We start from the raw sequence: 72,089 nt of genomic DNA on the forward strand, positions 1-72,089 counted from the left end.
GGCAATTCCTGGGAGGAAGGTGAAAGTTTTACGGAACAAGGAAGTACCTTTGGTAAAGGTACAGTGGAAGCACAGGAGGGGGTCCGAGTGGATGTGGGAGTCAGAGGCAATGATGCGGGGGCACTATACTTGTTTGCCACATCAGACTTCGAGGATGAAGTCTAGTTCAGGTGGAGGAGAATTGTAACACCCCGACACCTAGTTACAAGTTTAAAAACATTATTTACATATTTATGGACCTACTCGACAAGTTGGTTACCCCTAACTCGCCGTGTAGAGGTGGGTTAGACTGTGTGTATCATTGGATCTACTCGATGAGACGGGGGACACGAACTCAACGGGTAGGAGCTGGGAGATGAAACCCTAATTTTTAGGGCTTTCACCCTGTTCAAAAGACCTTAAGTCCCTTCCTCTAGTCCTTTACCACCCCTTGACAGCTAAGAGAAACCCTGATCGCTATTAACCTTGTTCTTGAGTATTTGTGAGGCTTAAAGAGTGATTTTGGTGCTTTCTATGAAGAAGGTGTGAAGTATAAGAAGCTTGGAGCGAAAAGGAGCTTGTGGATCTGACTCCACTTCGTCTTGATATTATTTTGAAGGTAACAAGTCGTTACCTTGGTTTATCTCTATCTAAATCTCTTTATGTTTGGGTTTAGGGCCATCTTTAGCACATTTGGGAGTCATTTCGAGTATCGACTCAAGATCTGAAGTTGTAACTTCAGATTTGGACTCCCCTTGGTCCCTATAGGTATAAAAATATGAAATTTGGAAAGCTTGGGCTTTCCACTTTGAGTTAGCCTATCCTTTAGTCTAGTTTTAGCATTTAGGACCATGTATGCACGTAAAGTTTGCAAAGTTACGTGGAAACGATGCCCTAGGAGGTTGGATCTGCAATATAGAGCTTTAGGGTGGCTTAAAAATATATGTATAAGTAATGGACTACATGAAATCGATGAGTCGCTTAACCGACTCGGCGAGTCAGATGTAAGTTTCCTGTAATTGATTATGCTTGAACTCGGTGAGTCAGTAAGAGGACTCGACGAGTCATTTAGGGTTTTCCCTGACTTCTGGACACGCATGGACTCGATGGGTTGGTTGGAAATTCGACGATTCGGTTAGGGTCTTATGACTTTCTGAGTTCCCGAGGAACTCGACGAGTTGCTAGCTGCACTCGACTAGTTGGGTCAACTTGGACTATTGAATTTGACCGTTAACTTTGACTATGACCAAGGCTTGACCAGTTTGACTTGTGGGGGTATTTTGGTAATTTGGGAATTTATGGAAGTGGATCATCAGTGGATGTAGGTGTTGGACTTGGACCTGCATTTGGTGGAGTTTGACTTTATCACTTTGAGCTACTTGTGAGGTAAGTTGTCCTCACTATACTAACAAGGTCGAAGGCACCAATGTTGTAACACCCGTAGATCAGGGCTAGTCAATTTAGTGACAATGAGCGTCTAAAATGTCTTTTTGATGGAAGATTATTTAGAAGGAGTAATCTTAACTAAGTTGTAGTATATGTCACAAGGTTTTCGTGCATATAAAGAATGCCAAAATTCGAGTTATAACGAATAAGTTATGACCTGTCGAAGTTTCGCGACAGAACCCGCAAGACACAGCGCAATGTAAATAGTGAATTTACGATAGAGCGATATTTGGATTTAGAGATCTAAAAAAAATTCGTATTATACGTTAAATCGAGAGCGTGCTTGAAAAGAACGCCCAAATCTGACTTCGTATGAGGAAGTTATGATTTTCGAAGTTTCGGCTTAGCAGTGTACAACCCGAAGTTCAAATATGAGATCGAGCAATATTTAGCCGAAACAATATAAAAGAGAATTGAAGATCTCGTCGATAGTAGTCCAGAGGTGAAAAGACAGACGAAAACGGACGATAGATGAAGAAGTTATGAGTTTATAACGGAGTTTTCCTGTCCCGGCCTACTAAAAATAATATAAAAATAATATAATAAATATAAAATCAAAATTAGCCGACGAATTCTAAATGAAAGTTGTAGATCTTGTTTTTTCCTACGCGTCGATATAATGAACGTCGAAAACGGAGTTCGTATGCAAAAGTTATGAATTTCTAAAGTTCGAGGCGCGAAACCCCAAAACTGTCAGAGCTCACGACGTGAATACAGTGTTCACGACATGAACTCAATATTTATGACTTCTGTAGCCTGACAGACGCAAGTTGTGATGACGCATCTAATGACTATTGAACTCCCGACGTGAATATTTTAGATTCATGACGTGAATCCAGAAAAATAGCCCTATACATAGAATTCAAGGGGCAGCCGAGTTTTGTTTGCTCAATCTCTTCTCTCCCACTCTCGATACCATTTCTAAGCCCTATTTTAACCCCCTTCCCTGAAGCCATGGTATCATCTCGAGACCCGAAGCAAGTCCCGAAGTTTGAAGATCCCAAGAAGAAAAGAGTTTCCGAGTTGAACCTCTATCCGCGAGAAACCCGGTGTGTGAAGATATTTCGGTTTCATTGAAGAAGTACTACTCTTAGAGCTGTAGTGTTGTCCGATCATCTTCTGATCAAGTGAGTGGATAGTCCCTTTCATAAACACAATATTTATACAAGTATTGTTTGAATGTATTAAGTATATATTTTGGGTGAGTGTGTAGTCACTCTCTTCTAACACATAAATATGAAGTATTTGCTATGACATACATGCTATGTGTTTATATATTGTTTTTTATTTGAGATGAGTGTGGAATGGATGTTTTATATAGTTTTAAATGATTTAAACTGTATATATATTTTATAGCTACAAATATGTTGGGTAGGACATGGGTAGATGAGATCTGTGAGTATGGATCAGATCAAGAGATTAGTTTAGATCCGTGAGTAGGGATCAGATCAAGAGGCTAGTTTTAGATCCATGAGTATGGATTAGACCAAGAGGTTAGTTTTAGATCTAGGGGTATGGATCAAGTAAAGAGATAAAACTTGTTATTAGTCCGGGAGTATGGATTAAGAGTAAGTTAATTGTCCCTAGTCCGGGAGTATGGATTGGGCACAGTTATTGATCAGCGAGTATGGATCAGATCAGAATTAAGGTATAGTTAATTGTCCCTATTCCAGGAGTATGGATTGGGTACAATTATTGATTCGGGAGTATGGATCAGATCAGGAGGTTAGTTTTAGATCCGTGAGTATGGATCAGGTAGTTTTAGATCCGTAACTATGGATCAGGGGAAAAGGTTAGTTTTAGATCTGTGAGTATGGATCAGGTGAAAAGGTTAGTTTTAGATCCGTGAGTATGGATCGGGTGAAGAGGATAGTTTTAGATCCGTGAGTATGGATCAAGTAAAGAGGAAAATTTTAGATACGAGAGCTTAGATCATGTCGTTGTGAGGATCGATGGGGTGGAATAAGATTTGCCTTTATATGGTGAAATTGTACAAGTTTGAATGTTCTATATATATAAATATATGATATAACATTGTGGGATGAAAACCATATATGTTCACCAGGCTCCCAAGTCTGACCCACTCAGTTTTCTTTGCATTACAGGTAATGGCACAAGAGTATAAGTTGGTGGACTTGACGAGAGATTTTGGATTATAGATCAGTAGTTATAAATAACTGTTGTAAGGTTTATTTTATATTGTTTATGCTCTTGGTCTGTATCGGAACATGACATCCCGAGATTTTTTTATTTAATGAAAATACATTTCTTTAAAGAAATGTTTTGATAAATTCTTATCATATTTTGTTTTGGGAACAAATTCCGCAACTGTTTTCTTTAAAAGATTACTCTGATTATAAAAAACAAAGCATAAACAAATCGGTCTTTTCTGGCCATGAAATTGGGGATGTCACAAATGCTAACCCTTTTTGGATTTGTATCCGAGTCTATTGCACGATATGCTTTATGATTTGTATCCTGGTTATAGGATGGTTGCTATGTTAGTAATCTGTTAGATCAGTATCCTGGTTATACGATGGTTGCTATGATAGAGATCGGTTAGATCAGTATCCTGGTTATAGGATGGTTGCTATGCTAGAGATCTGTTAGATCAGTATCCTGGTTATAGGATGGTTGCTATGTTAGTGATCGGTTAGATCGGTATCCTGGTTATAGGATGGTTTCCATGATTAGTGATCTGTTAGATCTGTATGACTATTTGTTTATACGTATGTGCACATGTTTGTTGGTTTGGGGGATTGGGTTGAGGCAGGTCTTGCTTTGTGTTGTAGGCCAAGATACCCAGGGTGGACCGGATAGACTATATACCCGGGGGCATATATTCAGGCTGAAGGCCCGAAGAGCGGTCCGGATAGCTAAAGGCCCTGAGAGGCGGTCCAGACGTACCGAAGGCTCGGAGAGCGGTCCAAATAGACTGATGGCATGTGAGGTGGTACAGTCAGATTGATGACTCATTATGCATGTTGTATTTGTTTATATGATATGGTTATATATGTATGGCGTTGGTATTTTAGGGGTAACTCACTAAGACTTTGAGCTTACATTTATCGATTATTGTTTCAGGTACTTCTAATGATCATGGGAAGGCGAAGGCGTGATCGTACAGCTCCTGATATTTCATGATTTTGTGATTTGATTCAGATATACTCTGACATTATACTATTTTGAAAATAATCTTTGTAATAATGATTGGTTTTGGAAATATTCTAAAAAGTTTAAATTTGACATGATTTTTGTGGATGCTACACGTAGGCATCTACTTCTTCAGGAATGGCCTTCGTTTCATCGATCTCATCTAGTGATTTTTCAAGGACATACTCTTTATCCTCAAAATGAAGCGCCATTTTGATATTGCACATCCAATCATTATAGTTGATGCCATCCAATTGCACCTTTGTGCAAATATTCGAGAGAGAAAAGTTGTTGTTGGCGGAAGAGGAGGAACTAGAAGCATCATTAGGAGTAGACAAATGAAAGAGTAGAAAAGAAAGTTTTAATTAGATTAGAACAATCCTCAATATAACACCCACATGAAATATCAATGCTAGGATCCAACTAAATAATTCACAACTTATAGAAGGGATTATGTAATTTAACTGTAAATTATATAATGGTAGGTAAATGATGATTTACCAATTTCACCATTAAAAACAAAATTTGAACGAATTAGATTTTGAATGAAATTCTTGGATCTTTTGAAAATCACTGAACTTTTCAATTGCATGTTTAATCTTGATTATGTTTTTCCATTTGTAACTGGGATACCGATGATCACAAATAAGATGTGAATAACCATGCAAATTAGTTTAGTACTCTCGATGTCATTTATCATATCATTTTAATGTGTCGGTTAGCCATACGTGCTCCATTAATCAATGATATTTTATGAGACACTCATTGCCACTCTTTACTAGTCCCTATTAGTGTGTCGGTTAACCACACATGCTCCACTAACGACCAATATAGTGCAATGTGCAATTTCATAGATTAGCATACAAATTCACATTTTTCCTAAAGTAACTAAAATTGAGAATTTTTATAAAAATGTATTTAGTTCCTTTATAGATCATTATACTTATTAATGATGATTAAGTGTCCTTTCAAACCCGTTCGGCTAACGACCATCCACCAATCAAGGGAGCGGTGGATAAGAGTGAATACGCAATAACGGTCATTTTATAGGTTGCTTTCTTAAACTCCCCTTATAGATCGACTTCAAGAATGAGGCGTACTAGTGGTTCGACTGATTTGTCTTATATATATAGTAATATTAGACGTTTAGTGTTACATATAATAATGGCGTATTTTTAAAATTTTTCAAAAATACTAGGTTATATTTTAAAATTTCAAAATTGAAATTCAATTAATTAAATTAAAAAATAAAATCAATCATGAATTCAAGATAGGGATGTCAAATTGCATTTTAAAATATTCAGTTTTATTTTATTAAAACAATATTAAGATAATTATCCTAATCAATCCATGAGATAATTGAAATTTTTTTTTTTGACCTTTCAGCTCAACACACCGTGGTGAGCAATCACCACGCCATGTTGGGTCGAACTCGCAGGCCAACACACCGTGTTGGAAGAACTCCATGGCATATTTGATGAATAGGATGGCGATTCTTTTTTCACCTCCTTGTTCAATTTCACAATAATATCAATTCAATAGAAAACTAAACCTATGCTCTGATACCACTTATGGGTTTTGAGCAATACAAACAATCTTATGTGTGCATGTAACCCTAAAATTGATCTACGTTTTCTCTAATTGAACATACCATGTGAACAACAATGTGTAAACCTTAGAACACTAGTATATAATCAAAATTACATAATAAGGGTTACAAAACATACCTTTGATTGCTATATAGCAATAACAATCCAATTCCTTAATGTTGTTGAGACTTTAAGAACAAATGTCACAATTATCACACCTCTAATGGCTCATACTGAACACTAGCAATTGAAGAAGGTTATGGAGAAGGAGAGAGGAGGCAAAATTTCGGTTGGCTTTCTCTAGGAAGAAGTGGCCGAAATTACTAGGGTTATATCCATATTTATAGTGCAGATAGGAAACTCTAGATAAGCTCAAGTCCAGTATAATCTTAAATCGGGTAATTATTCCCTTTCTTGGTTATCCAATAAGGACTATTCTAGAAACTCTAAGGCATGTCAAAACCGTCCATTTCCTATGGAGGGTTCTAGATTACATCTTGCTCAATTATTAAACAATTACATTTCAATCCCTGCACTTTTAACTAACTCTTTTAATCCCAAAATTAATTATAGTTAATTTCGGAATAAATATTAATTAAATATTATAATTTCTAATTAATATATTATTCTCATAATATATTAATAAATTACTTATTTCAATTTATTAAACAAATCAAAATCATCATTCTCAGTTGCAAGTTTTGAGAGCAACCCAAAATGATTGTGATACTATTGATTCAAGTATATATACAAATTATAGTTATGAGATTAGACATCTAATCCAACACCAATATCATTTTGCCCTTACTTTGAATATTGTATAAAGTTAAACAAGTTTGTACTTCACATATTACTTACTTATTTAATATTCTTTAAGATTAATTTTAGTTAATAAGTTAATCCATTACACTTCAATATAATTAAGTGAAAAAATTCACCAACAAAGTCTTGGGTGGTTCCTTCTATGGCGTCGAAGAAAACAAAGAGAAACAATGGTTAAAGAAGATAATAGGGGTGAAATAGGGGTTTTGTGGGTAGGATAGGGCATCCAATATTATTGAATTATAATAACTGTTTATGTGTAAAATAAAATAAAATATATAATGATAAAATAGTTTTTTTATATGGATGATTGATGAAGGACAAACATTATAATTTGTTAAAACTACAATGATAAGATCTTTCAATACCTCTCGTGCTCGACCAAATGTGAGATCTTAACCAAACCACAAGTACCAAAACCGTCACTTACTCTTAAATACGGAGTATATGTGTAACCGGAATACGCCAAAATCCCTATCTTTTCCTTCATGTAATAAACAATATAAATGAAAATATTAAACTTCTCCGATATAATAATACAATGTTTATTATAAAGTTTGGATTATCGCATAAACCAACATTATAATATTGTTAAGGGTACCCTACTGTTAATCAAATGTTGATCAACTTAACTTGTTTTGATTTAAATGAATACGACAAGTTGTACATAAGTATACTTAGAATTCCAAATAGGGTTAATATCATTAAAACCAACCAGCTATTATATTATTATATTTGTGTGGTTTTGGACCTAATAGTTTTTAGGCAGTCTAAGTTCTTAAACTTAAAAATAACCTATTAAAAAATATGATTTTTGTCCGGTTTTACGTTAATGATAGATGATATTGCTTTGGATTAGACCTGCATTACTGAACTTGAGAAAAGTTTTATATATATATATATATATATATATATATATATATATATATATATATATATATATATATATATATATATATATATATATATATATATTAGTTTATAATTCGTGTAACCACGGTTACAAAATTAATTAAACTTTTATAGTAAAAACATAAAATTATTATTCAACTATTTTAACTAAATTATTGATTAAGATATATATTTTTTTTAGTTATATAAAACTATAATCGTTAATTTAAATAATACCTAAAATTTTGTATTAATTTTATTTTAATTTTTATTCTAATGTTATTAATTTAATGTAATTAGAATAAAAATTTTAAATTTTGTAATTTAAAATGAAAAATCAATAGATTGACAAGTGACATGACATTAACTAAAATGTCCTAATACTATATATATATATATATATATATATATATATATATATATATATATATATATATATATATATATATATATATATATATATATATATGATATCTAATTTTTTGACTTAAAAGTAAAGGATTTATGGGATTTATTCATTTATCTTTCATGGATTTTTTGTTAATGATTTAACTTACTAGATATTTTACGATGGATTTTAGTTTGTATTTCTTTCATTCTTTTTGAAGTTTCGTTGATTTACCATATTTATCATACTATTGCAGTGTCACGTCATCTCCATATTATTTTTTTTTACATCATCTTACAAAACTAATGGGTATCATATCACACCTTACTATAATTTTTATTTATTTATTTTTCTTTTTTTAATTGGTCACAAATGCCAACGGTCACAAAATGGATACAAAAGAGGTGCAATAAGCTACCATCTTGCGGTGGCCATATTGCAGTCAAGGGCGGATCTTTATTAGGGCTAGGGGGTGCTATGGCCTCCTTGCTTATCGATTTTTATACATATTATATTTTCGATCCTCCAAATAAAATGTTTAAGCTCGGCCCCTGATTGCAGTGCAAACTGGGGGATGGGTGCAGTATTCACAGCATATTGTGGTGCCACCTCAGCAACCACAGTATACGGTTAGGGGAGTACCGACTAGCCTAAACGTCAAATAACACATCAAGTAGACATATTAACAGGATGATCCTTCATCTTTTGAATATTGAATTTTTTGACATACTTTTTGAAAGTTACAGGGACTCGGATACCGAACAAAAATATTAGTGATCAAATATAATCAAACCGAATAGTTGGTTGGTCATCAATGACCTTATCAATTTCAAATATAAGTATGTTAACAAATAGTTCTATGCTTTCAAGTTTCAACTAATATTTATATTGAGAATATACTCTTTAAAATTTGATTTTATAACTAGTCTATCAGTATAATAAAAATATCTATCCTTATAAAACATTGGAGGTTCAAGTATCATTTAAGTTGTAAATAGAATTAAAAAATTAGATTTGGGTCGTGGTTTAAAAAAAATTAAAATTTTAAAATAATTTTAGTTCAAAATATTTTTTCCGCATATTATTTATTTCATAAATACAACCGACAAATTCACATGATTAAGGACAATTAAAGCTATGGACTTAGTTGTGCGTATTTAATAAGTTTCAGTTTTTAATCGAAATGACATGATACAAGTGGGGACAATGTATTAAAGGTTGCTAAGTTGCTTTGAAGTGGATTTATTGGAACATTGTACCCGTTATTATAACAAAACACTTGTACTACTTATGTATATTTTATTTTTATAGCATGTGACAATAATGTAGTACAACTAATAAATGAGTAACTCTGTTTTTCAACCTTTATTGAATTCTTAATTATTTTATAAAAAAAGTTACCCGTCCAAAGGTGTGAACTGGCGCATTACAATTTCATGATATTGATTGGTCAATATGGGATTTTCATATGAAAGCATTTTTTTTTAAACTTTGAGCAGCATAATAACCTTATCAGTTGTGTGAAAGTACAGGTCATAAATGGTAATCCAATCCTCTGTTATATCAACCTTGTCACTTGTCATGCGATAACGACCATGAAATCGTTCGATTTTACATATTTTTATTATTTTGTTATTTTACGTCAGTCTTATCGATCTGCATATTGAATGAAAATTATACATCATCTTGCATCATCTTCCAACTCTGTTTAATTAGAAAATGTTAAATGAATTAATGGTCATAAACCTCCAATGGACTAACGTCAAAGAAATAATTTATGTTATTGGCTTCTTTATTTTTTATGTCAAAGATAATCATGATATTGAAGGTTGTACAAGTATTAATATTATGGTTTGATGATGTTGATACTAGTAAGAATGGAGGTGTGATCACATCAATAACTGATATGTCGTGGTAATCCGACATTTCAGAATTTGACGAAATTCGTACACATGTAAAATGGACTGATTAAAAAAAACTTTTATATTCGTTATAATGTTTTTTTTTTTTTTTTTCATTTGGAGGTTGTTTAGGACTTATTTTTTGGTTCTTTGTGTTCTTATCGATTGTAATATGTTATTCAATCCACTCGTTTGTGCATCAATTTTATGTGATTGACTTTAATGTTAATGTTCAATGTTTAGTACTTCAAACTTCAATATATTCACATGCAGAAGTAACATTACCAAAACTTAAAAAACTGAACAAATACATAGTATATTACAATATAAGAGCATAAAACATTTATATTTCGTAGAAAACCAATGCTACTAAACATTTCCGAGGTAGGATTCAAGAGAGATTTTTTAGAGAGTATACGAAAAAAAATAAAGAAAAAAACTTTCCTCTTTATATTTAATTGTTAATGAGTTAGAGGTGTTAAAAAAAAACTATCTAAAAGTTAGTAGCTGATAACTATAAGTTATAGTTTTTATTATATTGATAAAAGTAAATAAAAACTTCTAAAATATACAAAATTACTTAGGACTTAACAAAAACATACCATTAATTTAAGGGGAAAAAAAACTAACTCCATTTGCAAAATAATAGAGTTTTTTTTATAGATTTATTTGTACTTTTCGAACTTTTTTTTACAAAATCTGAGTACGATGCTTTGATCTCAAATGCATTGTTAATATATATATATATATATATATATATATATATATATATATATATATATATATATATATATATATATATATATATATATATATATATATATATATATAGGTTTATTTGAGACCATTCTAATTTTGTAAGAACGTGAGATCAAATCTAAAAATAATTTTAAAATGCAAAATAAATTGAAAAATCCAAAAAAAAAAATTAATATTATTTTCAGAATTTGGATTAACTAAAAAAATATACAAAAATCCGTTTTTTTTTTTTTTGAAAAAATACGTGAAATATTCTAATAGAATATTACACTATACATTGTCTAAAAAATAATTTTAAAATGCAAAATAAATGAAAAAATCTAAAAATTCTTTCTTTAAATATTACTTTCGGAACTTGAATTAATTAAAAAAAATTTTAAAAAAATAAAAATAAAATTAAAAAAATCCCTTTTTGTTTAAATACGTGAAATATTCTAATAGAATATTACACTGTGCATATTCTAAAAAATAATTTTAAAATGCAAAATAAATGGAAAAATCCAAACATTCTTTTTTTAAATATTTTTTTCGAAACTTAAAAAAATAAAAAAAATAAAAAAATACGTTTCACAGTTTTACAAAATTATGTCGTTTCACATAAACCTAACTATATATATATAGGGTAAAGTGAATATACCTAACAACCTTATATAAGCTTAGGTACCTAACCACATTATACTATGTAATTTTGTATCATATTTGCATTGTAATTACCCAAAGTTCTTAAAATTCAACCTCATAACTTGATTGTTTCCAAAATCTTTAGACTTTCACCATTATCTTCCTTCAAATGACGTCTTTCTATCGGAGACCCCCTGGAGGGTTTTATATATTACCGTTACAAATCAAATGGTGTAGGAGGGATATAATGGTGAATGTCTGAAAATCTTGAAAGATAATCAAGCTAAGGGTTGAAGTTTAAGAACCTTAGACGATTGCAATGGAAATATAATGCAAAACAATGTAGTATAATGTGGTTAGGTACCTAAGCTTATATAAGGTTGTTAGGTATATTCACTTTACCCATATATATAATCAAGATTTGTTTGCATGGTTATATAAAACTAAACTAAAATAATTACAATTTATAAATACCATCCAACTTTTAAGATAAAAGATTATATTTCTTAATATGTTGGACGGTTTGGGATAAATTTAGATTAATCCAAAGACAAAACAATGACATCATATCATCATTTAACATTATTTTTAATAAATCACACAAACTTCAAATATTTCCATTAAAACGATTGGGCCTCTACCGAAAAAAATGTTAGCAAATTCCCATTAAATTCCTCAAATTAATTAATTTGTAAATTTTTTGCTGTTGGTTTTAGAGAGAGAAAGAGAAGAAAAGGAGATAAGAACAAACAAATTTCACATTACTGAGTAGGGTTACAGAGAGAGAGAGAGAGAGAGAGAGCGCGAGTGTGTGTTTGTGTGGGGGTGGGGACAGTGTATGTTTTAGAGAGAGAAAGTCGAATTTTTAACTTTTCTCGTGGAGGTACCTGCCATGGCTCATCACTCGTCTGCTGTTTTCTTTTGTCTGATACTCTCTTCGTCTTTATATCTCTCTATGTGAGTACGCTCGCTTCTGAAGATCTCCAACTGATTCGGAGGTGTATACGATCAACGATGGAGGTGTTGTTTCGGGCTGTTGAGGAGGCGCTAAATGTGTGATTTTCAACAGGCGAAGTGATACTTTTTGCAGATCGGTTTGTTGTCGAGTATAAATGTATCTGGAGTTAACAAATTTAATGGGGGTGGAATTGAGGGTACAGAGTTAGTTTTGATTCGTACTTAGGGTTTTATTGTTGAGATACTATAGAACCAGTGGTAGGAAATCATTGTGGTTTCAGGATATTTTCAAATTCAAGTGGCTGTACGTTGAAGGCATGCGCTACGTACTATATTCCTTTTCCTTGACCTAACCTCTAAGGTAATCTCTCTCCCCTTCCTTTTCCTTATGTGTAATAAGTATCATGTATTTGAGTACTGTGTACGCTTGTAGTATCGAGGATGATCAGTGTCCTGTTAATTGTGTACCTTCATATAGGTTTACTTGAATTTGCCAAAATTTCATTGCCCACAGCATTTACTGAGAAAGAGAAGGGATCTAATTGAGGAGGCAACCTTTGATTCTAGTCATCCATAAACAACAGTTGAAGGTTAGGGATCTAATAGCAGCCAGCCAGGAGCAAGCAAAGCATGAACGAGGTTGAGAAGGGTGTAAACCCTCAACTTTGGCACGCATGTGCTGGTGGGATGATTCAAATGCCTCTACCGAATTCACACGTCTACTATTTCCCTCAGGGTCATGCTGAACATACACTTACGACTGTAGATTTTGGCGGAATACCTAGGGTTCCTCCTTTCATTCTGTGCAGGGTGATTGATGTTAAGTTTCTAGCAGACATGGAAACAGACGAAGTTTACGCCAAGATCAGGTTGGTTCCTGTTGGAAACAATGATACTCGTTACAATGCTGGGATCGATGATGGGGTTTTGGTCGAGCCACACAAACGCACCACCCCTGACTCTTCAGAGAAGCCCTCTTCATTTGCAAAAACATTGACTCAATCAGATGCCAACAATGGTGGAGGTTTCTCTGTCCCTCGATACTGTGCTGAAACAATATTTCCCCGTTTGGATTATTCAGCTGATCCCCCTGTTCAAACTGTGATAGCTAAAGATGTTCATGGTGAGATTTGGAAGTTTAGGCATATCTATAGGGGGACTCCTAGGAGGCATCTTCTGACTACTGGATGGAGTACTTTTGTGAACCAGAAAAAGTTAGTTGCTGGTGATTCCATTGTATTTGTCAGGGCAGAGAATGGGGATCTTTGTGTTGGAATCAGACGTGCTAAAAGAGGCGGCATTGGTGGTCCTGATTCCCCTTCTGGCTGGAATTCTTATTCCGGAAACTCTTCTTCTTCTTCTTCTACTTCTTTCTACGGTGGATTTTCTTCCTTCTTGCGTGACAATGAGAACAAGTTAATGAGAAATGGGAATGGGGGCAACAGAAATATTACTGGAAGGGGAAAAGTGAGACCTGAAGATGTTATTGAAGCTGCATCTCTTGCAGCCAGTGGTCAGCCATTTGAGGTCTCTTACTACCCACGTGCAAGCACTCCAGATTTCTGTGTGAAAGCTTCTTCTTTGACTGCTTCTTTGACCAGTCAATGGTGTGTTGGAATGAGATTCAAAATGCCATTTGAAACAGAGGATTCAGCACGTATAAGCTGGTTCATGGGAACCGTATCATCTGTTGATGTTGCTGACCCTTTTCACTGGCCTAATTCTCCATGGCGACTTCTACAGGTAACATTTATATATATATATATATATATATATATATATATATATATATATATATATATATATATATATATATATATATATATATATATATATATATATATCTAAAGATTCTCTTATTGTATGTCTTTTTACCCTATTCTGACATTTTTACCCTTGATGCAGGTTAACTGGGATGAACCGGATCTCTTGCAGAATGTGAAGCGGGTGAGTCCTTGGTTAGTTGAACTCGTGTCAAGTATGCCAGTCATCCATCTTTCACCCTTTTCACCACAAAGAAAGAAGCTCCGATTACCCCAACCCCCAGATTTACCACCTGAGGGCGATTTCGTCATTTCGTCCTTTTCAGGCAACCCCCTTGGGCCTAGCAGTATTCCTGCAAGCATTCAGGGAGCCAGGCATGCTCGATTTGGGATCCCATTAATGGATCTCAACCTTAATACCCACAAACTACAGTTGGGTCTTTTTCCTTCTTCTCATGACATTAATGAACCTTCCATGGATATCAATAAAGATGACGTGTCATGCTTGTTGACCATTGGAACTTCTAGTGTTAAGATGGAGAAAAGTGATGAAAAAGTCAAGGCACCTCTCTTTTTACTGTTTGGTCAACCGATACACATTGAGCAGGAAGTTATGGATTCAAAAGTTCCAAATTTGTCAAACAAGAATGGGAATGAGTTTTTCAAGAATCAAGGATCAGATAGTGGTCATTGCAAAGTGTTTTTGGAATCTGAGAATGTTGAGAGAACTCTTGACCTTTCTGTTCTTGAATCTTATCAAGAACTGGAGAGAACTTTGGCAAATTTGTTTGGAATTGGAACCTTTGATAATTCTTATGCTCATGTTCTATATAAAGATTCAAAAGGTGATGTGAAACAAATTGGTGATGAACCTTTCAGGTATGTGTTAGTGTTACACAATAATTGTGTCAAAGCAGCAGCAGCTAATTTTTTATTTTTTTTTAATAAATAATTTGTGTGTGTTGGTACAGTGAATTTGTGAGAAAAGCTAGAAAGCTGACAATTCCTTTGGATGCATGCAACCACAATGATAAAAGGTGATCATTTATTTGCAATTATGGTTATATTTTTGTATAATACATAATAAATACATGGGATATAAATATATATGAAATGTTGTTAATTTTGTTGCAGAAAATGGAATATAATAAGTGTGCAAAGTGGTGAACATGGACTTGAGTCTTCGAATCACACAGGGGCTGCTATGAGCATATTTGCATAGTAATAATATGAAATATGTTGCATCTGCATTTGACTTTTGTTTGAGAAAACATATTTTCCTTGTTTCTGTAGTAGTCTGTCTGTACTTGAATTTGAGTTCAAGACAAAGATGTTGCTTATGTTGACTATATAATATCATATGCGATTTGACTTTGAGCTTTTTGCCTATTATGATTTTCTTAAGTTGAGACTTGTTTTGTTTGATAGTATCTTCAGAATAACCAAAACCTACAGTTCTAATTAATTGGGATAATAAACTAAACCCTACAATTTTAATTGCATGGATGGATAACTAGACTCTAGGTTTTAGGCAAATCGCTATTACTTTTTGCACAATATTTATTCGGATCCCTATAATTTTTGTATTGACCTTCAAATTTTAGTTGATAACAAATTTTACATTTAATTATCTTGGAGTGTATTAAGCTCGAGCCTGTGTGATTTTTATATTGACCTGCAAATTTTAAGTGCACATAACCTGCTAAACAAAGTGTATATAGTAAAGACAATTATTAATACGCTCATGGGAAAAGAGGACTATAAATATGGGTTGAGATCTTTGTTAATTTTGAATTGTTAAGTCATGTTATGAATTTATGGGTTTATGAACATTTTTTCCAAATTTTTAATTAAATTTTGAAGTGAGTTGATTAAGTTAGGTTTGTAGCTTTATCATATGCTTTTATGATAACAAGCTCTATTACGTTTTAACAAGCAATAGTTTTTTTTTAAAAAAATAAAGGCTATATGGTAATTTTAGTTTTTTTGTATATAAAGGCAATATGATAATTTGTCTTTTTTTGTATACAAAAAATTAATCCACTCCAACCAAGTTTTGCTTAATCCGATCAAGCTACATCTACCAACACTATCAATAGAATAGCGGTGTGGTCATTTTGTGATTTTTTTATTCTCTTTTTCATGTCTGTGAAACTTCAAATCTCGAATAGTTAAGTTGTCTTTAAGCTTTTGAGTTATTAATAATCCCGATATTCTTTTCTGCAGAATTCTATTGATCCAGGACTGTATGTAGACCCCGAAACCTACTTTCTTTTATGACAAAATCAATCAAGCCCAATCGGTCACAACATGTTGTTGATCATTTTGATGTTGATCTTTTCTATTATGTTTTATGTATTTTTGTCTTGCTATTCGAGATAAATCTTTACAGTCTATATCAAATTGGTGTCAGAAAATACATGGCTCCTGAAACAGTTAATCATTAGAATCAAAGGAATAGGGCATAGAAGGAATGAAGTTATCCATGGCAGAGAGCTAGAGACACAATAACAATAAATGCCTAATTGCCTGGATCCATGTAAACCAAGAAGATGGTAGAAATATCGATTATGGTAAGTTGTTGTCTATTATTGATGATTTGATAAGGTGTCCATTAATAGAAGAAACCAACCAAGTTGTTAATGATCGACCACAACCATCGATACAACAAAAATTGACCCTACAACCATTACTTGGGTTGAAGGTTAGAACGACAGAATAAGTAGGGACCCATGGGAACGATGTTGAATAATGGAAATCCAAATTAGAGACTTAGAAAGTTGGATATGCCTCTTTTTGATGGGAACAACCCTGATGGTTAAATTCTCGAAGCAAAGAGGTACTTCAATTTTTATTGGCTAAACGAACAGGATAAAATGGAGGCATTGGTTGTTGCATTGAAAGGGGATGCCTTATTGTGGTACCAATGGGAGCACTGGAGATGGGTTATTTAGCAATGTCTTTTGGCCTAACTAACGTTCAAGCTACGTTCCAATCTCAAATGAATGACATTTTTTGTCAGTATCTCCGAAAATTTGTCTTAGTATTTTCTGATAACATATTGGTGTACAACCACACCGAGGATCAACACGTGAAACATGTAGCACTAGTCCTTGAAACATTAAAGTGACACTCCTATTATGTGAATAGAGAAAATTGTAGTTTTGGTCGAATGTGAGTTTGCGTATTTGGGACACATCTTAAAATCTAGAATAGCCATGTAAAAGTTATGTTGGATTAGGAAATTCCAAATAATATTAAGGAATTTTGAGGATTCCTTTGGGCTTACCGTAAATATAAAAAATCTCGCCCATTAACTGAGCAGTTAAAAAAAGGTTAGCTTCATTGGATAAAAACAACAAAAAGGGCATTTAACAGACTGAAGCAACTCATAACTACATCCCCAAATCTTGTAATACCCGATTCTTGAAAATCATGCCTCAGATTTTAGGGTTAGAGTGGTTATCATTTGACACATACATCTCATTGCATTTTTAAGTTAAACATGGAACAAAATGGAACTGGCTCAAACCTAATTATGAGAAAGAATTAATGGTTATTGTGATGATTGTTCAGAAGTGGCAAGATTACCTTCTTGGAAGACACTTCATTATTAGAACTTAAGTTCATTCTTGAACAAAGTGAGGTTGGAAGTAAGCATCAAAAATGGTTTTGTAAGCTATTTGGTTTTGACTTTGTAAACAATATAATATGGGAGTATCCAAAAAGTGGCAGATGCCTTGTCGAGAAAATCATAAAGTGAATTAACTTTGGAAGTTTAATTTCCGACATTAGCTTTGATCTTGAAGCACCCATTTTCTATGTGAGAGAATCAAGATGTTTTGAATGCTTGGATTACCGAGAGTTGTGAGATACACTTTCAGATTAAAGCATTTCAAGGATACACTCAAACTCTCTAATCAAACAAAACTCGGTATGAGATCAAGAACAGAGAATGAAGAAGATGATTTCTTACGTGTACAAAAAAATGATAAAAATGGGTATATGACCTTTGTCTGAAAACTGATAGAAGAAAGTGTCATAAAATAGTTTCCTACCACTATAAACCTGTCGTATACTGCCACTAAAAACGAGTTCAAATACAGGATCACAAAACCGGGTTTAAGACACAAATTCAGATTTTAATGTATCATCTATAAGGGCCAAAACCAACTCGACCCCTTGGATCCCGCTCCTAGGGATGCTGCCCTCGGACCCTCGTCGGTCCAAGGGCTTCACGCCTAAATAGAAATGTACTTTCAACCGAGACAAACTTAAACAAGTGTGCACTCCGTAATCCGCACCATCCAAACTTGTTTAATATTTATCAATGCAATATTGATCAACAAATTAATCTCATTACATTTAAATAATATTAGAGATACAAATCACCAACAAACATCCCCCATTTAAGTGTAATCTTTGATTAACTTAAAATAAAGTAAAAAAAAACAAGTTGTTGCATAAATGAAATGTCATGACGATTGAATTTCACATTAGTATATTACTCATTCCAAATATTTTAACATTAGGGTGTCACTAAGGATTGAACCCGTTCTATTCATAGCGAATACATGAAGATTATACACACAACAATTTACATTCTTATAAGTTCCAACTTGACACTTTATTTTACTAGCATGTGTCATATCCTTCAATAAACATATCAAAGCTAAATCTCAAACTTCTTGAAGCGGCTAAACTTCATGTTTATATAGGTAGTAATTTATTCTTGCACGGAAATGCAAATTTTTAAAGAATGATTAAGAAATTAAATTTCAACCTGAAGTACTGAACACATACCTTGAGATGATATTAATAATGTGTTCCAATCTTTAAATATCAAATTTTCCGCATTAAAATTCAGCATCTAATATTACATTGGATGGGAATCGTGTATCTTATTATAAAAGATTTCATGTGGACTCTAAACCCATCCCACAATCACCTTGTGCAAAAGATCTCTTGCTAACCATTTGGTTAGATGATTGACTAAATTCAACTGAGTTCTTACAAACTCCATATATATCACACCACTCATGATGAGCTCACGAATCATGTTATGTCTAACACCTAAAAGTTGTAGCACTATCACACCTTAAAGAAATGGTAGATATCAGTTTGGACCATAACAAAATTTTATAAATCAAATTCCTTAGCCACTCAGCTTCTTTACCAACATCAAATAATGCTACAAATTCATACTCTATGGTTAAGTTTGTAATACAAGTCTGTTTCTCGACCCCAACCAGGGGCTTTGCCCCCGAACCCCATTCGGTTCATGGGCTTTGCCCTAAATAACAGTGTACTTTCAACCAAGACAAACTTAAACAAATGTGCACTCCGCACCACCCTAACTTGTTTAATATCTATCAGTGCCACATTGATCAACAAATTAATCTCATTACACTTAAATAATATTAGTGATACAAATCACCAACATTCTACATCATCGGTAGTCTGTTTGCATGGTTCGAATCTCAATAAGATCCGATTGAGACAAGGTTTGTATGAGAAATTTTTTTAGGGTATTTTGTAGCCTTCAAAGTAGCAATTTTAAAGAGAAGTATGGACAATCAAAAGTGGTTAACGAATCAGTCTTGAGACCTAATTGTGTTGTTTTACCCACGAAATACCAAAAACATGGGTGAAATGGCTTCCATGGTGGAGTTTTGGTATAATACACCTTGTCACTATTCATTTAAACACTTCCCTTTTAAAGATTTATATGGCCGAGATCCACCCAAAATGGCCAGGTTCATCACAATGAATCTCCATGTTAACGTTGTATATACCCTAATAACAGTTGTGCAAAATGAAAACAAGAAATGAAAATGTAATTAAAGTGTGGGAAAAAAAAATGAAACATTTACTATGGAATGTAATAACCAAGACAGACAAAGTAATAAGTTTTTTGATTATTATTATTATTATTGAAGCGTAAAATTCCAAACCAATGCCAGCTGAGAGAAGTGTAGGTGTTGAATTATTTTAGGGTTAGGATTGTGGGTATTTGTTGGGGAGTACATATATGTTTGATTGAAATGGCACGTGCATACACATGCAGGCAAGTGATTATGTGGGGTTGTTCACAGCTCACAATTCATAATAGCAGCTCACAAGCACAACTAAATACACAATAAACAAGGATTTGTGGCAGACTGCAATTGGTTTTGGGTGGGAAATGAAAATCCCACGTTTATATGTAAACCAACATACAACATACACCGACATGACATCATATCCATCAACCAAATAAAAAGAAGCTCGTTATATAATGCAAATAGATCCGATGGCAATAAATAAGCAAATGTTAGTAGTCATTCTGGTGTCAAAACTAGTTGGGTTTACGTTACGAAAAATTAATGTTTGGTTTGGTAGTATAACATCAGTTATCAGAGGAGTAGGTAGGGTCACTAGTCCTCTCCACCTGAGGTCTACAATTATCACCCATAATACTTTGGTTTTGAATCATTATTTACATAGTTGTAATTAGTTGAATCAATCCAAGACCAAATCATGTCCAAAAACAGAATGGCTGGATGCAGAACACCAACAACAAACAATGGTGTGTTTGTGTTAAGCATTTGCGGATATACAAATAAAGGCATCAAACAATGTCTAATGCCATTCAAAATCCAGATCCACACTTGAAATCTCTACATATTACACTTGATTCAACATAAACTGTTTTTTTTTTACTTCAAACAACAGAATGGACTCACCTTATAAGTATGAAATGTTATGGGACAAAAAATGAGGGAGAAAGAGAAACCCTCCCCTTGACAAAATCTGATAATAAAACATCCGTGAGACATTATACATAAAACAAAAACCTAAATGATAACAATAATAATAAAGAAATAGATAAAAGTAAAACACTCAACTCTGAAACAAAATTATACTCTACTCTGTACATCCATTCATGTCTTGTTGTTGTTGTTGTGTTGGTTTGGTGAAGAATCCTGGAATGGATCACTCAGAAACATCAAGCTTGGGGTCGGGGTCAACCCTCCAGTAGTTTGAATCATTAAAATCCTTCTTCAACTCGTTTTCCTCTTTTTCAGGAATCACCTCCTGCTTTTTCAAAGGCCCTGCTTCCCCAACAATCCCCTCCTTAAGAGCCCCATCCATGGCCTTTTCACTCCCTTCTAATTCCAATTCTACCCCTACAAACTCCACATCTTCTTCAAACAAACCACCACCCTTTTCATTTGACCCATTTGCATTTGCATTTGCTTTTGCTACAGAGGATGTATTTTCGTAATCCAGAAACGGATTCACCCCTCCTCCTCCTCCTCCTCCTGATCCCCATTCTGGCATCGGCCTATCTGCAAACAGATCCTCCTCCTCCCCCTTCTCCTTATCATTCAAATCTCCGTTTATTACATTCTCCTCTTCAATAAACGGATTTTTTTTATCAACCATCACTTCATCATCACTGCTGTTAGATGTGCCACTTCCATTCAAATTGATCTCATCCATTGCTTCAGAATGTGAGGTAGCCTCCCCCTCCCCCATTCTCATTCTCTCCTCTTCAAAAGCAAACCAATTTGAATTCGTAAACAGACTGCCTTCTTCATCACCTAACCTCAACGATGATATCACAACTTCAGCTGATTCATCATCAAAGTAACCATCCTGCAATTTATTATATTAATAAATATTCTTTATATTTTCCAAAATCAATAAATTAAATCAGGTATTATTATTATTTCTTTATTACCTCGTCGTCTCGATTAAGAGTTCCGTGACCCTGAAATTAAACATAAAAAAAGATATATGGGAATGAAATTTTATTTATGTAACTAAAGACAACATTTTACATTTAGGCTAAAATTTGAGCATACCTCTTGAGTTTCTTCATTGTCGTCGTATATGTTGTATCGAAATGCTTGACTTAGATTATTTGCTAAAGCAGCAACATCATAGTCTCTGTCATGAATCTCATCTTCATCGCTATCCCTACTTCTCTCTTGCAGTGCAGATGGCCGCCTATCATTGCAACACACACACATTTATTTATTTATATAAATAAATAACAAATTAAAATTAGATTAAAAAAAAACATACCCGCAAGCCCATCGGTACACATTTTCAACCATGTTACGTTCCTGTAGAACTGTAGTCTGCCATTCGCTCCATTCACTACTTTCCTACATCACAAATTGGTACATCAAATTAATTCTTTATCTTAAAGATTCTATGAATGAAAGCTTACCTTAATGTGTGTCTGGATACGGCTATCACTGTTTGCCAGCTGGATGATTTTATTGGCAATACGTGTCACGTGTCCCAGGTTTCCAACTCGAGGTGGATTTCTTCCCAAAGCCACCAACGTTGGCTGCATACCCAACACCCAACACAACACTGAGTATTACATATACACTTGAAAGGAATTGAAAATATCTACATTCATAGACACTTTGTTAGTTACCTGATTAAGGGTGGGATAATTATCTGCTTGTTGGATCTTTGTTATCAGAGAACAGTCTTGAAATAGATGATCCATCATGGTGTCATTTCTACTTTCTAAACAGGAATATATTATGCTTTCAACATGATGATGTAAAGCATTATTAAATGGGTACCTACATATAATTATAAACTCAAACCCTTCAGATCCTACCAACACCAAACTCAACTCATTCATAAATCAATCATCATATTCTTAGTTCTTACTCAAAGAAAAGATCAAGAACTCTTTGAATAGTTCCAGATGCAATTAATTCCTTTTCTGCAGTTTGATTTCCGGTTTTCAGTAAAACTGCTATGAATTCCACAATCTTTAAACGATGCTTGCCTAGAGGAGGCTTCAATTGCCCATATGAAGTTGCTAAAATTTTATCATCCAGCGACACATTCAATAACATCAACAAGTCACCTGAAATATCAGACATGATTAAAAAAACTAAATACTAGGGATGAGCAAAAGTACCGAACCGGACCGGAACCGGGAACCGGCTTCGGCCAAAATCAAGAACCGAACCGGCCCGGCGGTTCTATCGGTCCGGTTCTACCGGTTCTCGGTTCCTACCGGTTCTTGTCGTGTCTTCAAATGTTGGAACCGGTCCTTGAAAAATAGCATCATACGGTTCCGGTTTTTGCCGGTTCTACCGGTTTTTGCCGGTTCTACCGGTTCCGGTTATATCGGTTCCGGTTCCTACCGGTTCCCGGTTCCAAAAATCTACAAAAATAACGTCCCGGTCCCGGCCCGACCGGTTCCATCGGGTTCCGGTTCCGGTGCCGGTTCCGGTTCCGGTACCGGTTCCGGCCGGTTCCCCGGTCCATTTGCTCATCCCTACTAAATACCCATCACATGCACAAGAGATGGATGAAACTCACCAAGTTTTGGCAGCATTGCACCTACAGTCTCCTGGTTGACTTGTACGGGTGATTCATACATGTGTTGACCTCGAAAAGAATTGAATATAGATGAAGGGGCTGATTTTTTAGGATCTAATAAGGATATGCACACAGATAATGAGTGGACAAGTCCTGATTTTGAGTGTGAGTCTTCCAATGCGTGACCAAATATCCTTGTAACGTAACTGAAAAAAAAAAATATCAAACAATATATTAAGATAATGTATTTGAGGGAGTAATACTAATTAAGCAGTGAATGAACCTTGAGCTTGAAAGCCTAGAGGCAAGTGGAGATGGAGCAGTTCGGGTTATAGCACATAAAGTTTCGGCTGCATTAGCATGTACTTCAGGAGGAGCCTGTCAGTAACATATGAGCACAAAATTATATACAATAAATTTAACAACAGCTGTCTCTCATGATCAGATATATGTTTATACATCAAAAATGAAACTCTGCTCTACTTACAGATGGATTCAGTTTATCCACGATCATTTCTAACAGATTGCTGTCTGCTAACCATTGCATAACTTCTGCATAATTGGGATACATATGATCATCACCTCCAACAAGTCTCACCAACACCTGTGTGTGTGTGTGTGTGATCATAAAGGTCAAAGTCAATCACATGTGTCATTTTTAAGCATATGGTCAACAACTAGCCTTTCTGCAAGCTAAATAAGAAATTTACTAACCTCCTTTATTGATGTAATTCCTATTAAATCAACTAGCTGCTGGAAAACATACTGATGGGCCTGTAGCATTTGAAAATTCAAACCTCAATCATATGTCCATTAACTTGCATGTTTACTTTGCAAAAAGCAAACATACTGCTAACTTCTATTGGTTGCTATAGACTTTTCTCTTTGAATATATATATATATATATATATATATATATATATATATATATATATATATACACACACACACACACACACACAATAGGATTGTAAAAGTAAGAAGCATGTAAACAATGTATTTACTCACTTGAACATAATTCATAAGTGGAACCGTTTTGCGTACCATGAGACATATCACAACCTACAAGAAGCAGATAAAAATCTAAGTAATTTGCTTAGTTCAAAGTAAAATCAATTTATGTATATTATTTTTACCAAGTCAAAGAAGTAAACCTTAAAACACTTGGTTCAAAGTAAAACGAATCAAATAAGGGTTAAAAAAGGCATCAACATGTGTATCCATAGTTACAAGAGTTTACGACTTCCAAATTCAAGAATACTATTTTAACAATATATTTCTTATAATCATATTTAAAAAACTGAAGTCTAATAACTTTTTAAGATCAAAACTAATGCAAAACCTCCTTAGCTCAACACACTTGATATAGTTGAAATTTATCCACAATCAAAACAGTTCTTAACTATTATGTTTGGTTTAAATCATTACTGATATTATACCATATATTAACTAGAAAGTGCTTATGAACAGTATATTTTTCCACTTTTAAGAGTTTTGCAACAAATATTTTGGATATTGGCACACTTAGTCCCTACAATTTTGTAACTTACAGAAGAGGTCCCTGTGAGGCTTTTTTACAGAAACAGCCGCTATGTTTAAGATTTTCATACGTTGGCAACTTTGGCCCCTGTGTAGAAAATAAATAACAAAAATTGTTCCCGTAATTTAAAGAAAAGGTCCTTGTGTATCTTTTTACAGAATCGATCCTTTTTTAAAATTACAAATTGTGGCCAAACCATGCACACGCAAACCTTTACTTTGTCCCCTGTGGAGCGGATACCATGTTCAATTTACGTTACTGATCATATTGTGATTTAATATTAAATATGCTGGTATTATTAATTTTAGAAAATAAACTGTAATCAAACACATAGTCATTTGTTATGTGCTATCATTTCTATACAGAAGAGTAAAATGGTCGTTTATTCAGATTCGGATAGTTCCATTAGCCCAAAAAACAGTCTTTACGTATAAAAGACTCATCCAGACAGACATCAACAACCATTCAGCCACTTTATCCATACAGGACTTAATGAGAAAAAGAAAAAAAAAAAAAAAACACACAAAGATGAATTCACTTCAGGTTGAAGGAAATGATATACCAATAATACCATATTGATAGTTATGTCACCTGTTTCTCTCCATCCCTCCAACCAAATTATGAGAGATAATGTAATGGCAATCAAGGCAAGGAGATTGTAGTATTTAGGAGTATACCTTACTGAAGTACCCAGCCAGCAAGGCACTATGTGGACGTGTTGGCTCCAAGAAGGAGAAAAGTAAATTCATTAGCTGCAATTATGGAATAGGAAGAAGGGGTTGTGAAACTAAAACTTAGATGTATATTTTATAAAGTCATGAATGTTAAGTAATCATAGAATTAATAGCACACCTCCTCGTCCTCAACTAACGCTTTGAAGATTACATCAATCTCACATGTGAATATCTCACAAGCAATGAACGGAAACCTGAAGGATAGAAGAGATATTAGTAGAGTGTAGATATACATAAACTTTATTCCAAATGATTTAGTAATAAAGGACCTACTTGAATGTACGTTTGCTATCAGCATCCTCTTGAGACTCAACTATGATATACTGCAATAGTTGTTCAACCTGGGCTCTGTCTCGCAAGCTGGAAAAAAGAAAAGTACTCTTTTAAGTAATGCAAATAGTAGAATCCTATTACTGTAATTATTAGTTTAATATTGTGGAGACATTATGATTTCTTGAGTGGTGGAAGTAAAGTGTATGTAGATAATAGTGGTAAATCAATGAGTTTAAATTACTAGTAAAGTGTTATTACAAATTAATGAGACGGCTATTCAATGCTTTGCATTCTTGAATAATATCTTCTTCATCCAAGAGCTCTTCCAATGTGAAATTTTCTTTGTCCAAGACTGACTCAACCTAAACCACATGACAAACCAACTGTTAGGAAAAAGTAAACAGTTTATGCTTTGTGGAATCTTAGATTACCATTAAGATAAAGACCATCCTAAAGTGAACACATACGACTGATAGAACAATATGATGTGCTACTGCTATCATATAATATGAACACACCTATGAAAAGAGAAAATAATCCACATAGAAGGAAAGAGTGTTGAAGGTGATAAATTCTATAGTAATTTTCTGCAATTAAGCATGATTGCACAGGAAAGATTGTAAAAAAAAAAAAAAAAAAAAAAAAAAGCCGCAGGTCAAACAGAGAAAATTCATATGAAGAGAGAAAGCATCAGCCTGATTTTTACAAAATTAGGTATTGAGCCAACCAGAAAGAAACTTATATAACCACACCCATATTATAATCTGATATCTTGTAAATCCTCTCAATTGATTAACTGATATCACTTCCTTTCTCCTGTTAATCCCCTTCTGTAACATATGATCCGATTATTGGTACTCATATCCATCTACAAAAAAAAATTCTAACTTCCACTAATGACGCTCTTGTCCCTCAAAGGCTCAGACCAAGTGAACAAGTACCCCCTTGTTATTTAAAGCCTGACTTATCAACCGAAAATCTATTTACTATGAAGCATGTAACTTTTAGGGGAAGATTCATGGTCGAAATATTAACTTCCAATAGTCTTTTGTGTCATCAAGTAACCTCTCGATCAATCTGAAAATGAAGTCATTCCTGAGTGCTATAGACAATGTTATTGAATCCCATGAGATGGGATTTGTTGCATCATTTTCCTATGCTCAATCACTTGGTTTAGGTGGGAATGACTTTTTATACACTTATGTTCTACCTTAATGATGCGAGATGTCCTCTCACAACTTTATGTTTTGTGTCCTGACTCCTGATGTTTCTGATGCATCTTAGAAATCATTCACAAGACAGGTTAAAGAATTCAGTTCTGTAACTATGGTAGATGGGGTTGGGGTAGCTTGACTATGGAACCAATGCAATTGGAAGATGTAACAACAAATTTATGTTCTTTTTGCTCATTACATCACCTCAGTACTATCCATGCTGAACTGCAAGGCCACTCATGTTAACTTAAACCCATATGTTCTCCCAGCTTCCATTACAAATGGCTTCCTACGGCTAAATTAGCATACCAAATCGTAATTGAACCTCAGTATCCAAAACTAAATAAGTTTCAAATACAAGTTATCCATAATCAAGTACGCACTTAATTGCTTAATCATATGAATCAAGCTGAGGTCTGAATGAGCCAAACACCGTCACGTTTACGCTGTAATGATGCCAATAGCGTACATGAATAATATAGCAAATTAATACCATATCGAGATCCATACAGCATCAGAACAAAATCAGATTATAACGAAAAAACATGCAAATCACTCAATACTAGTCATAAACAATTTCATTACACATGAATTCAACAAAAAGATATATATTCCATCGTAACTTACAGGTGAAGAAGCAGATAGAGCTGTAAGTTTCCAAAACATGATGAATTATAACTCGCTTGGATCTACAAACCCTAGGAGATAGAACGTATGAAGATGAGTCCCAGATTGACGGTTGCGCGTCAAAAACTTTGGGAACAAATCCAACAAAAACCCTATGTTTTGGATATTGCAGAGAGAGAGGGAGAGGGGAGAGAAAGAGAGAAAATCAGAAGGCAGTAAAAATTGACAGATTTGAGAGACAGGGAGAGGAGAGAGGAGCTCCAAAATTTTCTCAAAATCGCAGCTAAGAGAAAGACGAAAGCTGTGTGGTGTGGTGACAAGGGGCAAAGGCCCGGGTCTGGACCTCTAAAATGCTAAAATGAGGTCCGGATTTTTCATCTAAAAAAAACGGATAGAGTGTTCTTAGATTCACATATAGATTCATTTGCAAACGATAATGACATTTTAGATATAACGATTACCTAAATCTTAAGCTCTATTAGCACAAAAAAACAAATAATTAATAAATTAAATGTTTTCTTTTAGAAAACTAACTATTAGTTAGAAACTAAAAAACAGAAAGTTGTAGTTTTTATTTCTATAAAAATAACAAGACAAGAATAATTATACATTTTTAAATATGTAAAATAACATAAAAAAAAAATTTTAAAAACTAAAAACTTTTAGAAAACTATTTCACATAGAATTTAGGTTAAAAGTTTTTTATCTAAATTAAATTTCTAAATAAGGAACGAAACTTTTGTTGTAGTTTGAAATTAACCCAAAAATAAATAAATGTTAAAACTTTCTAAAATTTGTTAGTCTAAGAATATATATAAGAAACATTAATTAATGATAAATACATTCATAATTAAATATGAAATACATTACTTATAAGAAATATTATCATCATTAAATATGAAATGAATTAATAAACTCCATAATAAATATATTTCACATTTAATCATGGTAATATTTTTTATAATTAATATCAATAACATATATTAAAAAATCACTATATTAAATAACCAAAGAGTTGAATAAGAAAAAATTACAAGTCAAATTGGTTAATTAAGTTTTAAAATAAGAAAGAAATTAAATACAATTAAAAATATTTATTATTATTTTTTTTTTTGAATGGCTAAACTTTTATAAAAAGCAAAAAAAAAAAAAAAAAAAAAAAAAAAAAAAAAAAAAGCTAAAGGCGAAAAAGAACCATTACATCATAAAGTTCAAAATGGGGGTTTGAATCCATAAATTCCATGGAATAGTGATTTATGTTTCTGATGCACTATCCGATTAAAAGAAAAAATACCAATATCTTCGAATAACATATTTTGTCTAGGTCTCGATTGGTCAAACACATATTTATTTATGAAGTTTCATATGAATCACCAGTTCGTGTAGATAATAGCTTCCGAGATATCTTTCATATTCATACTTAAATGAATAGCATCCAAGAACAAAAACATCTACTCGACTGAATTTAATTTAGACATATCAATATCACACCACATATTGAGTTTCTGAATCAAGCCTTTTGCTAGCGTATACTAAAAAAAATGATTAACACTCTCCACTTATTCATGCAAATAGGACAAAGGGAACTAAGAACATCAATATCTCTAAAAATTAAGTAATCTTTAGTATGAAGATTATTAAGAATAGGGATGAGTGCAGGCGGGTACCCGTCTTAATTATCTGGAATTGGAACCGGAATCGAGACCAACGGTTTAAAATGTTGGAACCGAAACTGAAACCGATAGGTAGTGATTCCACTAGCGGGTACCTAGTTCGTTAAATTTGTTGAATTTGTAAAACATTATATGAGTTAGAATTTAACTTGAATATAATAGTTACTTATGTCTATTATCTATAAATTCATTTTAAAAATGGATAGTTTAATTTCAAAATGAAAGTTATATGCGGACATTTAAAGGTTCAAAACAAATTAGGGTAAATGTTACTGTAACCCTATGAAGTTTCACCTTTTGGTTTAAATGGTCCCTTTCGTTTTTTTTTTTTTTTTTCATTTAAGGGGTATAAACTCAAGTTTTACCGGATAAAAAGATCCCTTTACCTGTTTTAACAGGTTTCAAACCCAAACCATTGTCCACGTAATGTAATGTGTTGACTCTGAGTCAACTAGTAGTACACGTCATCGAGTTAGGTTAACTCACTTGCTTGGGTACTAAGGGTCACTGTGGACCCAAGATATATAAAAGGGATGGTTTATTTAGTCAAACCCTAAAACAATATACCCATTTTCGGGTAAACATCTACCGATAAAGAACGACACAATCACTTTCACGAGATTCACGAGATGGCTACCCCACCACCGTCCCCATATTTGATTTCCTTAAATTCTCGAGACCGGATGAACTTCAGCGACATACACACAATTTTCTATGATTGTGGGGAGAGAATGGCGGAAACACAAGTCGAGGTGAATCGCATTAAGGAGGAAATAGGTTGTGATTTTGTGATATCGAGGGTGGAAATGGTTGCTATGCAGCGGCGATTAGACCGTAACGAGAAGAAGATGCACGCTATGACTGTTGTGGTGGTGGCACTTGTGATGGTGACGATCAGTTTGATGATTGAGAAAATACACGCCCTAATCTGATAGTGAGTTCGGTGGTGTTTGTTTTGATGTCATTAGATTATCTATGTTTTATGTGTTTATGTGCAATGTAGTCTATTAGGGTTAATGTGGATCGTTGTGTAACTCCTGAAATCGTTTTTGGTGTAATTGTTTGGTAGTTGATGATGAAGTCCTGTGTTAGCAGGCATTTTGTATAACTGAATATGTAATCCATGAATATTATAATGGAAATCATGACATTAGTTAATGAGGACCTTAGGGGTATTTTCATCTTTTCAAATTGAAGTCTCCCATATATATACCAATCACATAGATAGATCCGTTACCATTTGGGACCCTTACCATTTTATCATTGTTTTTTGCTTGGCTCTTCTTTTGCTGGAAATCTGAGGTATGAAGATGGAACGAACCATGAAATTAATGGAATGTTGTTGTGGGTATGAGGCTATAATACGAACCTCAACCACAAGTAGCAACCCAGGATGCCCCTTTTATGCTTGCCCCAAAAAGGTAAATAATGTTTGTATCTATTCCTAAACTTTAGCCCTAGATTATAAAAGGGTTTTCTGCACAATTTGTTTCTTACTCAATTTCTAATTTCAGGATCCACGAAAAGGGTTTATTTGTTGGGTTGATGAAGTTGATAGCACAAGTGGAGAGGCTATCATGATTGCAAGTTTGCTTAGGTCGAATAAGAAGCTTAAGTCCGATCTTAGGAAGATGAAAATTTGTGTATTTCTTAGTTGGACTATTTTCTTTGTCATCATTGTGTACAAGTTGTAATGGTTTGGTAATGGTTTCCTGATGCTTTGTAATAAGGGTATTCTTGGAAATTAATGAAATTGCTCAATGTTGTAATAGTATTAGGGTACCCAACAGTATTATTATAACAAATTTGCCTGCTCGGTTTTTTGATTTAAAATTACTGCAGTGGACCACTATAGGGACCACATAGATGTATAATAATACATTAAGTTGAAAATATATCCATGCACATTCGTTTCATAACCATAACACTCGTAAACATCCATACAAACAAATTTGGTTGCATAACCATAACATTTGTAAACATCCATACAAAAAAATTTGGTAAACATCCATACAAACAAATTTGGTAATACCAGACAAGTTACTAATTCATACAAACATCCATATATAAATCCATACAAACATCCATATATACTAATTCAAACCCATTCAAATAACATGCAACAAACATCATCTATACAAACATCCACATATACTAATTAAAACCCATTCAAATAACGTGCAACCAACATCATCCATATAAATCCGTATGTCAAATAACATTAACAGACACAAACAATTGTAAAATAACATGCAACAAACATCCATACACACATCCTTCTAGAAATCCAACATCATCCAGCTAATTCAACAGAAAATAAACACATTATCCTTAATCTATATTTAGTGGCTTACCACTTGTATTGCCTTCTCCATTTTTTCCTTCAACCCTTTTTGCTAATTTCTTTTTTATAATTCTTTCAGAATATTTCATTTTCCGTGTAGTCTCTTTTGCTTTTGGTTGTTTTCCATTGCCTCCTTGACCTCCATTACCACCTCCTTCACCTCCATTACCACCTCCATTTGTTTTTGTTCCATTACCTCCTTCACCTCCATTACCACCTCCATTTGTTTTTGTTCCACTACCTCCTTCACCTCCATTATCACCAATGTTTATGTTTGTTCCACTGCCTCCTTCACCTCCTTTTTCTTTCTTTCTCCTGATTACCTTAAGTTTTTTGGGCTTGTCAACTTTAGGACATGTAGCTTTGTTATGTCCAACCTCTTTACACACACTGCATAAAAAAAAATTCCCAACCTTTGAGACTGTGTGCCTTGTAGTATTTTCACTTGGGTCCTTTCTTCTATTCACTTTGGGTCTGCCTGACATTTTTCTCCTTAAAGGTGGTAATGGTGGATTGTAGTCAGTACATGGCCACATATTGCTTCCATTCATCCCATGCATTGGATATTTGTACGTGTTCTTGTACACTAATCCAAAGTACATTGTATCCACATAACTTCCAACATCCCTATTAAGAAATGCAATGGTTGCAACTGAATGCACACAACCATAGCCATTTAGTTGCCACACTCTACAGGAGCATGTCTTCTTGTCTAAATCCACCACGTAAGCCTCAGCCAAGTTTCTTGTCTCGAACTAGTTTAAGCCAGTTGGTAGAACCTGCCTATATCTACAAACATTGGTTGGAAGTTAGTGAATGTTTATATTAACCAAAGTAAACACATTACATTACATTTACCTTTGAGTTTTTTTCAATTGATTAAGTAAGGTTGTAATTGCTGGACACAGTTTAAAATCAGGCCATGAACCTCCTTCGCTGCTCAAATTAAACTGCCTTTCCATCACATACAATCTAATTTCCTCTAACATTGTGATAATTGGTTTTTTCCTTGCATCTCTTATGACATTGTTAAAACTTTCTGACAATCCATTTTCTACTGCATCACACATCCTACCTTCCTGAAAGAAAGCTATGCACCATGATTTAGGGTTTTTCTCCATAAGATATTCAAAGGTTGCAGGGTTTAGGAGTTGGATTTCTTTCATTACTGCATTAAACAAAGGCTCAGTAGATGCTTTGCATGCTCTCCAAAACAACCGCTCATAATGTGCTCCAGTGAATCTTTTCCGAAAGTTGGCTACAATATGCCTTGCACACTGCCTATGTTCTGCATTAGGCAAAATGTCTTTCACAACCTCCAACAAACCCTACACCATAAAGGGAAATTATTAAAACAAACAACTACATTTAGATTAAAATGTTTCAATATGGTACTAAACATACCTTATGTTGATCCGACATCAAATTAATACCAAAACCATTTTCCATTCCAAGATCATCCCTTAAATTCTCCAAAAACCATTTCCAATTCTCTTTGTTTTCTACACAAACAACTGCCCAAGAAATTGGGAATGTATGATTATTAGCATCCCTTCCAACTGCACATATTAACTCTCCAGTACATAAGCCTTTCAAGAAACACCCATCCAGATTTATTACTCTTCTGCAACTACCTCTCCATCCTTGCTTTAGTGCTTCAAAACATACGTAAAAGTTACTAAAATAAGTCTTCCCATCAGGCATACTATTGACACCAATCTTCACAGTTGATCCAGAGTTTGATCTTCTTATCTCTTCACCATAAGACCAAAGCTTTGAATAATACTCAACAAGTGTGCCTTCAATTAACTCAATTGCATGTTTCTTTGCTCTCCTACACTGTCCCATACTCACATCTATTCCAAAAGTTTGTTTCACCCCTTCTTTAAGCATCCTAACACTCATTTTTTTCTTATTTAAGAACTCAGTTAAAAAGTGGCTACCAATCCAAGCATAGTTAACAATAGATCCCAATTTGAAATTTCTTACACAATTGTGCTCATCTATTAGTTACTTAATCTGGAAAGATTGTTCTTCACTCATCCATGAGGCCCAAAGTCTAAACTTACACTATCCAGAACAACATTTCACTAAAGGTCTCCTACTATCATTTTTCTTGTAGCACAACTGATAGCCATTAGCAACAACATAATTACATAACATATGTTTTGACTGTTTTGGACTTTCAAATCTCATACCCAGGACAGGTTTTTGTTTTTTCCAGTTAACATTGGCATTATAAGCTGTTACTTCATCAACATTTCTTTCATTGTGGTCTATACCAAAGTAATCGTCCTCATGAGGAGGACTTGATGGGATTGACTGCACCTTGGGGCATAACTTGCTCAAAAAAACATCATTTATGGTTTTATTCATAGAAGTGGAATCAACATGTACTTGGTCATCATGAACATTACCTTGCAAGTCGTCAATGTCGTTCTGAAAATCTCCCATGCTATGAAACTCCTCATTATTTCCCCCTACACCCGACTGCTTGTCTTCAGGACTGCATACTTCTGCTTCGTCATCCACTATCCATTGATGAACATCGACACCAAGATGATCCATGTACACTTGGATTACATATCCACTGTCGTACCCTACTTGAAGAAACTCCCGGTAGTCTTTCTCGATGGCTATTATCCTCAATCTATCAGGAAATTGTAAATCGGGCATGCAAAAGTACACATTCACACATTCCTCGTTTGCGAATCTTTGAATAAACAAAAGAAATTCCTTCAAGTCCATTCCTGCAAAATCAACATCCCAAAACGTTGCTCCGCTCCATCTGAGTAACTTATTGTAGGGTACCTAGTAAAAAACCCAGCAAAATGAAGATCGACCTTCATAAACACCGCCATAGCACCGATTTGGAGAGAAGCAGTTAAAGAAGAAGAAAGGGGAAGAAGAAACAAACGAGTCAATATGTCATTTAAATAAGGGTTAAGTAGGTAAAAGCTCATTTATTGACATGGCGATGGAAATATCTACTTGGCAAATTGTTAATGACGTGTCACTTTTCTCTCTCCTGACTAGGATTACTTTTACCGGTTGACCCCTTGGATTTCTAAAAAAGGACTTTAAAATTCGGTAAAACTTGAGTTTATACTCCTTAAATGCAAAAAAAAAAAAAAAAAAAAACCCGCAAAGGGACCATTTAAACCAAAAGGTGAAACTTCATAGGGCTACAGTGACATTTATCCAACAAATTATATATATATATATATAGAGAGAGAGAGAGAGAGAGTAAACTACTGAAATCGTCCCTATGGTTTGGTTAAAATTGCACGTTTAGTCCCTAACTTTTCTTTTGCACTCGGATCGTCCCTGTGGTTTGATTTTGTTGCATTTTTCGTCATTGTGGTTTGATTTTGTTGCGTTTTTCGTCCCTTACATACATAAAGTTAGGGACCAAACATGCAATTTTGACCAAACCACAGGGACAAAAAAATGCAACAAAATGAAACCACAGGGACGATCCGAGTGCAAAATAAAAGTTAGGGACCAAATATACAGTTTTAACCAAACCACAGGGACGATTTTAGTAATTTACATATATATATATATATATATATATATATATATATATATATATATATATATATATATATATATATATATATATATATATATATATATATATATATATATCGGTTCTGGTGAATAGCGGTTCCGTAAAAATGAAAACTGGAATCGAAACCTTTTAAGGCGGTTCCAATTCCGGAACTGACGGTTCCGGTCTAGAAAGCGGGTATTCGGTTCCACTGCTCGTCCCTAATTAAAAATAACTATCCAACTAAAAATATTCACTTTGATCGACACCAATTTATTCAATCTAGTTTCAACGACGCCATGATGTAACATCATGTCATCAATTACCTCATGTGTATCATTCACCGGAAAATCCACATTATTAATCAAATTTCACCCCCAAAAATCTTTAGTCTCAAATTTGAATATTAGCAATTAGCTTAACCATGACCGAAAATTGGGCATTTTGAGCACCTCCTCCCATATCATATCTCCAACACCAATGCCAATTATTACTAAATTAATAATTTGTTTTTATAAATCCCTGTAATAATTAAATAGCTTGAGGATTTTGAAACAAACTTTCAAGCTGTTGAATTTAACACATTTTACTCAATTTTTTGGATTATCCGTCTCTCGTATATACGATTAAAAGGCTTGTATTAAAGTTACGATTGTAAATCAAAGAGAGCAGCTCAAAGTTGACTTGGAGTAGAATAAAAAAATAGATTGTACACCTGTATTTAAGACCATAAATAAAGTTGCTGCAGTCGACTTGAGTTAGATAATAATATTATTATTTCCGACCTTGTTTTTAACACGTGACAAAATAAAGATACTACAATAAGTAATGCGAGTATCACTTGAACAATTATAAAAACTACAAAAATAAAAACAAACACACTTTAAAAAATTACATTTATAATTATTCTTAAAAAGTTATTATTTTTTAAGTGAGGGATCGTTTGTTTACCTCTTAATTGAAAAATTAAGAGGCAATCTCTTAAAATTTCAGATATGATGTGTTTGGTAGCCTCTTATTTTTTGTCTCTTAAATTAAAAAAAATCTCTTAATTTATCAGACTTGAGGTTGTATCTGAAAAAAAATAAAGCACGCGTGTTTCTGGTTTTGCCCAAAAACGTATTCACTCTTCCCTGTTCTATTTCACGAGGCGGCTTCTTTCTCCCTCCCAACAATCTTCGACGACCTGCTACCCTCCGCTATTGCTTTAACCACTGTCCGGTCACCGCCTCCACCTCCACCAGAGCTGTCGCTTGCACCGCCCTCCACCCCCTCAAACTCGTCGACAACAACATCAGGTAATAGCTCTCTGAAACCTATTTGTCTATCTAAAATCGATTATAGGGTTAATTTCTGAAATCGATTTCTAGGGTTTATTTATGAAACCTGTTTGTGCATCAAATAATGGTTCTCGGTGTGCTCTTGTTGCTGGGCTTTTATGTTTTTTTATTATGATGTTGTTTTCGGTATTAATCTTTTTTCATCTGATGGTATTGAAGATTTAAAGTCAGCTCTTTTATTTATCATAGGTAGATTTGTGTTCGTTTGCAGTTTGATCAGTTTTTTTCCTCATAAACTTGATTAGTTCTCATGTATTTGAAATTAGAAGCTAGTTATCCATGGTTATTCATCGTTACCATCATTGCTCTTGTTATTTAAGGAAGATAATCCCCTTCCAAGAGCAATCAACAGTTGAAAAGATATCGGGACTATATTGCAATGATTTCAAATGATAATGGTGGAGTTGGAGAAGAAAAATCAAACTGATGTAGAGTCAAACATATTGTGAATCTTCATTGACATTTTTGTCCCTCGTGTATATTTGAAGGTTATGGAGATATCACTCATGTGGAACACACAAAAACATGGTTGTTTACATGTAATGTAAGCATATAAGCATATAGCTCAGGTTATTTTTGTAAGCTTGTTTAAGAGTGTGTTTATAGTAATATACTTTTATTGATTTATAGTAATGTGATTCTATTTTGTTACAGCAATGTTATCCAAAGGTTAAAAATTCAGATATACAGAGGTTGTATGGGCACCACGTCTTCATATCACAACGTGAAAAGCCCTTCTAAGTAATTTTGAGGTGGCATCGTGATTTATGACCCCCTATGCCTGGTTAAGGCTATTTGTTATTTAAATAAAATTGAATTGTTCAATTCAACAATTTAGATATAGCTATTTGGTTCGGATATTCAAATTTTTTTTATTGATTTTCAACAAAAACTAATTATTATTTTGGTTTCGGATTGAATTTGGTTTATAAAATAAAAACCGAATAGTCCGAAGAAAACAAATAACGATTTTATTATTATTATTATTATTATTATTATTATTATTTTTATTTTTATTATTATTATACACACACCAAAGTTGTAAACATCGTTCGGCAGTTAACTAATAATAAACGATTAATCGGACTAGGCGGAGATTAATCGGGGACCATTAATTATTAATAAAATTAAGTATTTGAAAATTTAAAATTTTTTAATTTTTTAATTTTGAAAATTTTAATATAATATTTTAAAATTTGAAAACTTAAAAATTTGAAAATTTAAAATTTTGGTTTGATATTTGAAAAATAAAATTTTTGAATTTTTTTAAATATTTTTCGCCTATGACCGTCAAGGCCGATTTCTACAACACTGATATATATAAATATGTATGTATATATATATATATATATATATATATATATATATATATATATAACACCCTGTTTATTAAATAAATAAATAAATTAATGAATGTATAGTAGCCCTAAAATCAATAATTATATAGCAAGGTGTTGGTTTTGGGAAACCAAATGTCATAAGTTGTCTTAGTTGGGGGGTTAAAGTATATTCGTAATTTATTTTGTAAAGATTTTAGAAGCCGCGGGGGGGGGGGGGGGGGGGGGGGGGGGATATTTGGTAAGTATTAAACTTAATTTGTAAAGGATTTTAGGAGCCAGGGTTAAAAAGGTAAAATATCAAATGCTAACTAGCACATACAATAATCATATAGGCCTAATAGGTCATCAATCATAGCATCATCATATATATTAGGATACAGATGTAACTGATCACTACACCTAGCATCATACGATAACCAGGATACAATCCAAAGGGCCGGCCATGGTGCCTTCGACCCTGTTAGTATAGTGACGAGAACTCACCTCATAAGTAGTGCTGAACCGGTAAGATCAAATCCCAACTCCAAGACTCAACTCCGGACTCAACAACCTACAACCACCATAAAACTATTCTATCAAAACCTCCAAATACCCAAAATGCCTTGAAAGTCAATCTTTGTCAACCATGGCCAAGTCAAGTGTCAAGGTCGATAGCTAAGGTTAACAGTCCATGTTGACCCAACTCGTCGAGTGCATCTATCGACTCGTCGAGTTCCTTCGATACTCAAAAAAATGAGAAAAACCCGAACCAACTCGACGAGTTGTTAGAACAACTCGTCGAGTTTTTACAGTATCCAGAAAATGGGAAAACTCGATTCAACTTGCCGAGTTATCTAGGCAACTCGTTGAGTTATCCTAGTCTTAAAGCATTCAGCCAATCCCCAAGCGAATCTAGTGTTACAAACCATAGATCTGGTCCCTTAGGACTGAAATATCACGTAAAGTTTCTAACTTTACATCCATACATGACATCAAGAGGCTAAAACACTGAAAAAAGCTTATTAAGGGACTCGGAGCATGGAGGGCCAAGACTTGATAAAGTTGGCGACTTTAAGTCCATGGAGGCCATGAGATGTCCAGATCTGAAGTCATAGCTTCATAACATGATCAAATCCAATAATGGTCCCAAAATAAACTAATAGTGGCCATAAACTTTCAAATGAAGATATCTAGCAAAGGGATGATCAAGATATCGACTTTATACCTCAAAATGGATGCAACAACAATGAAAATCCCGGATCTAAAGCCTTCCTCTAAATCAATCCGATAAAACAATGTTGCATACTCATCGAAACTGTGTAAGATCCTTAAACATGGCTTAACGGGGTTTACGGACCTTGCATTGCGAAGCCGGACACTCACAATTGTCACACATGAAACCTCTCTAAATCGTTTTCACTCTATCTCTCTCTATTTTGAAATCTCTCCCAAATCTCTCCAAGAATGTGAAATCTCTCCCAGATCTCTCCAAGAATGTGAAATCTCTCCCAAATCTCTCTTTGTATGAAAAATCTCTCCAAGAATGTGAAATCTCTCCCAAATCTCTCTTTGTATGAGAAATCTCTCCAAGAATGTGAAATCTCTCTAAGAATGTGAAATCTCTCCCAAATCTCTCTTTGTATGAGAAATCTCTCAAAGAATGTGAAATCTCTCTCAAAAGTTCCTTAAACTTTTTATAGTCTTTTGGGCCATCCCGACCCTTAACCATGTCAAAAACGGCTTAAAACGGGGTAAAAACGAGTAAAATAGGCTTAAGGACCTGAAACCCCTCTTAAGGAGCCAAACCCTCTTAGGAAGCGAACTAGTCAGAAGCGAACTTGTCAGAGGCGAACTAGTCAGAAGCGAACCTCCCTTCAGACCGAAGCTCAGCAGCCCGAACCCGAACCTTCCCTTTCGGGTCGAACCTCGCCTGATGGACCGAACGTCGCCTGATGGACCGAACCTCGCATGATGGACCGAACCTCGCACAAGGGACCAAAACTACCTTCGTCCCATTTATCCTCTTACCCTCTTCGCCTCATTTATCTTTCGACCGAGCACCAGAAGGGACCGAACCTCCGGCCAGGACTGAGAGGTCTCGTTGGAAGCTCATTTTCACCCGGGTTTCGACTAGTTTTGCGTTTTAGGCCCGTTTTTAATTGTTTTAGCACAGGATTTTCACCCAAAACTTTATTTTAACATATAAGGCCCCATATTTACTAATTAACCACGTTTTTGGGGATAAACCTTATCCAAGAAGAGTGGGTGAAGTACAAGAGGTGGAGTGTTGACTTTTCTTTATTCTATGACACAAGCAACCACTCGTATACCCACTCCATGTCACTATTCACCATCAGCCCATACCTAGTCATTTCATGGTACTTTTCCCACTTTTTTCCAATCACACAATTGGTCAAAGGCTAGAAAACTCTCCTTTCTCCTCACACTTCTCGCATTTTCTCATTCTTCCACCAAAGATCAAACATATTTTCTCTCTCGCTTCCTCTCTCTAAAATTAGAGATTTAAGGGTTGATCTTATATTTTTCCTCCACATTTGGTAAGTATCTTCCTCCTACACTTAGATATTCTACTATCCTTCATCCAAATCATAGATTGCTTATACAAATATCGTCATATTTGTTTTTAGATCCTCAAATCTTCAAGCATCTCCCAAGTGTTCTTGAGTTGAACACTTATTTTCTCCATCATCCATCTACTAAAATCACTCAAGGTGAGTTCATACCCCTACATTTTCATGTTTTCTTAAGTTTTTAGGTGGGGAATACAAGTGAAAACACTATGAACATAACTAAACTTTTCTAACAGCTTTCATCAGAAAAGTTGGACTCCATTCACGGACTTTTTTGGGAAACTTAAACATTTTTGTTTTCAAAAATGTTTTAGGTTCAAGTATTTCCATTTCTTATCTTTAAAATGACTACTTGCACATCTCCACACGATTTCTCTACGATTTATGGTGATTTTTACAAAACTGCCTATCATTTCAAACACCAATCCGGACCAGTTGTGGTTATGGACTTTTTCACACAAGTTGGAGGTCCTGAAAAATCATGATAAAAATTATTTATAAACTAGACACATTTTAAAAACTCTCAAAATTTACGGATTTAGTTTTCGACTTCGTATGATTTTTCTATGACTTTTCTAAAACGATGCAGAAAGGTTAAAAACTTGTTAACAGCTTATAACCTTCGTGACATTTTGTATTATATTGAGCAAAGTGTATAACCATGTGTTCTAAATATTGAATGTGTTTCCTTGTTAGTTTATCATCATAAACTGAAACTTAGTCATTCATGATAAGATAATTCATTCATTTAGAACACATATATTAAGTTATAATAAGCCTAATTTATGGATTTATAACACTAATGTGTTTTCATAAAAGAGTACTTATACATTACAATCATTTCGGATAAACTATAATAGGTATAGTTTATGTATCATTTAGTTCTCAAACTTATTTATCAAAGGTTTTCAGTTTAGTTCACGTAAATCTGTTAATGAATAAATTTGTGAGTCATTCACTTCGGGTTACTTCCAAAGTAACAAAGTCAAAAAGTCCTGTAAATTATAACCAGAATCTCTTGTAGGGAGAACGTGATAGTTGTGTATAGATCTATATTGGGTTTGACAAACCCACACCTGAGCTTCTTGCAACAGCTAGACCAGCAGGTCTGTGGTGACAAGTGTCATTTAACGGCGACGCTTGAAGAACGTCGCATTACGAGGCCGTCTAAGTCAAGTATGGTTATGATAGCTCACATGTGGTATTAACAAATCATAAGATTTACGGGTTCTAACTTTAAATTAGCGAGTTATGTCGATTTAGCTCACTGAAATTACTTTAAGTATGGAAAAATACTTGTACGCCTTCATATCAAAAAGGGTTTTATGTCGATTTAAAATCACTTTTTATATCAATAATTACAGATATTGTTGTATATTTTCAGTCTTGGTATTTAAGACTGCACACCATTCATTACGGGAGTTTTCTCAAATCAGAAAGGGTTTTACGCCAATTTGAAACCACTTTTATATCTTTAAGTATGACAAATACTTGTTCATTTTCGGTCCTGGTATTTAGGACCACATAACTTTTATAAGGAAAATATTGGATTTTTCTTGGTAACATACATCTTTTTACAAAGATCGATTTTCAAACTCTTACTATCAAAAGCTTATGAACTCACCAACCTTTGTGTTGACACTTTTTCAAAACTACTTGTATTCTCAGGAATTCAATGAAACAGGAAATCAACAGCGTTTTGAGTATGGGACGATAAATCGTCAAACAATTCATTTTGTCCTCATAATGTAATTGATTTGAAATATGTAAACATATACATTGGTGTAACTTTTTCAATTATATTTATGATGGTTGTATTTACTTTGAGCACTATTATAGACATTGTTTGTGATACTATACATGAAGTCCTCCACCCCCGGACGTTTCCACCATCCTTGGTTTGGGGGTGTGACATAAGCCATAAATATCATACTTGAGAGTCGGGATGTTACATAATCCTAGTTGAAATCAAAATTCACACGGTTAGTTGTATACCTCTAATTTGTTGTTTTAAATAAACCCTTCGAACAATAATAGTCTCTTGAAAACTAGCCTCAAGTGTATGCAAGTCTCTAATGGTTCACACTCACAACACAAGAGCCCTAGAAGATTTAGGAGAGAGGGGAGCGATATGAAATTTTAGGATTTTGATCTCTTAGTAAGCTTGGCCGAAAATTTCAATTCTAAAGGCTTTATTTATACCTGACAAGGAAACACCTAGAAACTCTAATTTGAACATAAAATAATATTATTTTAATTAAGGTAATTCTAGTTCCTAGTTTATCCTAATTATGGCTTCCAGAAGGCTCCAAGAGAGCCTCGAAACCATCAACCACAAGGAGGGTTCTAGAACCTGTCATTTGCTCAACTTTTAAATAATTACAACTACAATCCCTCAACTTTTAATTAATTCTAATTAATCTAAAAGTAATTTTAAATTAATTATGATTAATTCTAAATTAATCATAACTATTTCTAATTAATATTAATCATATAATATATTAATAAATCATCTATCTCTCTCTAAAATTAATTTAGACAATTTTTGGTTATGAAGACAACCCAAAAAAAACCTTTACTCTTCTTCATAAATATTATACCAATTTAGTAGGAATTTAGACACCTTAATCCAATACATATGGTATTATGGTTAGCTAAAATGTTAAAATAAATATTATTTTCAATCAAAAAGTGATGCAAATTAATATAATGTGTTATGCTTTAGTATTATGTAGATTACTTGTGTGAAGTGGCAAGCGATATCATAGTTAGAGTTTCGTGACTTCAAATTGGTAGTATGGGTGAGGGCAATAGCCGGAGTGGCGAGGTGGCAACAGTAGTGTTGTGGTAGTTGTAATGATGATGGCAAGAGTGATAGTGTAGTGGTTTTTGTAGTAATGACCAGACTGAAGAGTTGATAGGTGCGGTGTTGTGGTGGATGATGGTGGTCATGGTATTGGTAGGGATAACAATTATACTTAAAGTGACTAGGGATTAGTAGTTCTAATTAGTAGATACAAAAGCAAAATAGTCATATTTAAAAAACTAACAACAAAGTTGATAGATCTAACGCCTCAAGGACACGAGTGCAACAAATGCAAACCACCCGGACCAACCAATGTCAAAAATCCAATACATGGACCAAATGTATGAATTTGAAGAAACCACAGGGACCAAATGTGTAATTTGATCATGAATGGTGACATGTTTGTCACTAGGCGACCTCAGTTTTTTGACAACTGACGATTTTGGCACACTACAAATTCAACCTGTCATTATGGTGAAACGGGTTTAAATGACAATTTTTTTTAAAAAGGTAGATCAAAAGTGAGCATTGAAAGCTCTCTCTCTCTCTCTCTCTCTCTCCATGTCACTATGGTGAGGCGGTTGTTGTCGAACCTACTCCCCAAGTCTTAGTGTAGCACCTGGTTTCCGGTATGTGAATTTTATTTGAATATTGCCCTATTTTAGCCTTGGACTCGGCGAGTCACAAGGTTCGACTCGCCGAGTAGGGACGAGACCCAGGACACGTTTAAGTGGGCGACTCGGCGAGTCCATATCCCGGACTCGGCGAGTCACCGCTGTTGGATGAAACCCTAAGTTTCAGGGGTTTGCACCCTATTTAAACCTCATATCTGCCTCTTGCCAGCCCCCATTCACCCCCAGAGCTCCCAACCCTCGTCCTAAGCTTGTTTCTTGTGAATTTGAGGCTCTTGTGTGGATTCTTGAAGGTTTTGAGGCAAGAAGGGGAAAGAGATCAAGAGGAAGGAGAGCCATCCAAGCATCATTGTGTTTTTCAGCGGTTTCATTGAGGTATATCTCGTTTTCCCCCTGTTTCTATGCTTAAGATTTCATTTAAGACACTCTTGAGCCATTCCCCAAGCTTGTTTGTGCTTAATGTTTCGTAATAAGTGGGTTGGCCTTTAGATCTAGGCAAGATTGAGCTCCAAGAGCTCAAATCTGTTAGCTTTATGGACCCATGTGGCTTGTTCATCCTAGATCTACCCTTTTTGAGGCATTTTGGACCCTAAAATCCATATTAGTGAAGATCCACACGTAAAGTTGGAAACTTTACGTATGATTCGTGTCTTAGAAGCCCAGATCTATGAATGGCATGGACTGAAATCAAACAAATCGGTGTATCTAGTGGATGCATGGCAACGACTCGGCGAGTCGTTCATGTGACTCGGCGAGTCGGCTCGCGAGTCACCAAATTGGTCCCTTTTAGACGTATCGAGTTGAGCCGTGAGTCACAGGGGGTGACTCGGTGAGTTGAAAGCTGGACTCACTCATGATAGGACTCGGCGAGTCAATGCCCTGACTCGGCGAGTCCAAGGCAATCTTCATAGATCAAGAACAGACTCGGCGAGTTGTTCATACAACTCGGCGAGTCTTAGCATATGTGTTCTTCGGATGAAGATGAACTCGACGAGTTGTTCATACAACTCGGCGAGTAGGATGAAGGAGTTGAATGACAGTTTAGAAGATGAACTCGTCGAGTCATAGCCCAACTCGACGAGTAGAATCAGGGACCCAGGACAATAGTTTGCTAGGGACTCGGCGAGTGGAGATCCACTCGGTGAGTCGGGTCAACTAAAAGTTGATTTCGATTTGACTTAGGGCTAGACCAAGGGTAAAATGGTCTTTTTACCCAAAGGACAGTTAGCAGTGTATGATTAAGTATATTGTGGGAATTACAGCCGGGGAGTTTCCGGAGCAGCAGCAGCAGTAGTAGGTGATCAATTCCCACACAGACCAGCAGCTATTTCGAGGTGAGTTTCCTTCCAGTAGTAACGGGTCTAAGGCACCAAGGCCGGCCCGTATAGATGAGACGTTGGTATTATAGTGTGGGCCGAGCCCGTACCTATTAGTTGAGTTGATTGTGTTATATACCAGCATGATAGAACTGTTTACACTTGTTGTCTGTGCGATGCTTGTATGATATGAGTTGGCGGTTGAGTGTGGGCGGGGCCCGTATCTCTCCGAGAATGGAGTGTGGGCTAGGCCCGTATCTCCCAGGTAGCGAAGTGTGGGCGGGGCCCGTATCTCTCAGAAAGTGAGGTGTGGTCGGGGCCCGTATCTTCACGAGTGTGGGCGAGGCCCGTATCTCCTAATTGCATGTTATATGTTAAATGCTTGTATGGTATGGGGTATTATGGGGGAGCTCACTAAGCTTTGTGCTTACGGTTTCAGTTTTGGTTTCAGGTACCTCCTCAGCCAGGGGAAAGGAGCCGGCGCGGTAGCAGCATGTCACACACACACTCTTCGGTTTCCGCATTTACGAGATTCACTGGGATTGTACTCTGATATTTGATGGGATGTATGGTTTGACTTTTAAAACATGGTTTGCGATGCGTTATGTGGTGATCAAACAATGTTTTTATTTATTAATGTTTTCTAAAGTAATATTTAAAAATGAAATTTTTGGACATGAAAATTGGGTCGTTACACTTAGAGGCAGGGCCGGCCCATGGTGTAACGCCCGTAAATTCGAGCTAGTCAATTTAGAAGTAATAGGGGTTGAAAATAACTTTTCGACAAAAGATTATTTAGAATAAATAATCTTAACCAAGTTGTAGAATATGTCACAAGGTTTCCGTACATATAAAGAGCGTCGAAATCCGAGTTATAACGAAGAAGTTATGACCCGTCAAAGTTTCACGACGGAACCGGCACGGCACCGGGAAGCGTAAATAGTGATTTTATGATGGAGGACTTTTTAGCCTTAGTGATTTAAATAAAAGTCATAGAATATGTTAAACCGAGAAAATCCATAAAAAGAACGCCCAAATCTGACTTCGTATGAAGAAGTTATGATTTTTCTAAGATTCAGCTTAGCAGTGGACGGCCCGAAACTCGAATTTTAGTTCGAGCAGTTTTTGGCTTATGTGACTTAAATGAGAGTTAAATATCTCATTAATAGGAACTTAACAGTAAAAAGATAGACGAAAACAGAGTCCGTATGAAGGAGTTACGAATTCTTCGCGGTCATTTAACAGTCTAAATGCCTCGTACTGTTAAATTTAAGATCAGTCGAGAATTAGCCGACGGAGTCAAAATGAAAAATGGTAGATATTATTTTTACCTACGCGTGGATATAAAGAACGTCAAAAACGGAGGTCGTATGTGAAAGTTACGGATTTTAGAAGTCGGAAGGGTGTTGTGCGAAAATGGGTGATGTGGCACAATTTTGACCATTGCTTTCTCCCCAAGTCTTGCCACTAGATGGTGATATGTGGCACCAAGTTCAGCCATTTTCACCCTATAAATATAACCTCTGTCACCCTCATTTTCTTCACACCTTTCTCATTCTTTCTTCTCTTTACTCTCTCTCTAGAACCTCTCTCTAGCCCCAAAACCCCCCCGAAAAGCCTAGGGAACTTCCCTAGCGCAAGGCGGAAGCCCCTAAGTGCTCGACAGCTCCGAGAAGAAGAGCTTTTCCGCATGGGAATGTTGCTCCAAGCAAAGCCTGGTTTTCTATAAAACCCGCTGTAAGTGAGCTACGCCTACACTATTTTTAATATAGTTTTTATTTAATTGTATTAACGTTATTAAGAACATATAATAAGTAATTGGGCTATTATTATGGGTTATATAAGTATTATTTAATAGTTATATAATAGTAATAATATCTAGACTATTAATTAGTATCGGTGAATAATAGACTAAACTCTAGTGGTAATAATAGTAGGTTTCGTCGAAGAAAATTATTTTTTTTCAAGAAGTGAAGCGTTGTCTGAGTTCGGAATCACCACCTTTTCAAGTGAGTGCATAGTTACTTTCATCTTACACATATATATGAAGTATTTTATATAAATTACGTGCTATGTGTGCATATTATCTGAGTACTTGTTGTCTATACTAAATGAACGATTTTATACATGTTTTAAATGATTTAAACTGTATATGTATTTTATATCTACGATAATGTTGGCGTAAACATGGGTGGATATAATAGATGGAATATGAGTTGAATGATGAGTTGAGAGGTGTTATAGACCACGAGGTGAGGGTGAGAGGTGGACGATGTGAGAAGCCTTTTTCCCAAATGATGGCCCCGTCATTCAGCAGAGTATGGATGACAACCACGGACTATTCTAGACAGTCCAGTGGAACACTAGCAGGCTCGCAACTTGTAGGTGTTGTGAACGATGTGTTCATCGGGTGTACTCTAAACCCTGGTGATCATGCAGACTTGATGCCTAAACTCTGGTGATCATGCAGACTTGATGCCTAAACCCTGGTGATCATGCAGACTTGATGCCTAAACCCTGGTGATCATGCAGACTTGATGCCTAAACCTTGGTGATCATGCAGACTTGATGCCTAAACCCTGGTGACTATGCAGACTTAGTGCCTGTTGTGTAAACCATGACAACGATGGACTTTGTGATGATTCCTTAGGATGATCCTTAGGAATGAATAAACGAGGAATAGCTGATTCTTAGGGTAGATCCTTAAGATTAAAGAAGATAATGGGGATGGTTAATGGGTAAATGGGTTGATTGTTTAAACATAATAATTATATTATTGTGGGTTGAAAACCCTATATACTCACCAGGTTTCCCAACCTGACCCACTCAGTTTATTTATATCACAGGTGTTGATATGAAGTCACATTACACTGAGAGATTACAGAAATGTAGATCACTAGTGTAAATAAATGTAAGTTCTATTTATGCTTATGTTTCTGTATTGACGATGGTATCCCAAACGTTTTAAAATGAATAAAATACGTTTCTTCGAAAATATTTTGATAACGTATTTATCGTATTTTTCTGAGAACAAATTCCGCAACATTTTTTATGAAAAGAAGTATTCTGATTTTTATAAACATAAACAAAATCGGTCTTTTCTGACCGTGAAAATGGAAATGTCACACATGGGCCTGGGCAAGCTGGGCGACCGCCCCGGGCCTCCAAATGCCAAAGGGTCCCCATTTTATATATCTTATATTAATTATATAGCATTAGTCCATTAGGTTTAATCTTATGGGACTTTGATTATTGAAGCCCAATACATAAATACTCTTTGTCTCTTATCAGCGACAACCAAAAAGAAAGCGGGAGGAATCAGGAACGACTAGGGCATGCGAGAGCGAGAGATAAGTAATGTCCGACTTCCAAGGCAAAATTAAGTCTTCAATGATCGGTTATGGAAAATCCAAACATTTTCTCCGAATTCTAAGGTAAGCAACGGTCTTAATAGTCAGATTTCTTCGATTTCTTCCTCAATATCAATTGACTCGATATAGAACTAGACCATTGAGACTTTGTGACAGACCACTGATAATCTGTAGTCACAGACGAAGACACGAAGTAGTATTAATCCCATCGAAATCGTGGTCTCGCTGGTTGTGAATCTTCTTCTTTATTTTTTCTGTAAGTTCTAATTTCTAGCATTCAAATTTCTTATTTTTCTGTGATTTTGTATTTTTTTTATGAATCTAATCTTCATAATTTTATGTTATGTAGAATCTGAGAATCCAGGAATATGACATTCTGACTGTGTGATTGTGAATCCTGTAACTCACTAACTCTAACTCTGTAAGTAGCCTTCTCGGTTTGTTTCAAAGATAATTTATTATTCATTTGCTTAATTTCAGTTGTTTAAAGCTAATATTTTTAATATGATTTTTTTTAACTTCAGAATTTTCTATTGTAACTGTGGGTCTATTTCAGTTGCCATTTAGCAATTGCTTAGAGGTTGTTTAAAGGCTAACAACATCAACAATTTACCATCAAGGCATCATTATCAATAGTAGGTACACAGAACAAGAACTCTTCTTTTATTATTTATTATTTGTTTGCTTATTGTTTGCCTTATTGCCTCTTATTACTCTACTGGATATGCATCCTAGAAAGTATATGTCTGGAAGTGAAAAACGAAAGAAAAAGCAAAAAATTAAACAAGATAATGAAACTCAAAAAGGATCTATGCACAAGTTTTTTTTTTTTTTTTTTTTTTTTAAATTCTTCTGATGTACAAGTAAATGAACAAGATAATCTCACACATGAAACTGTTTTTAATGAGCAAGATAATGTCTTGAATGAAACTCTTTCAAAAGAAAAAGTTTCAAATGAAAATGTTTTGATATTGATGATGAAAATTATAATAATAAAGATGTTAATGTCAATACTGAAAATGTCATGAATTATAACAATGAACAATTTATGTATTCCGTCTTTAGATATGTATGATCCTAGTAATTGGGATGATCTTGATGATAATTTAAGAGATATTTTGATTGAAAAATGACCAATAAGAAAATCAAATTTCTTATATCCTAAAGATAATCTATCTAGACATGTTTCTTATGCTTCTTATACTAGAAAGTTAAGTAATGTTAAGACGAGTGATCGAAAATGGCTAATTTACTCAAAAAAAGTTGATAGAGTGTTTTGTTTTAGTTTTAAATTGTTTAGACCTAATAATTATGTCAATAACATTTCTTTAGCGAATGATGGATATATAATATTATTAATCATATTTGTTTATGTAGCATCAGTAGAAAATTTTTCTCAAAACTAAAATTATTAAAAAAAAGTTATCTGAGATCATCAATATCATAAGAAAAAATAAATGGTTTGACCATGTTATGCATTGAAAAAGATTTGTTGGATAATATTGAACTTGATTCTATAATTGATAACTTTGTATCCAAAAAAGTTGGTAAATGTAAATTTCTATATTTTTTCTTTGATACGTTTATGTATTAAGGTTTAGAGCATGTTCTGCTTTGTTTATTTTATTGTTTTGTATTTATAGTTGTTAGGTTGTTTGGCTTACGGGCCTGTCCCAAAGTCTTTTCTTTCCCTAGGTGCGGAGCCCCAGCCTTCAATTGTATTATTTTTTTTAATTAATAAAATTTCCGGAAGTGCCGCCCTCTTTTACAAAAAAACAAAAAACAATGAGCACCTTAATTTTTTTTTTTTTGCCCCGAGCCACAAATTGTCTAGGACCTTCCCTGCTTCGAGGGATAGAGATGAGATTATAGGTAACAATTAATGATATGACACGAAACAAATTTTGGATGGAATTGAAGTTCAAATTCTTGTCAAATGTAAAACGTCGTGTATCATGCTATATGTTCATGTTCAAAATTCGATACAAAATTACAATTTTATATTTGTTTGTCATGTTTGTCACTTTGCCGTGTTATTTGTGATTAAATATTAATTAAATAAACTATTTTTGATTTGTATGTTATCTTTATTGTGTTAATCGTTTTACAATTGATTCTTTTTTATGTTGATTGAAAAAACACATCATATCATATCATGTCCGTTTTACATAAAATTATCCTGCATTACACGTATTTAGGTGAGCACAATGTTATAACCTGCTTAGTATTGAGACCACCGGATATGAGCAATTAGTTAAAACATATTATCATGTCATCTTTAACACCATTTGATTTGTATAGGAAATAATATGCGTTATAACATGTTGAGAGAGAGAGAAAGAGTGGCTTTTGATTGGTTAATACTCACATTACTTCTTGTGACCATAATAACATTTTTTAACTTAACATCAAATAACATAATAGGGGACGGTGTGCTGCCCGTTATGGTGGCGTTATCAGGCCTCCAACTCAGATTAACGTGTTGCCCATCCCTACATGTCTGAGTTAGTAGGCTTGTCTAAATAGTATTTTGGATCATAAATTAAAAGTCTAAAACCAGATGAGATCACACTAAAATCTGGAACTGAAACGGCATTAAATTAAGCAAATCACCAATTCAACACAAAAATAACATCATATCACTTTCCCCCGCCCCAATTAACACGTCTTTACATACCAAACTCAGGAAGTGATTGATTGGTTGCCTCACACGAACGACCAATTCACAAAGGAGAAAGCAAGACAATGAACCGTCGATTCATCAGCTGCAAGAACCTTCCAAGCGATAGCTTGTTCATATGAAATATGACGCCCCATTGTCGACATACAAATCCCACCAGGTAAATACGCAAAACCCTAAAAAAAACCCCTAAACTTTTAGATTCTAGAAAAAAACTTCGAAAGCCACGATAATTCACAAATCATACATACATACCTGTTGCATTATCTTGGCAAATTCTGGAAATAGCGCCTTCCGACCCGCATCATCAAACATTTTGTCTAATGTGATGTCTTGCAAAGCCACAAGACTCGTCTCCAACATGTCTAAACCCGCCTGGTTCCCAAATATAAAAACCGGAAGCGACTACAAACCAAACAAAACCAAACCACAAGACTCATCATCATCATCATCATCATCATCATCCATGTCTCACTTCTCACAACATAAACAAACGCTCATCATATCTAACTCATTGTACCTTCAACGAACAGCACAAAATAGCATCTTGATGCTGCCAAAGATCTTTCAACAACGACTCCCCAGCAACTGAACCAGAACTCACCAAATCCGACCCCAAATGATACCTGACACAAACAGGCTATCAAAACTCAAAACAACACACTTACGTTTCTTTGTTGTTCTTAAGGTTGACGATGTTAAGAAACTTACATATAGCTATGGCAGATCCATTGAGCTAGAGTAACTGCTTCGGGTGAACCAGGAGATACCTTAGGGCCCAGTGATGGACTCATTCCTGTAGGAGATATCGCCATGGCTACCCTCTGTACAGAGTTGATGACACTTCTGACATACTGGCGAGCCATGGTTGCCACGCTGTCAGATAAATTATTCTCAAAAGGAAACTGGAACGCGATGGTCAACACCGATCTTGTGGTCAATGTATCGGCCGGGCCATGGTTCGTTGATGGGCCCACCTCGAGACTCGAAGTCAAGTCAAGGGTGGTCCGATGCGTTGTCGCCAATGCATCCTTTAAATCACCCTGGTCAAAATTAATCGGTTCGGTCAACAAAAGTCAAAATTGAGAAAAGACCGAGGTCAGTCAAAGCGTCAAACTCAACTGATTTCGGGTCTAACGGAATGATCCGGAAACCGGATGGTATAAGGGGCGCATCATCCGGAAACATCTCGTCAATTGGAGCAAATATAAGTTCAGAACAAGCTCCCACTGCATTCTCATCGACTCCACTACATAGCTACCAAAATTTTAAATAAAAAAATTAGATACAAGACTAAAAATAAATTTAAATTCTAACGAATTTAATAAAGTAAACCTGTAAGAGATGAATGTCTCTTGACACAAATGGATCTTCTTGACCAACTGCATGACCTTCGAGTCTAATAACTTCAAGCATCTGTTACATATATATCAGTCATCACACATGTTTAGATTCAAGATTGGGTTTCATCAACATCAAGATTTAGGGTTTATCTCTCATTACCTCTTCATGTTCAATTGTCTGGCCAAGTGGCATTATAATCTGGGACCCGGTAAACCTCGTGGGCCGCATCCCGGGATACCCATACGGGCTAGCTTTCACTGAAGCAGCAGAGTAAGCATCCACATTGAAATCGGCCCATTCCGATCGATGCTCCCGTAAAAACCTTACCAAAACAGCCGGAGGTACATTCTAGAACAAAAAAATATTCAAAGAAAATGTAAGACGCTAATCAAAACGAGGGGCGTTTTAGTCGATACACAACACTCACTTGAAACAGCATGGAGGCCTTTGCACAAAGAACCCCTCCAAGAAACGAGAGGGAATTTGAATTCTTGGTTGAATTAATCGCGACAATCACATCCTCAGCACCATCAGAGTTCATTAATGACCACCCGTCATCATTGAATCCATTGATCGCATCATTGAAACCTCTGTTGAATTAAAACCATCAACTTTTTTTTAAATTTTATTTAATTATTTTGGACAAGATTATATTTATAATTATAATTATACCTGCTTAATCTCTGACTTAAGGTACGCAAAACCGCAGGCTGCCTACCGAGTCCATAAACAACTTCACCACTCGACTCTTGGGCTATTTGTCTGATATACCGCAATGCCTACATTTATAAATTAAAAATGAATTAAATTAAACGGGCCGGGTTGGGCCTATGAAAACTGAAGTTATGAAATAAGAAAACTCCACTGACTGCAATTGTCAACTTCTGTGCTACAACTTTGGATGATTCATAAAGTGGACGCAAAACTTCTGGCACACTCCATGCTTCAAGATTAAGGTGATCAACTATGTGAATAATTGAACCTCCACCATCACAGGGCCGAATTAAGTACCCACTAGGCAGCATTTCCGCTCTCACAAATTGGGCAGATGGGGCAGCATGTGGGCCACCACCGGAACCCGAAAGAGACCTCTCGCAGACCTAAATGTAAAAACAACACAAATTCTCAAAATCAAAATCAAAATCAAACAATTGAATCTTGTTCTTGTATATCATGGAATGGAAGAAAAATGATACTTACCACAAGACTACCGTTGTCTAAACTTGTAGTGTATCTCAGAGTCCAGAAATCCCGTGCGGGAGCTAATGTAGTTGGTGCATAGACCTAAAGTTAAGATTAGTTTTTATTATTTATTTTTTATTGAAAAAAATAAAGATTAATTAAGTTGTTTGGTTTACCTGCGTGTATACAAGTTCGATAGTTCCACCGTTTCCGGCGGGTAACATTGTCAAAACTTCAAGATTCCGACAGTCTCGATACCAAGATGTTCGGTCTTTAAGGATCTCCACAATCTGATGAAAACCAATTTAATATTAAAGTAAACAAATTGGATTATAATTTATATTTTTTTTTAAAAAAGAAAGAACAATTTTTTTGTTTTTACCTTTGTGGGCTCTAAGCTTACAAGACCGCAGGCTCTAGCTGCCACTCCACTGCAACTCTGTGAAATGGCAAAGATCCCAACCGAATCCGGACCAGGCTGGAACAACATAATCAAAAATAATTATTAAAAAAAAAAAGAACGGAGATTAATTAATTTTTTATTTAATAAAATAAATATAATTCACAAACCTTCATCCCAGGCATCTGGACCCAATCGACAGCAGTTCCTGTAGCCTTCGAAAGGAACTCTGCCAAAGTTTCCTCTGCGATCGAGAGGAGTCTGGGGAGGAAATGTACAGAAGATGTATAATAAGATGATCGAATTGAAAAACAACTCACGTCATAAAATTACAAGATTGCCATTCATTAATCATTACCCAGCTGGGTTATTAGCATCTCGAAGAGAATGCTGGGGGGTGGTGGTAACTACAGATTCACAGCTTGCGTCTGTAACAGCTGAAGCCTGAATAATATCAATAAATCATGGTTGATTATATGATTAAGTATACAAGTTGAAAGATTTATTAAAAAAAAAAAAAGCAGTTAGCTTACAGTGTGCAACTGTTGGCGCATATGTCCATTTTCATATACAAGCTGAGAGACCTGTTTTTGCAGGCGATCGTTCTCTTCCATCAACAACTTGTTCATGGCGGACAGTTTCCGATTCACTGTCTGGAGACGAGATGCTTCTTTTCGTTGCTTCTCCCGACATCTGAATTGGTGGGAAAATAACAAAATTAAGAAATATTATTTAAAAAACTGATTAATATATACGAATCTTGGATTCGGGAATCGAGGGCATGTATAGATTCGAGTGAATGAAAGATCTATGTGAGGTTAACAGCATGAAAAGAAGATACCTAATTTGCATAAAAGAATATAAATAAACAATTGATAACAAAACAAACAAACAAACAAACAAACCCTTTTCTCAATTTCACCTGCGATTTTGAAACCAAACTTTGATTTGTTTGGGCTCTATGTTGGATAAAATAGGGCATTCTCGGATCAATTGTTGTCTCCTCAGAGAACTTGGCTTTGGGCACTCTGAATAAACCCTTTCAAGAGCTTCAACTTGTTCGGCGGTATACCTTACGTATTTCCCGTTATCCAGCTGGTGTTTCATGCTGCTGCTGCTGCTTGTCGTCTCCATGTGCTGTTGATGTTGAGCAACCATCGCCATTTTGTACCAAATTTCAGGAAACCCAACTACAAAAAGCTTAATTATTGTAACTTCTTGTGGTTCTTTACAGATATGGGTATAGGTAGAGAGAGAAGATAGATAGATGATGCAAGAAAACAAAAACCGAGGATTTGAAGAGACAAGGATCACAATAAAGAAAGAGTACCCGTTGCTTTTTGGAGGGTTTTCAGTTCATAGAGCCAAATTTTAGAAAAGGGAAAGTTATGTATGACCAATATACAGACAAAATAATCAGTTTTTTTTCTTATGATGAAGCTGTGGGTAGAATTAATAACTTATAACCACCCACAAAAGCTCAAAAAAATCACCGACTTCACTTTGCTTTCCTCATAATCCCCTTCAAAATCTTTGCAAAATCAAAAGGGAGAAAGAGAAAAGAAAAGGAAAGAGTTGCTTACCTCACTTGGTTTCTAAACAACCTGGGAAATCTTTGTCTTTTCCATAAATAAACTTAAAATAATAACAATAATAATGAAGGAAGATTAAGAAAAAACAAGATAAATATATTTAAAACTTGCAAGGAAATGATAATCCTGCAAAATTGGAGAAAAATGAAAGGGGGTTTAAGGCTCTCTTTCTTTGGGTTCTTGCTGTGAAGAAGAAGAGAGCCAACAGAGGCAGCATTAGAGAGCTGGGATGGAGGAGTGAAGATAGAATGAGAGGGAAACCCTAAACATTTTTTAAGTTGTTGAGACCAAGAAGATGAAGTGTTTTAGAGAGAGAGAGAGAGAGAGAGAGAGAGAGAGAGAGAGATTCAAAAAGGAGAAAGAGAGATAGAATTGTTTTTTGGTTTGCTCGGAAATCAAAAATGACAGGATTATATGCTTCAGTTCTGGTGCGCGCAGCCTCGAGACAGGCTTTGGTTTATGGTGATATCTAATTATCTATATTATATTTATTATTATTATTATGTTATTATTCATTAATAAATCATATTTAATTAATAATTTTAGTTTTCAAAATTATAAATCATATTTAAGTGATAAAAAATTTACCTTTTTAACTACGGAAATTAAAATATTACTATTTAACCTATCCTTAAAAAAAGAATTTATTTTTTTTATTTATTTGTATCGAGCAACTATCAAATATATTGAATAAAGTTTTTTATATCATCGAAATATTTGTAATCATATATGAATGAATAATATATACAAGAATATATAAATACTGTTGACTTCAACAGTTTCACTAATAAAGATACCGTCTCTTCGAAAGCTCAATATTTATTTGTGAGTGTCATTTTTAATAAAATTATCCAGAACATGGAAGTTCATTTCGACATGACGATTAGACAGAAAGTAATTTTTGAGTGTTTAAGGGTCCCGCATGCTTAGGAATTTCTTATTACTATTCCTATTGACGGCCTTGGCCATCATGTGTTGTCAGTGGAGTATCATGTCATCATCAAGTATCGCTTTATGATTCCTTTATTTCCGGTTGATGAGACTTGCTCTGTTTGTCGTAAGGCATGGTTGGACTCATTTGGGGGGAGCATGTAGTTCATTGTAAAGAGATTCCGAGTTTCAAGTACCGACACGATTTGGTTAGGGACTTTTTTTTCGATATATGTTGATGTGTTGGGGTTTCTGCCAAGAAAGAGGCATCTGTGAACTTTCTGACTGACTCATTGGAAGGAATATTAACACTTAATATTTGCATGGGCTAGAGGGAAGCATGCATGCGTAAATCTAACATGGGCTTCCCTTCTTGTGAGCTTGGGGAGTGGAGTTTTCACTGTGGGGTAAGTTGCATCATGCAAATTGGCAAAACATGAGAAAACATGCATGAAAAATCAACACACGTTTATACCTTTTGCATTTGATACTTTTAGTTTCCTTGCGCCAGAAGTTGTAGAGTTCCTCAATAGAGTCCAACAAGTCATCCAAGTAATGTTATGAGCCCAATATCTATGGATGTTGTTTTTAAAAGAATCAATTTTGTCATTCAAAAAAGGTTACGGCACAACTTGTTGCTCGTTTACCCGCTACGTCTATGTAAAACTTTATTCTACTTTTATATTAAAATCGTTGTAGTTCTAAATAAATAAACACAATTTACAGATGAACATATTCAATATAATTGTAATCATAAACGAATAAAATGCACTGCATACATAACTAGATTGTACTTCTTTTCTTTTCTTTCCTTGTTTTTTTTCCATTTTTTTTCTAAAACTCTAGAAATAGGTGTAAAAACATGTATTCTACACATGTTCATCGAAACAGCGGAAACGTTCGGGGGCGGAGGACGTCATGCTCAGTATCATAACCATAGTGAAGAAAGTAAACACAACCATCATAAATATAATTTAAAAGGTTACGTTGTTGCAGAATACATGTTTCCAAATAAATTACATATGATGTCAAAATAGTTCAAAAGAAATCTACGCCTTAGCGTCTTGTCTTCAAAAAGTCTTGTGGTTACCTGTATTACTGATTACCTGAGAATACAAGTTGTTTTTGAAAGAGTATCAACATTAAAGCCAGTGAGTTCATAAGCAATTTATGAATGAAAAATGCATGTTGTTCCTTAAAGTTTGTTACAAGTTTGTTTCCAGAAAATCCAATATTTTTCTAAAAGGTTTATTGTAGTCTTAACTGAACCAAGACTTAGTATATGTAAGTAAGTCATCATACTTATATGTGGTTTTATATGTAAATAAAACTCCTTTTTGTGAAATCCTTAAATTCCCGTGAACGGTGTGTTTGTAATTTTCATGTGAGTTCTTATAACCATACTATGACTCGAAGACCTCGTACTCGACATTCTTCAAGCGTCGGAATGTTATGACACTTGTCACCCCAGACCTGCTGGTCTAGCTGTTGCAAGCAGCTCAGGTGCGGGTTGTCAAACCCAATATAGATCTATATACAACTATCACGCTCTCCCTACAAGAGATTCTGGCTATAACTACATGACTTTTCTATAGTACTAAAGAGTACTCCGAAGATGAATGTCTCACAAATTTATTCATTAACATGTTCACGTAGTTTGTAATAAAATATTCGCTTTGTAAATCGATAGTATTACCATTTGAGGTGTCCAAACTATACCTATTATACTTTTATCAAAATGTTTTATGTTGTAAATGAAACCTTGTTATGCATGACCTTGTATTTTAATAAAATGACATTGAAAATGCTAAGTATAAAATCTTACATCCCTTGCTCAGCATGTTACAAGGCGTGAATAACTCTTAAACTTGTTTTAAGAATTTAACTCTTAACTGTCACTATTTTAGATTATTTATAGAAAAATCATCGTGAGTCTAAAATCGAATTCGTAAACTCGGAGAGTTTGGAAAAAGAGTCTACGGTGTTCACAAATTTTCTTATAATTTTTGGTGGTCTCAAACCAGTGTGAAAATGTTCATTTTCACAACCTGGTCCGATTTCGTTGTTGCAGTGATAAGCAATTTTGTAAAAATCACCAAAAACTGTAGAAAAATCATATGAAGATGTGCACTTAGTCATTTTAAATGTATAAACCTGAAATATTTTCATATTGAACAATTTAGAAAAATATTAAGTTTAAGTTGGGTAAAACAGTTCGTGAATAGGTCACAACTTTTCTGTTGTAAGCCGTCGAGTTAAGTTTCATATTTGTTTTGATGATTTAACTTGTATTCCACCCCTCAAAACTAAAGAAAACTAGAAAATGTAGGGGTATGAACTCGCCTTGAGTGATTCTTGGAAGAGTGGAGGGTCAAATACGAGGAGTATCAAGTCAAGAACACCTGATGAACACGTAAAAGCTTGGATGATCCTAAGAACGATTCTTTGGTGTTAGAATGTGTGTAGATGATTCAAGGATGTTTTGAAAACATGGAATGACACTTGAGTTTAGAGGAAATGCTTACCAAAAATTGAAGTAATAGCTCAAGAACACTTCCAAATGTGGTTGGAATTAGATAGAAAATAAGCTTCCTTGTGTGGTAAGAAAGATGTAAAAGTGTGGAAATGATCAAATTGAATCAAGAAATCCTCCAGGAATTTCTATATATATATTGAAGGTTGTTGGAGCAACTTGTAAGTTTGAAGTGATGTTTGCCTTGGTTTGTGTGATGTGTATATGGTTGGGTTAATGGGGAAGTGACACATGGAAGCAAGTGGGCACACTTGACCCACTTATGGGGTACAATTCCTTAGATATTTCTATTAATGAAATAATGCTTTTAAATTAATAAATCCTTGAGAAATAAATAAAATATGAGTTATGGGAGTTTAAAATGGTAAAAATATGATTTTGGTGAAAAAATCCCATCAAAAATGGGTTTAATAGGCGAAAGTAGTCAAAAATCAGCTTTAGGGACCGAACCTGCGAGGTTCGGCTCGAAAAAGCTAAGAACCGAGATAAGGGAAGAAGAAATCGAGAGAGGAGAAGAAGGACCGAAGGTGCGAGCGTGGGGAGGAGGGACCGAAGCTCGGTCTCGGCTGCTGTCTGTGAGGCTCGGTCCGAGAGGCTTCTGACAGGCTCGGTTCTGACACGAGTTTCGGCTCCTAAGAGGAGTTTCGGTCCTAATTAGCTGTTTTTCGATATAACTCACCGATTTGAGTTGTTTTTGATCAATTTAAGGGTGGGTATGACCCGGTTGACTATAAAAAGTTTGAGAGAGATTTAGGAGAAATTTGGGAGAGATTGGGAGAGATTTGAGAGAGATTCACTTTTAGTCATTTTCATCGAATAATCTTGCAATGCAAGGTTCGTGGACCTCGTTATACTTTGTTTATGATTATTTTAAGTCCCTAAAAGGGCTCATAGTCGTTTTTTGATGCGTTTAACTCCCTTCTTAGGGTTTCACATTGATAAACACATAGATTTACCGAGACACTCGAATTCTTGACATACAATGTACGTTTTCATAGTATAACTTTTCATCATACAAGTATTATACAAGATTGACCGGTTTGACTTGTTGAATTGACTTTGACATGTTGATTTTGACTTTGACTTGTTGACATTGACTTTGACTTGGATTTGACAATTGTCACATTATCCCCCCCCCCCCCCCCCGTTAGAAGAAATTTTGTCCCGAAATTTGCATTTTGAGAGGGACATCAAGGGTGGGGAATTAAACGTGGATACTTTTGCTTCATTTGATCCTCACGTTCCCATGTAAATTTCGTCGATTTGACCTCTCGATCCATGATTTCAACAGGTTCCTCAATGAACTGGAGGTTCTCATTGATTTCAATTTCTTCCAAAGGAATGGAAAGGGTCTCATCAGACACACATTTCTTTAAGTTCGACACATGAAAGGTAGGGTGCACGTTGCTGAGTTCTTGTGGTAATCGAAGCTTGTATGCCACCGGGCCAATCCTAGCGAGGATTTCGAATGGCCCGATATACCTTGGAATCAACTTCCCACATTTTCCAAAACGTATTAATCCCTTCCAAGGTGATACTTTCAGTAGTACTCGATCTCCAACTTGGAACTCCAAAGGTTTCCGTCTTTTATCAGCGTAGCTCTTCTGACGGTCTTGTGAAGCCCTCATCCTTTCTCGAATTTTGACGATCTTTTCTGTTGTTTCCCTTATGATATCCAGGCCAGTGAGTGTGCTATTAGGAACTTGTCCTTTTTCTAGTTGTGTATCGCCCACCTCAGCCCATCACATGGGTGATCTGCACTTACGGACATAGAGGGCTTCGAACGGAGCAACTTTGATGTTGGTGTGATAACTATTATTTTATGAGAATTCGATAAGGGGTAGGTGAGCATCCCACGCTTTACCAAAGTCCATCACACAAGATCTTAGCTTGTCCTCTAACATTTGAAAGGTCCTTTCACTCTGCCCGTCGGTTTGTGGGTGGTAGACTGTACTCATGTCCAACCTAGTTCCCATAGCTTTCTGTAGTGACTGCCAGAATCGTGATGTGAACCGACTATCTCTATCGGAGATAATGGATATCGGTACTCCGTGAAGTCACACAACTTCTTTAATGTAGATCCTTGTCACTTTCTCTATTTTGTCGGTTTCCTTTATTGGCTGGAAGTGAGCGGATTTGGTTAATCTGTCGATGATTACCCAAATGGTGTCAAGTCCACCCATTGTCTTAGGTAACTTGGTAATGAAGTCCATTGTAATTCGCTCCCACTTCCACTCAGGTATTTGCTTGAGTTTGATTAAGCTTCCGACTGTTGAAGTAGTCTCGAGGGCTTCAGATACTCTACCTTAACCTTTGCGCAAGTCAGACACTTGCCCACGAAGGTAGCTATTTCAACTTTCATGTTCGGCCACCAATACAACTTCTTGAGGTCTAAATACATCTTGTCCGAGCCAGTATGCACTGAGTAACGAGTTTTGTGAGCTTCATTCATAACAACATCCCTGAACCCACCAAATTTCGGTGTCCAGATCCGGTTCATGAGACAACAAACTCTGTCATCCCTAACTTCAAGGTTTTTATACATTCATCTCAACGCTTCACCTGCCACGTTCTCTGGTTTCAAGGCTTCTTCTTGTTCCTCCTTGATTTGTGTGGACATGTGTGAATGGATGGTCATAGTTAATGCCTTTACTTGGCGGTCAAAGTATTCCTTTCGGCTTAAAGCATCTCCCACCATGTTGGGTTTTCTTGGGTGATACCAAATCTCGCAATCGTAATCGTTTAGCAATTCTACCCATCATCTTTGTCTCATGTTAAGTTATTTTTGGTTGAGGACATGCTGAAGGCTTTTGTGGTCGGTGAAGATAGTGCATTTGGTGCCGTAGAGGTAATGCCTACAGATTTTTAGGGCAAAAACTATCGCTCCTAGTTCGAGATCGTGTGTCGTATAGTTTACCTCGTGCGTCTTCAGCTGTCTTGAGGCGTAGGAAATGACCTTTCTGATGGGTTTTTGTCATAAGAACATCCTATGTGCTCATACAAACCCTAATGCTTGGATCTAGGTTTCTCTATTGTACATGCAATTTATCCAAGACTATAAACCCTAATTCTAAAATAGATAAGACAATTGTCTATGAGAAAAACAGCAAGAATCCCGAAATCCCCTCTTTCTGACGCTCGAACTCGCCGAGTACCCATATGGACTTGCCGAGTCCACAATGGGACTCGCCGAGTTCAACAGGCAGTTTGGCCAAAAAACGATTTTGTAACTTGAATAAACACTTAATGCATCAATACAATAGAAACCAATATAGGCTCTGATACCACTGATGGGTTTTAATCATAAGAACATCCTATGTACTCATACAAACCCTAATGCTTGGATCTAGGTTTCTCTATTGTACATGCAATTTATCCAAGACTATAAACCCTAATTCTAGATCATGATAATCGATATTAACATATTAATAGGTTTAAGATATTACCTTGATTGTTATATAGCAATAACAATCACAATTCCTTCTTGTAATGACTTTAGAAAGTTTAGAGTCACAAATGTCACTCCTCTAATGGTTCACAAACACCAAGAGCAAGAGGATGAAGAGGAGAAGAGAAGGAGGCTGCCCAAAATCGTCCAAAACCCTAGAAGAAATCTTGTTCACGTTTTTGGGGCTTAAGGGTGCTATATATACATGTATGCTATTAGGGTTATCTAACAAAGAAACCCTAATTTGGATGCTTAAGCCCTAAGGAACCCATTAACCCCTTTACTTAAAGGCCTTGGACGATTTCTTATGGGTTTCCCCATAGAATTCGTCCAACCTTATAATATAAGGTAATCCATAGCCCAATTGCAATTATCTTATAATTACAGTTTCAGTCCCTTAAGTTTAATAAATCTCTTTTAGTCACAAACTTAATTCTAATTAATTCTTGACTAATATTAATTAAACAATATGATTTCTCCTTTAATATATAATTCCCATAATATATTAATAAATCATATTTAATCCTTTCTCTCCATAATTCATCGTATCAAGTTGCTTCGGTGAAGGCAACCCAAAAGGACCATGCACCATCGGGTCAAGTACATACCAAAATAGTTATGGACTTAGACACTAATCCAACAGTCTCCCACTTGGATAAGTCTAATAACTATTCTGCGTATGACTTCAGATCCTAATCTGCAATCGTAGCTTTCCAAAGCCGCTGTCAATTGTGATCTTATCAGATACGCGTGTCTTTAGATAAGGGATCATATATTCCTCCATTCTAGATATCGTATAAGGCATGATTTCAAATCATTCTTTCTGTACTATATCTCGACTTCCGATTTATGACGACTGACTAATCGAACAAATCAAATTAACCCTAGCCCGGACGAGCATTTACATTTTTCATCACTAAACCATCGAGGGGCCCAAAGATATCGCTTTTATCCTAATTTGGATAAAAGGAACGGATAAACTTTGACTCAATGTTCGCTTGCACTCACTCACCGAATCACGCACAACAATATGTTTTATAACACCGAGTTACTGGTGCATTTACATATTGTCAATGTGAAACCGACTCGCAAGATGCAACTCACACATCTCGGTTTCAAGAATATAAGATGTTATCGTCTCCCCAGATACTCGTGATAAAATCCATGAAGTGATCCAAGTGAGTGTTGGTTTAATCCAATGCTCAAATCATATTCATAAGCACTCGTGAATGTTGCAGCAAACATTTGCTTATGTCTAATGCTCTTTAGACAATCCACACACCAATTCATGACAGTCTTCATTCATACCTACTTCCAACATATGAATGACTGTGGCCCGTTTGAATAATTTGACTGTTCTTAACCAATTAAATTATTCAGGAAGTCAAAACATGCAAAGTGAAACACAACGATAATACTAATCCCATATGACCCCAAACCCTTAAGTATAAATAAAACACCTTTTATTTATCACCATGTCGATTACTCATTATTTGTTGTTTCGGGTAATCAACTTCTTACTTGAATTATTACTACACTTGTCCCATGCTCTTAGCATGCACACAATGCTTACCTATCGCTCTTACTTTGTGAAATAGACCAAATGAACACATTTCCAATCATACTCTTTTCACAACTCCTAATCCTTTCCACAAGTGATATAATATCAAATTCTTTCCACTTACAGAATATGTTAGATTCTAACATTTTATTCAATGATCCTTTCGTGATGTCACTGCACTAAAGTCACAATGACTATTGCCAATGAAATTACAAAGTCCTCTATCGGAGATTGTTACAAGACAATTCCATAGATGTGATGTCTCTCACTCAAAGTACATTTCTTTTAACATCCTTTTGCATAAAAGTTTCTAACCTAGACATAGATTCTCAATATCTAACTCCCATTATGGAAACATTTCCATATTTTCCATATGACAACTTATTCTTAATAGAATCTTATCTATTCATAATAATGTCGATATACTCCATCCAATACTATACTTCCAACTGCTCACAAACGACCAATCGTCGGCGAACTTTGGATTATCCTTTGATAGTTGTTTAATTATCTTAGTCAAAACCGATTCTTGTCCTTTTTCCCTTTAAATGTGCTAGACATTTGGAAAATTTAGAATGGTCAAATATTATAGCATTTGCAATCGATCATATACCCGAAGCGTATGGGACACGATTCATAATGTCTTACATAAAGATTTGATACTTTATCAATCTTCTGCCATAATATTCTATGTACTATGTTCTCACAATTCAAATTATGAAGAGGAATCCCGTAATCATAATCGAAATTTAAGAATACACTATGTATCCTTGACTAAATTATTAACATTTCACAACCTAAGCCTTTAGATTTGAAATGAAGCATAATATTCTCTCCCTTAATTATAGCAAAGCAACTATCCAACTCTTACAACTTTGCAAAGTATGACTCTTGTTTTCTATAATTATTATTGCTAAATTGCAACACTTGCCTTAATAATCATACAATCATAACATTTATGCTTCCACTATCATGATGATTATTATAAACATAACACTTATGCTCCCACTAGCTTTGACATGTATTCAGAAACCATCTTAACTTCTAGAAAAACAATACTTGTTGAATATCTTAAGTTCATGTTTCTAATACCTAATGCTTTGATAATTCTTTATCTACGCTTCTTAATCTCATACACCTTTACCCAAGATAGCTCATATGTGTCTTAAACAATTAAGACTAATTGCCAAATCTCACAATTTGAATCATGGGAAGGGATGCCGTAACCATAATCGAATTCGAGAATACAATTTTTTAATTGCTATCTTCTTAAAATCTCTCTTAGTGAAAGCATTTACTCACAGCCATTTTCATGAAGGAGGGAATCTCATGGCACTTAGATTTTAATGGTTTATGTGTTCCTATCCATGTGAATTTGTCAAAACCAAGGTTTACGACAAATTCAAACTCATGTGGGTCGAACTTTCTTAATCTTGATTTCTTGCCTTATGGTAGCACAGCTGCCCACCATGTCTTCCAAGTAGTTAAGCAATTCACCATATTTCATCAATGTACCATTCATTGATAAAGGTCCTTGCCTTTTATGCATTCAAATAAGAACTCGTAGTGCTCACATGCATAATTAACTCTATTGGAATGGCATATAAACAAAATAATGTCAACACGATAGGTTGTAAACCTTAATTCGTGTGCTAGTGATGTTTAGTAAGGTCTATTTTGATTTGTTCTTGAAACCTTTCAAGACCATTAAAACTCCCACTGACTCTTTGACATATAAGATTCTCTTGTCAATAAACATTTCTTGACAAATATTCAAGAGTTAGTGTAGTTTTTTATCAAAACACTTCATAAATAGGTCCTTGTTGGTCTTTGTCTTATCCAAGACATCACAACTTTCCTCATTTGATGAATGTTATAAACCTTCTTAATACTTGTTACTCAATGTCACAATCTTAACTCTAAGACTTGTTTTGGAACGAAGTGTGATTGACTTCTTGATTTAACCATTTCTTCAATTATCGATTCCTCTCCTTAGACATACAATTGTACTAAGACTTACTTAGATGATCAATTGAGATATGGTTCTTAATCATTAAGACCTATCATAAAGCATAAAAGGTACTCTCCCTTCTTCTTAGAATGGAGAAACTTTTATCTTTATGCCTACTCGATTCTTCTTATTCGTTCTGCTTGTTGATTTAAACTTTTACAATCAATTCAGAATTATACTTAATCTTATAAGTGTAATCATATTTGCTAAACTTTTAGTAAATCATGACGAATATCTTTGTTACTCTTGTGGTGGACTTGATCAACACATAACCTTGTGTATTCGATCTCCTAGTCCTTCACTTGACACTTTGTCAACGAATCAGTCTAATTTCCAAATGTGAAAGTTTATTCATTTATCATACAATTCTTGTTGTACGATTCCAAATCTCTATCCAATAGAAACTTAGGTGACAAGAAACTTTTCCTATTTGGTAAATTCTCGACATTTTTACAAACAATATAATTAAGATTCACATCCATTTGTTGTAAATGCACGAACATCAATTTTTCATAACGATTTCATTGCAAGGAAATAAATAAATAAATAAGTCAAACAAAATTTATTTTATTTATAAAAGCAGCGGAAAATATTTGTCCTTGCAATGAAAAATCAAGTGAAAAAACTATGTAATAAATATTCCTAACAACTCTATCTATGCTCAAAATCTAATATTCGAATCCATGCGATCGAGATCCATTTCTTCGTGATTAGACTCATCTTGCTCTATTTCATCAAGATTCCTATCCTTTCATCGATCCTGCAAAACATTCAAATGCAATCTTATCACATTATGTATCATGAATCAACGAATAGGAACTTAATCGAGTTAGATAGTGGATTTCACCTGAAGCACAGTCATACTCTTTGACTCTCCCATCTTCTGGACTCTTCAGGCTCTTAGTGCAAACTTGTATCCAACGCCCTTTCTCTTGGCAGCAAACGCAGGTCGGGTCTCCTAGAACATCCTCGGAAGCATGGTTGGTTGACTTTCCTAACAAATACGCTCCATTGCTTTGCCAAATCATTTCAGATTCAACAGCAATGAGCATGTAAGTTAGGTCAATGAGGCTTTCGTCATGATCCATCATATAATACTTTCTTTTGAACTTATTATATGATTCGGGAAGTGACTGCAGAACCCAGTTCACAGCCAACTTATCCGGGAATGACACGCCCAACATTCTCAACCTATCAATGTGTGATTTCATTCCTAGAACGTGGGCACACACGGGTTTACCATCTTCATGTTTCGTTTCCAATAGGGCTTTAGTGACGTTGAACCTTTCAATTCTTCGATCTTGTGGGTTAGGGAGAACTATGGGAGGAGGAGGAGGAAGTGAAGCATGATTTCTTGTTTCTCAATCGAATCGTGGAATATCATCTTCATGTGGAATGCTTGTTCCACGGGACTTGGGAAGACCATAGTTGTCGAACTTTGACATCTACAAAACGGGAGAAAACAAATTCAAGTTAGTTGATAGACTGAGTCCTTAACAAATCACCCAAATGAGATATTAAGGCTAGGACCCAAGACAATACGCTACAACCTAGAAAAGGGATGTCGTAATCTAGTTGCAGAATATTTGAAGGTAAGTGAATGACGATTCACTAATTTCCCACCATAAAAACAAAAAAGAAATTTAAGTTTTAAATCTATGAACTCCTAGATCCTTTGAGATTCATTGAACATTTCAATGACATGTTTAAATCTCGATATGCCCCTCTAGTTTGTGACTGGGATGTCGAGGATCACAAACGGGTGTGAATAACCATGCAAACTTACATGGTGCCCTCACATGTTACAGTCACCTATTCGATGTGTCGGTAAACCACACACGTTCCACCGAACTATGACAAACATTGAGTCACCCTTTGCTACCTTCGCTTAGAACCATTTAGTGTGCTGGTAAACCACACACGCTCCATTAACGTCTTCGCAAGGACACAAAGTGTAATTTCATGGAATCGCATCAATTCACTTTTGCCTAAGTAACTAATATTGGGAATTTGTAAAACATTTAGTTACTTTTGTACTTCATTATACTTATAATGGAAGGTATTGTCCTATCCTACCCGTTCGGCTAACAACCCTCCACTAGTCAAGAGTGCGGTGGGTAAGAGTGGATACCCATTCAATCGCCATTTTATAGGCAATTTCCTTAAACACCCCTTATAGACCAACTTCGTGAATGAGGCCTACTAACGGTAAAACTGACTTTTACTCATACATATATATATATATATATATATATATATATATATATATATATATATATATATATATATAATGTTAGACTTTTAATGTTATATATATTATAAGGTGTATTTTACACTTTTAAAATACTAGGTGGTCAAATTTAACAATTATACCTTTAATTCAATTAAATTGTAAACCTAAACTTTTATGGATTTATTAAACCTCTTTTAATTATACACCTTAATTAATTAATAAAATCATAAGGGTGTGATATGATCTTTTCAAAACACTACCAGGGTTTTAGAATTTAATATTCCTAGATTAAACTTTTAATCAAAATTTAAATTCCAAAACTTGAGGACAAGTTTTGAAACATTTCAAAAACTTAAGGTTTAGAATTTAAATATACATCAAAATTAAACTTTTTAATCAAAATTTAAATTCCAAAACTTGAGGGCAAGTTTTGAAACCTTTTCAAAACATTAGGGTTTCAACTATTTAAATTTCAAAACTAAACTTTTGAGTTTAAATTTAAACTATAAAACCTAAAGTGGAAAATTGAAACTTTTCATAATACAAGGATCAAATAACAAATAATACAAATTAAACAATTAATTTCATCATTATCTATATTTGACATAATTTCAATTTCTTGCATAATAGGTTACCCAATTAATACAAATAATCAACTTTAATCATATAAGGAAGTTATTATCTAATAAATTGGTAATTATCTTTTGTTTAATCAAGGATATACTCATAAAATTGATTAAATACGGATTTTATTGATCTAAAATAGATAAGACAATTGTCTATGAGAAAAACAGCAAGAATCCCGAAATCCCCTCTTTCTGACGCTCGAACTCGCCGAGTACCCATATGGACTTGCCGAGTAGGGGCCTACTTGCCGAGTCCACAATGGGACTCGCCGAGTTTAACAGGCAGTTTGGCCAAAAAACGATTTTGTAACTTGAATAAACACTTAATGCATCAATACAATAGAAACCAATATAGGCTCTGATACCACTGATGGGTTTTAATCATAAGAACATCCTATGTACTCATACAAACCCTAATGCTTGGGTCTAGGTTTCTCTATTGTACATGCAATTTATCCAAGACTATAAACCCTAATTCTAGATCATGATAATCGATATTAACATATTAATAGGTTTAAGATATTACCTTGATTGTTATATAGCAATAACAATCACAATTCCTTCTTGTAATGACTTTAGAAAGCTTAGAGTCACAAATGTCACTCCTCTAATGGTTCACAAACACCAAGAGCAAGAGGATGAAGAGGAGAAGAGAAGGAGGCTGCCCAAAATCATCCAAAACCCTAGAAGAAAGCTTGTCCACGTTTTTGGTGTTTAAGGGTGCTATATATACATGTAGGCTATTAGGGTTATCTAACAAGGAAACCCTAATTTGGATGCTTAAGCCCTAAGCAACCCATGGACCCCTTTACTTAAAGGCCTTGGACAATTTCTTATGGGTTTCCCCATAGAATTCGTCCAACCTTATAATATAAGGTAATCCATAGCCCAATTGCAATTATCTTATAATTACAGTTTCAGTCCCTTAAGTTTAATAAATCTCTTTTAGTCACAAACTTAATTCTAATTAATTCTTGACTAATATTAATTAAACAATATGATTTCTCCTTTAATATATAATTCCCATAATATATTAATAAATCATATTTAATCCTTTCTCTCCATAATTCATCGTATCAAGTTGCTTCGGTGAAGGCAACCCAAAAGGACCATGCACCATCGGGTCAAGTACATACCAAAATAGTTATGGACTTAGACACTAATCCAACACTTTCCTCGTTGCATTAACACACATCCCAAACCTTGGTTTGATGCATCACAATAAACCACAAAGTCCTCTGTTCCCTCTGGTAGGGACAAGATCGGAGCACTACATAGGGCTCATTTCAGCGTTTGGAATGGAGCATCTTGCTTATCCCCCCAAGCGAAGGTCACTCATTTTTGAGTCAAGGTGGTGAGTGGTTTTGCAATTTTGGAGAAGTTTTGGATGAATCTTTAATAGTAACCGGCGAGTCCAAAAAATTGACGGATTTCTGTGGGTGTTCTTGGCGCTGCCCAACTTTAGATTGCCTTGATGTTTGAAGGGTCCACATGTATTCCTTCCTTGCTGACTACATGTCCGAGGAAATCCACTTCTTGAATCCAGAACTCGCACTTTGAGAATTTTGCATACAATTTCTCTGCCCCCAGTGTCTCCAGGACTTAACATAAATGTTGGTTGTGTTCTTACTCACTTCGGGAGTAGACTAATATATCATCGATGAAAACAAACTCGAACTTGTCTAAGTAAGGTTGACACACCCGATTCATCAGGTCCATAAACACCGCGGGTGCATTTGTTAAGCCGAAGGGCATCACTACAAACTCGTAGTGACCATAATGCGTTCTGAAGGCTGTCTTGGGAATATTCTCCTCTTGAACTTGTATTTGATGGTATCCAGATTTAAGGCCAATATTTCAGAAGAAACTTGCTCCTTGTAGTTGGTCAAAGAGGTCATCGATTCGAGGCAAAGGGTATCGGTTTTTGATGGTGAGTTTGTTTAATTCGCGGTAGTCAATGCACATACGGAACGATCCGTCCTTCTTCTTAACGAACAAAACTGGTGCTCCCCAAGGCGATAAGCTTGTTCTAATGAAGCCTTTGCTCAGTAGTTCATTCAATTGACTGGAAAGTTTCTGCATCTCGGCTGGGGCTAGACGGTATGACGATTTGGCAATAGGAGTAGTTCCAGGAATTAGGTCGATTCAGAATTCGACTAGTCTAGTAGGGGGGCACTCCTAGAGGGTCTTCCGGGAATACGTCAGGGAATTTACAGACCTCCGGAATTTCCTTTATGTTTTTAGCTTCTTGATTCTTATCCACGATGTTGGCTAGGAAGGCGTGGTACTCCTTGCGGATGTACTTTTGGTCCTTGACACACGAAATGATCTGAAATTTTGAACTGGGTTTGTCGCCATAGACGACGAGGGTTTCGCCATTTGGCAAATTAAGGCGAACGACCTTTTCGTGACATAGGATTTCGGCATGGTGAAGGCATAACCAATCCATGCCAATAATGACATCAAAACTTTTTATAGTGACCGACATAAAGTCGATTTGGAAAGAGTGATTGTTTAGGGTGAGGGTACACCCGATGTAAATGTCGTTAGTGTTCTCATTTTTTCCGTTAACCATCTCTACGGTGAATGTATCTTTTAATGT

General features: G+C 35.1%; 3 protein-coding genes across 4 annotated transcripts; 1 reads left to right on the forward strand and 2 right to left on the reverse strand.

Annotated features, from left to right (window-relative positions):
- Positions 1-12,260: 12,260 nt before the first annotated feature.
- On the forward strand, positions 12,261-15,646 carry LOC145032416 (auxin response factor 22-like). 2 transcript variants are annotated; one of them, XM_078981220.1, is made up of 5 exons: positions 12,261-12,867; positions 12,985-14,249; positions 14,412-15,148; positions 15,241-15,306; positions 15,404-15,646. In XM_078981220.1, exons 2-5 carry the CDS (start codon positions 13,137-13,139, stop codon positions 15,489-15,491), a joined length of 2,004 nt encoding a protein of 667 aa, XP_078837346.1. In that variant the 5' UTR covers positions 12,261-12,867; positions 12,985-13,136; the 3' UTR covers positions 15,492-15,646. The 2 variants fall into 2 exon arrangements, with proteins under 2 accessions (XP_078837346.1, XP_078837347.1); XM_078981221.1 differs by having other exon boundaries at positions 13,021-14,249.
- Positions 15,647-20,945: 5,299 nt separating this feature from the next.
- Positions 20,946-28,354, reverse strand: LOC145032417 (SIT4 phosphatase-associated family protein). Its single transcript, XM_078981222.1, has 17 exons — positions 28,003-28,354; positions 26,420-26,523; positions 26,162-26,248; positions 26,007-26,082; positions 25,832-25,906; positions 24,623-24,676; positions 24,329-24,388; positions 24,102-24,218; positions 23,898-23,992; positions 23,615-23,820; positions 22,952-23,153; positions 22,707-22,860; positions 22,491-22,613; positions 22,343-22,425; positions 22,120-22,264; positions 21,996-22,025; positions 20,946-21,910 (listed from the first exon to the last, which is right to left on the reverse strand). The coding sequence occupies exons 1-17, from the start codon at positions 28,039-28,041 to the stop codon at positions 21,245-21,247; spliced, it is 2,316 nt and encodes a 771-aa protein (XP_078837348.1). The 5' UTR covers positions 28,042-28,354; the 3' UTR covers positions 20,946-21,244.
- Positions 28,355-51,526: 23,172 nt separating this feature from the next.
- Positions 51,527-56,536, reverse strand: REV (Homeobox-leucine zipper family protein / lipid-binding START domain-containing protein). Its single transcript, XM_078981224.1, has 18 exons — positions 56,137-56,536; positions 55,476-55,743; positions 55,087-55,246; positions 54,912-54,997; positions 54,724-54,814; positions 54,536-54,631; positions 54,330-54,443; positions 54,172-54,255; positions 53,841-54,071; positions 53,644-53,750; positions 53,399-53,561; positions 53,131-53,319; positions 52,963-53,043; positions 52,750-52,884; positions 52,339-52,670; positions 52,148-52,253; positions 51,883-52,032; positions 51,527-51,803 (listed from the first exon to the last, which is right to left on the reverse strand). The coding sequence occupies exons 2-18, from the start codon at positions 55,715-55,717 to the stop codon at positions 51,654-51,656; spliced, it is 2,517 nt and encodes an 838-aa protein (XP_078837350.1). The 5' UTR covers positions 55,718-55,743; positions 56,137-56,536; the 3' UTR covers positions 51,527-51,653.
- Between the last annotated feature and the right edge of the window lie 15,553 nt (positions 56,537-72,089).

Source organism: Lactuca saligna, chromosome 2, assembly GCF_052625555.1.
Source record: "Lactuca saligna cultivar CGN05327 chromosome 2, ASM5262555v1, whole genome shotgun sequence".
NCBI classification, from domain to species: Eukaryota; Viridiplantae; Streptophyta; class Magnoliopsida; order Asterales; family Asteraceae; genus Lactuca; species Lactuca saligna.

What these genes read in the sequence shown, in the direction of transcription:
- LOC145032416 (XM_078981220.1), top strand. Translation starts at nt 13,137, where the DNA reads ATGAACGAGGTTGAGAAGGGTGTAAACCCTCAACTTTGGCACGCATGT. An exon ending in CTCCATGGCGACTTCTACAG is followed by an intron (nt 14,250 to 14,411) that starts GTAACATTTATA and finishes CCCTTGATGCAG; the next exon opens with GTTAACTGGGATGAACCGGA. An exon ending in ATTGGTGATGAACCTTTCAG is followed by an intron (nt 15,149 to 15,240) that starts GTATGTGTTAGT and finishes GTGTTGGTACAG; the next exon opens with TGAATTTGTGAGAAAAGCTA.
- LOC145032417 (XM_078981222.1), bottom strand. Translation starts at nt 28,041, where the DNA reads ATGTTTTGGAAACTTACAGCTCTATCTGCTTCTTCACCT. An exon ending in CTCTATCTGCTTCTTCACCT is followed by an intron (nt 26,524 to 28,002) that starts GTAAGTTACGAT and finishes CATGTGGTTTAG; the next exon opens with GTTGAGTCAGTCTTGGACAA. An exon ending in TGGCTGGGTACTTCAGTAAG is followed by an intron (nt 24,677 to 25,831) that starts GTATACTCCTAA and finishes TGCTTCTTGTAG; the next exon opens with GTTGTGATATGTCTCATGGT.
- REV (XM_078981224.1), bottom strand. Translation starts at nt 55,717, where the DNA reads ATGGCGATGGTTGCTCAACATCAACAGCACATGGAGACGACAAGCAGC. An exon ending in TCGAACTTGTATACACGCAG is followed by an intron (nt 54,256 to 54,329) that starts GTAAACCAAACA and finishes TCTTAACTTTAG; the next exon opens with GTCTATGCACCAACTACATT. An exon ending in TTCCGTTAGACCCGAAATCA is followed by an intron (nt 52,671 to 52,749) that starts GTTGAGTTTGAC and finishes AATTTTGACCAG; the next exon opens with GGTGATTTAAAGGATGCATT.